Source organism: Bombyx mandarina, chromosome 16 (genome assembly GCF_030267445.1).
Source record: "Bombyx mandarina strain Sakado chromosome 16, ASM3026744v2".
Lineage (NCBI taxonomy): Eukaryota > Metazoa > Arthropoda > Insecta > Lepidoptera > Bombycidae > Bombyx > Bombyx mandarina.
The window spans coordinates 7,599,025-7,671,113 of record NC_143222.1 but is presented as its reverse complement, the minus strand read 5'-3'; the positions used below and the strand labels follow the sequence as shown (position 1 = coordinate 7,671,113).

The 72,089-nt window shown below is 37.3% G+C and overlaps 1 protein-coding gene across 1 annotated transcript; it reads right to left on the bottom strand.

Annotated features, from left to right (window-relative positions):
- Window positions 1–22,236: 22,236 nt before the first annotated feature.
- Window positions 22,237–48,468, bottom strand: spidey (hydroxysteroid 17-beta dehydrogenase 12 spidey). The gene is made up of 6 exons (XM_089733571.1): window positions 48,152–48,468; window positions 32,327–32,373; window positions 28,120–28,195; window positions 27,402–27,570; window positions 24,399–24,567; window positions 22,237–23,232 (listed from the first exon to the last, which is right to left on the bottom strand). The coding sequence occupies exons 1-6, from the start codon at window positions 48,300–48,302 to the stop codon at window positions 22,903–22,905; spliced, it is 942 nt and encodes a 313-aa protein (XP_089589697.1). The 5' UTR covers window positions 48,303–48,468; the 3' UTR covers window positions 22,237–22,902.
- Between the last annotated feature and the right edge of the window lie 23,621 nt (window positions 48,469–72,089).

Genomic DNA, 72,089 nt, shown 5'->3' with positions numbered 1-72,089 from the left:
CCCGGTTTCTAGGGTGGTTATGATGTTTATGAGCTATAAACTTGTTCACTATTTTTGTGAAGGGCCAATTAAGTTTTAAATATAATAAATTAAATCTAAAAATTCCAATATTTTTTGCTGTCGATCCCAACGCTATATGTCACATATCGCCTTTTCGCATTAAAAGTGTACAATTTCCAAAAATATTCGAAATTGAGTTAATATGCGGAAACATTTGGTATCACCAGTCTTTTTCTCATGAATACTGTCAAAAGTGCGTAGTTTCGTTTTTTTTAGTTTTATTATGTTTTTACCACTATTAACAAAATTATAAAATAATTTTATCCTACTTTAAATTACAGATAATGTAACTGGTAAAAAAAAAAATGTTGCAAAGATGATTAATATTAAAAATATTACAGGTTAAACCATTAAAACACTCTCCTGTAAAATTAGTAAGTTCTGGAACTATATACAGTTTTAAGGCGAGAAGACGATAATATGGGTTATCTGATAATTAATGTATGATCAATAGTGAACTCGTCTTTTCGGCCTCGATTGAGGCACAGACAACTAAATTTTGTTCAGCCTAGCTTAAAGGTTTATCCGGTTCCCCATTAAATGAGCAGTGTGTCACCAACTAGTCGAGTGACTCGCTCCCTTGTTATCCCTGTACGCCAAATTAACAATTGAAACTAGAAATTAATTACAACTAGTGGGCTTATAACTGGTCGACCCTTTTTACGAGGCTGCAGCGGGAACCTTTGACTTGTTGTGGGTAATCCTTGAACCTCCTCTAAAATATAATTTTGTAAAAGGTCCCTTTGATGGGAATCCTTTATATCTTCATTAGGCGAAATTTGTGTTCGTTAGCACTTAACTGAGCTTACTGACCTGGCTTAAGAAATATTAGCATTATATTAATCTTTTGGTTCTATTTGAAGAAGATGATGGCCGCTAGTACTGTTAGGCATTGCTGAACCGGTTACCCTTTCCAAGCCTCGTTATTTTTCTTTTAACACTAATCATACCAACACTTACTGGTACCTAATTGTACCATAGCGCGTACCACACCAAAAAAAGTATAATAACTGTAGATTAATTAGTAAGAAAAAGTTATGAAGTCAAATGTGCAAAAGCAATAAGATTATATGTGCATTTTCAATGCAAAGGTTCAAAATGGGTCATTTAACCCGTTATGGTATGTTTAGTGTTAATTTTAGTTAAATTTTTATTAAACTTATGTTTGGAAAAATGTTTATTATTATTTTTATTATTCCAATACAGGTGAGCCATCTATGGGCTCAATTAAGCGCTCATCATCAAATGTTGACGATTGACTTCCACGGTGAAGGAATAACATCGTGTAATAAAAATGAAACCCGCAAAATTATAATTTGCGTAATTACTGGTGGTAGGACCTCTTGTGAGTCCGCGCGGGTGGGTACCACCGCCCTGCCTATTTCTGCCGTGAAGCAGTAATGCGTTTCGGTTTGAAGGGTGGGGCAGCCGTTGTAACTATACTTGAGACCTTAGAACTTGTATCTCAAGGTGGGTGGCGCATTTACGTTGTGGATGTCTATGGGCTCCAGTAACCACTTAACACCAGGTGAGCTGTGAGCTCGTCCACCCATCTAAGCAATAAAAAAAAAAAAAAAAAAAAAAAAAAGTAATCAAAGAGGCCATAAGATCTGGCATGTTCATGTTTGCTAACAAAATTTAAAATCATGTACCAGTTGTCTTACGGGAAACAAAGCTTGGTAGATAATTTGTATAATATAGAACTCGTCCACGAAATATTTGAACAAGTAGAACGTCAGATATCAAAATTAAATCCACACGCATGAATTTGTGTGATCACTGGTTAGCCGGACACGGATAGTCTATATCGCTACTGCAATGGATGGGACAGGCGTTAAACAGTCGTTGTACAATAATGAGACCTCATTACTTTGCGATGTTTATGAGGCCGTGAGGCTCGTCTAAATATCCAGAGCAGCGATTCCCAACCTGTGGTACGGGAAATCCTAGGGTACGCGTGGTTCTATTGGGGGACAAGTAAAAATTTAGGGGAATAGTGGAAATACTGAGAAATTAAAAATAGTTTATCTTAAAATTATCATAATGCTATAAGTATATATCGGCGCAACCCTGCTATTTAGCTAAGATTGGTTAGAGTTAACTGTTTCCCCAATTATAATAAATTTTATTAATTCAATTATAAAAAAAAAGAACACAATATTCCTAACCTAAAAGTACATGTTATTATCCGCAACATGCTTCGTCATGCTTTCCTCAATTGTTGGTTAACTGTTATAAGTCCAACGCATGTCAACGATTGTTTAAGACGGTATTCAGGAAAATTAATGAAAAAACTACCCCCATTGTTTTACTATAAATACGAGTTACTTTTGTAGCACAGCATTCCGACTCGAGCAGCCGGACTGAGCGGAACTCTCTTATGGCACCAGTCCCTCCATATGGAGAAGGCTATTCTCGGTATTTCTCCACGAGACTGAATCAAAAATGAGGAGATCCATCGAAGAACCAGACTTGCTGATATAGCCCTTAGTACTAGCAAGCTGAAGTGGCAGCGGAAAGGCCACATAGCGCGAAGATCGGACGGCTGATGGGGCAGAAAGATTTTTGAGTGAAGACCAAGTACTGGCAAGCGCAATGTGGGACAGCCAACTTACCAGATAGACGACGACTTAGTGAAAGCCGTTGGATCACTTTAAATACAGGTTGCAACTTACCGGCTGCACTGGAGGTCGATTGAAGAGGCCTATGTCCAGCACTGGATAGCTATAGGCTGAGATGATGATAATACAATACGTGGTTTAAAATTAAATGTTAATTAATAACTCACTTAATAGAGACCGACCTACCGAGAAATCTCAAGAGAAACAAGACACATTTTAGGAGTCCGTATAAAATTATCAGGTGATAGGTATTCATAAATGAAAAGTTTAAGGGGTATCAGAACGAAAAAAAGATTGGGAAGCACCGAACTAAATAAAAAGCGCCTTGTGCTTTATCCCTGGCAATGTTGGTGTCCGTCAACGATATTAGCCGCCTACGATCGGCCGAGACGTGTTTCCTTGGAAATAAAAAAAAAGTACAGCAACTGTAGTGTGTAATAGATATAGATTTCATTGTTTGTTTCTGTGTTTATTTAAAATTTTAAGACATTGTTTATGAAATCAGTTTACATAAACTCGAACAGGACATAACAAATCTCAATAATCGAAGTAATTTAGTATTTCGAATTCAATAATGTTGAATTTATATAGCGGCTCATATTTTCTATACATACCTTCAAAAGGGTAAGAACCCTTAGAAGAAGGGTAAGTAAAGGGTAAGTTTAAATCAAGCAATGTGACCGTGCCCGGTATTTGAATCCCGCAGGCGGAAACAAATTTTTCTAATGAAATACGTACTTAACAAATGTGCACGATTGACTTCCACGCTGAAGGAATAACATCGTCCAATTAAAATAAAACCATAGTGGAACGACTTATGAACCCGGTCCGGAAGGTTCACTACCCTGCCTATTATTGCTGTGAAGCAGTAATGTGTTTTGGTTTTGCTATAAAACTGAGACTTAGAACTCATATCCCGAGGTACGTGACGGCATTTACGCAGGCCGTCAGATTCTCCACCCATCTAAGCAATAAATAAAATCTGAAAATATATTACATCTAAATTATTTGGCTTCCGGGAACTTACAGAAGCTAAAAATTGTAGTAAGAATTATTAATAATTATAATAATTCAAATCATATTTATACACTCCCGCCTTCTCAATAGCTCCGACTGGGTTCCCGCCCAGTCTGGGGTAGGGGCCGGCTGTGAACGGCAGAAGTTTTTAGTGAGGTTCGACTCCCACATACTCCACCTGCCGTGCGGGTGGGAATCCGGCGATTTTCTCCTGTGGAAAAAAAAATCATATACACTGAAACTATGTTGAAGAAGCGTCTTGGTATGCACATAACAACAGAGAGAATGTAAGTTGATGTGATCTAAAATTAAATAAATAAAATAAGACTTTATTGCTGTTTTATTTAATAATCACTAACTTAATAAATTACTTAATAATTACTTAAATTTAAATCCAACTTATAATTACGTATTCCGTTCAGCGTGCGGTGTGGTTTTCAAACAGCTTGTCTTTCGACAAAAGTCTCCTCTGAAGATTACCAATGTTCTCTATTTTTGGCCATTCGACTCCAGGCCGGATTCGGGCCGGATATACTCTTTATTTCATCTTCCTAACGTTTTGGCTGCTTTCCTTTTTTTCTACAGCCGTCCCGTGAGTACCCGTTGTAATTAATTTAGGCCATTTTCTGTATTGTGATCTAAGCAATAAATAAATATAAGAAAATTATACAAAACCAATCAAGCAATCCTTGAAACATCTAAAAATTATTAAAACAACTCCAACGGTTCTCTTAAAGAATTTACTTTGTCCGCTGGAGCTCGCCCTAATGCACTGAGCGAAGAATTGAGATGCAAAGTAACGATTCGTCCATTGTGCCACCGAATACACTTTCATTCGCTTCTAAATTTATTTGTTCTGTTCAATTTAATGGAATCGAAGTGTACTTATTTGCGAGTTGTTTCATTGTGTGTTGCGCTGGCTTAAGATACAGAGTTTATTCAAAAGTGCCTACTTATTGTTAAACTAGAAACTCGCACCTTCGCTGATCAACACAAGCCATCAATAACCAGGATCTCAGAGCAAGCCAAGAGTAGAGTTCATCCGTACTACCTGGAGCCACTACGTTCATCCACAGTGCGTTTCCAGAGATCTTTTTTGCCACGTACTATCCGGCTTTGAGCTCCCCTCTACGGTGTTTCCCGAGCGCCATGACATGTCCTTCTTCAAACGAGGCTTGTGGAGAGTATTAAATGGCAGGCAGCGGTTTGGCTCTGCCCCTGGCATTACTGAAGTCCACGGGCGACGGTAACCACTCACCTTCAGGTGGACCGTATGCTCGTCTGCCTGTGTGGCAATAAAAAAAAAGCCAGCTTTAACAGGTCCACCGTATCTGGCTCGCCCCGTTTTGTTGTTCTGTGGCTCGCACTCTCACTGTCTTACCTCTCCGCTACAGCCTGCTGAAGATCAGATCGACAGCACTTGGAATCACACATCTCCGACGTGGTAGCTCTGCTCTAACTGAACTGCTCACTGTATACTTCAAGTAGCACCAACACTCATCAGCTAATTTTAGTACGGAAACTACTATATCTACTGACACAAACTCCAGTTACAGAACAGAGTTACAATAGCTGGCAAAGACGATATTTTCAGGGTAAGATTTTGCAAATATATACAAGTTCTGAAAATTATTAGAACGAAAAACCAGTTGTGTTGAAAAAGGATCCTTTGACGTTTTCACTGAGCTCATGGCCCCATGTATTGCTATGTGATTTATGATTCTAACGTAAATAACTTTAGAACATATCGTTTTTGAAAAGGGTACTAAGCATAAGACAATCATTCTCTATGAGTATATTTGCCATTTTCCTCTAGATAGATGCGATAAATGTCAATGCTTAGTCTTAAAAATGTTGACAAGATATTTTTTATTCCTTTTTAAAATCTATACTAATATATAGGTTTTTTTTTTATTTTTTTAAATAAATAAATATTTACAAACAATCACGCCACGTTAACTGGTCCCGTGCTAAGTTCGTAAAGAACTTGTGTTACAGGTACCAGATAACGGAAATAAATGTAAGATTTTTTTTAATATACACATACATATATTTAATATACATCCATAACCCTGGAAAAGACATTTTTATATTTATCATACAAATATCCTCCCTTGGCGGGATTCGAACCCGCGACCCCCTTGTGTAGTGACCATGTCACTTACCACTACGCCAGACGGCCGTTTAATATGAATGCTTGGTCTCTCTAATAATAATGACAATAAATAATAATGTTAATTTTAAATGCCCAGCGAAGCGGGCGAGTACGGGTAGTTAAGGTATATTTATAAACCTTAACTCTGCGAAATTTTGAGCAACTTAAGCGATTTGTTATAACAGACGAAACTACATATATGTTTTTGTTTAGAACAACTACAACGATTTACTTTAGTTTTACAAACAAAACTTTATCTTGTCATTTTAAAGAGTCATCACTGTGAAATCGAAAAATTTATTTCGTATTCAAAACTTTGATATGCACATTGCGTGTTCCAATATTTACTAATATTGCAATAAACCGCGCACGATGAAGATAAACTCGCTTCGAAACTACAAAACTTTTGTATGAAGCTTTTGAATATCTCAATCTCTGTGAGTTTCGATATTGGTTTCAATTGAAACCGAAAATGATAAGCTTAAAGAATATCGTTATTTTTCAATATTCTATACTACTAGCTATCGCTTTAAAAATTATTTCTGAATAAGAACAGCTAAAATATGTAAAAATAATTTTAATTCTAGCAATACTTTAATAATTTCTTCTTAAATAATAACCCATCTATATAAAAATGAATTGCTGTTCGTTAGTCTCGTTAAAACTCGAGAAAGGCTTGACCGATTTGGCTAATTTTGGTCTTGAATTATTTGTGGAAGTCCAGAGAAGGTTTAAAAGGTCGATAAATATGAAAACGCTCGGAATTAAATAAAAATAACAATTTTGTTTTTCCTGTGACGTGTCCCCCGTCGGACGGATTCCTTTTGTTTGTTTTAAGTTTATTTTATATAAAAATTTAGATCTTCTATTTATCGATTGAGGCACTACGTAATAAATATAACCGGCAACATGTGTGACACATGGTCATCTGCCCCCAAACTGGATTCCCGGAACCACGAACTCACGGCCCAGTAGTCAGGGGCGCTAGCAGTTACGCCAATGAGTCACTTTTTTTTCCTACCTATGCTGATAGCCTTGAGAGGCTATTTCAGCTTCTCCTTTACGTGTAGGTGAGCTCACGGGGCTCAAACCGGGAGTGTTGCAAACAGTAGCCCTAGGAAGAGCAGTGCCTCGCAGAATCTACCACCAGATCGGACGCGACCCACTGAGAAGATCCGGCGAGAAACTCAGTGGGCTGTGCCTATGGGCAAGAGTCACTCAAAAGCTTATTATATTTATATGTATGTACATACGTGATTTTTACATATTGTTGTGATCTTTAACTTATAATCTTACATACCACTCAATATTTAAACAACGGTGAGCTCGTTGTCTTGTCTATGGAATAAAAATAAATAACTAAAAATATTTGTATATATTCGGGATTTTTTTGAGCATTTAAAAAAAAGGATAAATACATATCTAGTGCATTTCGCATCAATTGTATTTCCTGTGAGTTTATTTCAGCTGCACTCCTGCATAAATATATCGATCAAATATACTGTGCATGTAATCTTAATTGATATACATATAGAACTTTACCATCGAGAATGACTACAAAATTGTAGGGCTTGCGAGTTAATATCACGTGCTTGTTATGTGTGATACCTCTCCAGCAAACACCATCAATCTCCGTTAAGGAGTTCTTTAATTAAATTTTCCAGGCCGAGACCCACTACTTGCCGGATGCTCAGAATATTTCGAAGGCACTTTTGATAATTTACGTTTAATTATGTAATTTATACGGACGTAATTAAGCTTTGTGAGATCGAGTTACTGATACACGTTAATGTAAAAGTGAAGCTATTATAGAAACTAGTGATTCCGCAGTAGTCGAAATTCGACTATAATTAATTGGAATTGTAAGTTTGTACATTATTATGATTGTATTTTATACTTCTATAATCACAGATTGCGCCAAGACTACACTATAAAAAATATTAACAAAGACAAACAATATTTAATCTATTCTCAATTTGAAAACAGACGTCAAGAACAAAAGTTTGACAATAAATAGTATGTATGCGTGTGTGCGTCAAATACAGGTATGTAGGGTGTGTAAAGTTTTCTTTATCGATTTAATGTATCTTTTATGCATTATTTAAAAAATATATTAGCATTGTGTACTTTTTTTTCTATATTCTCTATAAGTGTGGAAAATTTCATACACCTCCGTCCGCGCAATTTTCGTAAAAAGGGATACAACGTTTTTGCTTCACGTATTAATATATAGATAGGCGCTCAATTTAGTTACATCAAACGATTTACATATATGTCAATTTGTGAGCGTTAGTCCTGAATTTGACTCGTTAATTGTATAGCGATTTTCAGTAATAGTAGGCACATATGACTTGTGGTTTATAAATGATAAAAAATGAAGTGCTGACTTAGATTAGGGTTGAAATAAACATAATTTCGGAGAAATTGTGCTATAAGCAAATATTTTTATTGGTGGTCATACGCGTTCGCAAGGGTAGGTACCACCATCCTACCTATTTCTGCCCTGAAGCAGTAATGCGTTTCGGTTTGAAGGGTGGGGCAGCCGTTGTAACTATACTGAGACCTTAGAATTTATATCTCAAGGTGGGTGCCGCATTTACGTTGTAGTTGTCTATGGACTCCAGTAACCACATAACACCAGGTGGGCTGTAAGCTCGTCAACCCATCTAACCAATACAAAATAAAAATGAAACTGACCCTAGCAAGAGCAGTGCTTCGCAGAATTTACAGCCGGATCGGAAACACGACTCACTGGGAAGATAATGGTGACCAACTATAATTACAACTAACCAGTGTTAGCATCACTCCGGTTTGAGCCCCGTGAGCTGACCTACTAGTTAAGGTTACGCTGAAATAGCCTCTCAAGGCTATCAGCTTAGGTAGGGAAAAAAAGTCATCATTCACAAGTCCTCGCACCATCTAGCCGGAGATACATGCACCCTAATACGCTTACAAATTATTTTTTGATACATCCAAGTACCGTATTTTCAGCCTCTAAGAAGTCTTTAAAGCTTGCACATGAAAAATTTTCCACTTACAATTGAACGAAGAAAATTTTATGCTCTATTTTATTTTATATCTTTTCTGACAATAATACTGACACGATGTCGTCTGGGTAGAGATGGCAAAACAACATTTTAATACTAACATAATATTTATACAAGTGTATATTCAATTTTGGATCTTGAGTACATCCTTGAAAAACAAACGATAGGTACTTAACACGCGTGCATGCTACTAAAGTATCTTTCTAAAATGATATATTATTTTGACTGTTTTTAATGCGTTATTAGCTTGAGCTGCAACTCTTTCTATCTTTGTAGCTGAATTCTTTATGACACATTTGCAAGGCACCTTTGCTTAAGGCACATTTGTTTCTATCGGCGTATCGCTACTATCTGAGTGTGGAGCATCGTGAACTATGGTGTCGAAGGTAGTACAGATCTGGTCAGTCCAACTTGTCAGGCCTCTACCTCGTGGTCTTCACCCGCCCACCTTGCCATTCACCATTAGCTTCTCAAAGCTGTCGTTATCCTTTCTTGCAATGTGGCCAAAGTATTTTAGAACTCTACATAAGCAGATGGTAGAAAGCCTCGTCTTTATCTGGAGTTTTTGGAGGATCAACACGTTTGTGCGATGTGTTATCCAGGGAATTTCTAGCATCTTTCGCCAGCACCACATCTCAAATGCATCAATTTGGTCGCGATCAGCTGTCTTCAGAGCCCAGGTCTCTACGCCATATAAGAATATGGCCACGACCTCAAATGTCCGAAAATTTGTGCACGTATCAAGGACCGATGAGAAAATTCAATAATTTCATTACTATTACCTAATATAAATAACAGTATCAGCAGGGTAACAAAAAAATATTTTAAGGTTAAATTCGGCACGCCATCATGAAGTGCTTGGTGGCTCTTTTGTGTTTCAACAAAAGATTGAAATTCCTTTCGAACACAAAAGTAACGGTTTCTCTAGTTTAGATTCACAATTTTGATTCTACCGATCGCGATGGTAGCAACAATGGGTGGCTGATTCTAATGGAGCGGTATTGTCGCGACAGTGCCGTTTCACTTCCGATATGTTATGTCGATTGGATTGACCTATAATTAACATACATTAATATGTTAAACCTGCACGGCCTGGATTCTACATCTAAATGAGTATCGATTCCAGAATGCACAACGCTAGCCGCAAAACAGGGTTTTTTATTGCTTCGACGACTGAGCGAGCTGGTGTTAAGCCCACCTGGTGTTAAGTGGTTACCGGAGCTCATATATATCAAGTCTCAGCTTTTTTTTACAGTACAACGGCTGCCCTAACCTTCAAACCGAAACGCACTACTGTATCACGACAGAAGTAGACAGGGTGGTGGTAATTACTCAAGCGCTTTACTGGTGGTAGGACCTCTTTTGAGTCCGCGCGGGTAGGTACCACCACTCTGCCTATTTCTGCCATGAAGCAGTAATGCGTTTCGATTTGAAGGGTACGGGCAGCCGTTGTAACTATACTTGAGATCTTAGAACTTATATCTCAAGATGTGTGGCGCATTTACGTTGTAGATGTCTATGGGCTCCCGTAACCACTTAACACCAGGTGGGCTGTGAGCTCGTCCACACATCTAAGCAATAAAAAAAAAATTGTTTCGTTTATATATTTTTTTCTAACCCAGTTGATATAGGCTTACTGGTGGTAGGACCTCTTGTGTGCCCGCACGGGTAGGTACCACCACCCCGCCTATTTTTGCCGTGAAGCAGTAATGCGTTTCGGTTTGAAGAATGGGGTAGCCGTCGTAACTATACTGAGACCTTAAAACTTATATCTCAAGATGGGTGGCGCATTTACGTTGTAGATGTCTATGGGCTCCAGTAACCATTTAACACCAGGTGGGCTGTAAGCTCGTCCACCCATCTAAGCAATAAAAAAAATCCAGAAAAAACTAAAATTAGATCACGAAATGTAATTAACAAAATCTAATACTAACTGTTCCATTTAGATATCTTGAACCGTTATATTTTTGAATCAACCAATTTCTGTTTGTCAGTAGCAGCTTGATCGGTCTATAGAATCCATAGAATTCGCTGATCTGGTATACAGTATGAGATGCCTACCTTGGGCAAAAAATAATGAAAGTTTGTTTTCCATTGCATATTAATGAAATTGACCAATGATTTTGTTGTCTCAAAAATGATGAACGAAAACAGTTTATAATTGATAACTAATTGATAGCTAATTTATTAATTAGCTATATTATTATAAGAACTGATATTTATAACTGATTACTGGAGCTCATAAAAATCACATCTGATTCGCTGCTTAAGACGCTTTTTGGGTGGATCTATGACCAACGTAAACATGATAGTGGTAACTACCCGTGCCACCCATTATTTTGTACCATGGCGCCAACGTCCAGCATGGGACAACTTCTAAGTTAAAAGTCGCGCTGTAAATTAATGGGTCGGTCATCCCTTTTAAGCTTCAACCATGAGTACTAGAAATCCTTGTGCATATGTATGAGAAATTTAATTGTCTAAATCAATTATTCCTTCGACACACCTATGACATTTTATTTCTTTAGTGATATTATTCCGAAAACTAGCAGAGCCAGGTTTAGTTATCGTAGGTAAGCCAATTTAGGTAAATTGACTTTTGTATATTGTATTGCCTACTGAGAGAGACTTTTATCCAATTTGCGTAACACACTGAGTTCAGGTTAGGAGTTAAAAAAATACGTTGCGAGCGTAAAGAAAATACATTTGCTCTCATTTTATCAAACTGTTATACTGCCGAATAGTGATAACAGATTTCGAATAAAACTATCCTATGTTTTATTTTCTAATTTAAGGAAAACAAGTTTTGGAAATTTGTTTGCTATTTCTTGCATATCACTATCCTCCTTGTGAAACTCTATTGGAGTAAAAGCTCCTTATACGAGATTCCTTCATTCGCATTTTTAGTATTCGCGGATTAAAAAAATGCGACCCAATTACTATGTTTGCAGATTTCTTTATTCGCAGTTCTGATCGTTACATCGGCACATAAACATTAATAAAAAGCAGTCGAATAATTATGTAGGTATCCAACCGAATACCGTTTGTAAGCACGTTTTTCACGGTTTCTATATTCGTAGTATATTTACGGAACATACACATACCCCGCGAATAAAGAGCTTTAACTGTAGTTTATTGAGCATTAACAGAAATACGTAGATATTAATAGTTCCTGCAAAGGATCGTGTACAATTTCTTGCTTGGACTACTCCTACCTTGCTGGGCTTCTATCTCGAGCGGAGGTCAACCAAAGGTACAGGGAAAGGGTTCAGAGGCTGGCTACAACAGGCCCGTAAGCCACGCGCACTCTTTCAACACGGTGATCTCGTGGGGAAATTCGTTCCCCTTGGCCAAAAACCACAAATCCACTGAAGCCAACTATGCTTACTATTTCTACGCCGGTAAGAGTAACGCCATCTATCGTCGAATAGCAGAAAATCGAGAACGTTCGAGAAGCACAACGTAATCTAATATCAAATAGCGGAAATAGTCATATTGAACTACTCGACCTGTCAGGAATGTTCTCGATACTTCTAGAGATGTTGTATCGATTAAAAAAGCGTTGCAGAGATGACACGAAGGCAGTTAGTAATCGGATCTACTCGAAGCGAAGCGGAAGAAGCGAATTACGAATTGTAAAGTGTTCTGTAAGTGTTCTAAGTGCTAAACAGAGTTTTAATTCTTCAGTAGATTTTTTATTTATCTCGAACCCACGCACGTAGCACTATTTATTTAAACTTTAAAAGTAGAGCGAGAGTAACTTCAACTAATGAGTGGTTATTCAGTATTATACCTAGTCAGGTCATAAATTCTGTCACATGTTTAATGTAAAATAATTGAAACAAGTTTATTCATTATGTAACCATTCATATACCAAAATGAACTTAACAAAACGTAGATTCTTATGACACTAAAGTTTATTCAAAATGACCTCCGCGATTTTGAATACAGGCCTACAATCTGCGCGGCCAGTCGTCTATCGCAGCACGAACGAGGTCCATGTCAATATCGGCGGCTGCCTTAATCAAGGATGTCTTGAGTGACTCCAAATTGGGATGAGGCTTTAAGCACGCCTTTTCCTCCAAGTGTTGCCATATCTTGTAATCTAACGGATTCAAATCTGGACTGGAGGAGGGCCAGTCTTCGTGCCGGATGAAGTCGATTTCACGCGCCGCCAGCCAGTCTTGTGTGCTCTTCGCTCTATGAGCTGGCGCCGAATCTTGTTGGAATACCCAGTGCCTGTTATTGAACATGGTATGAGAAACAGGTTCCACAAAGTTCGTCAGGACTGTATTTTGATACACAACTGCATTCGTTTTTACACCTTTCTCACAAAAATGTACCTCTGTTAAGCCCCAATAAGAAACTTCCAACCATACCATGAGCGAGGATGGAAAATGACCTCGTTGGACACGCGGAATACGGTTGCTCGCTTCTTCACTACTGTGTGCGTACACCTTATCATTTTGTTTGTTGTAGCTCTCTTCTACGGTAAAAATTTTTTCATCCGAAAAAAGAATTTCCCGATATTTTTTTCCCGCGTACCGCTTCAACAAAGCGCGGCATCTCTTCAGTCTCAGGTCCATTAGACGAGCATTCAAACGATGTCCTGTTTTTCTTCGATATGCCCGAAGCCCTAAGTCTTCATTTAACACCCTTTTCACCGTGGTTCTGCTTAACCCCATCTGCAGGGCCAACAGTTTCTGCTTACGTTTGGGATTTCTTTGAATTCGCGCCTTCACAGCTTTTATCACTGCTGGAGTCCTAACAGACCGAGGGCGACCACTTCTTGACCTGTCATCTACACTAGAGTCTTCATTGTATCGTTTGATGGTACGCTAAACGAATCTTTTGGTTATATTCAAATTTTTCAGTATGTTAAAAATTTGAATTGGCGCGTAACCGCAACGATGCAACGCAATAACTGCAACACGGTCTTCTTTAAGCGTCCACTCCATATTTGTGTAATGAGTAAAATTCTAAAAGTATACATTTTTATTTTCATGAACAATTCGAAATTCGAATTCAATAAACTTTTTTGTGGCCAGCATTCTAAAAGAAAAGTTTTTACTGTGTGACAATACTTATGACCTGACTAGTTATTTTCCTACTCTAAAAGTGAAAGTGTTTCACTGGTTCATTGTAGGATTTTCACACTAGTTACTTAAGAGAAAATTCGTACATTTCATGAAAAATATAAATTAACGTTTTCCGTATATTTATTTTCGCTTAAACATTAATACGCCAAATGAGCCTCACGATTTCGGCAACGTTAAATTTATCATTCAGAAATAATAAAACTTAATTGAAAGGAGCTGATCTGACTCCTTAGTTCGTAAATTACCTCTTAGCGAAATGATTCGTTCCTTTGCTTCGTTGCGCGCGTGAAAAACGGACAAACAAGAAAAACGAACTCTTAAATATATTTTTTTAAATAAAACAAAACGTATTTGAAGCCGTAGCTTTAATAACTGTAAAGAAATCTAGTATTCGATTTTTGAAGTCGAATGGACGTAGCTCGATCCTCACAGCCAATTTAGCACCGTGTCCTAATGAATGCACTCTACATACTGATGTCATAATCACAGATCTGCGCTTCGTAGCGCGCACCGCATACTGACCACAAACTTCACATTGCTTCGAATTACCGTGATCTACAACGACCACTTTGAATTGCCCCCGAAGCTTCTGAATAATCCTCTGCAATGAGAATTAATGCTGAAATTTCATTTAATCAAAATCTGTTGGTCAGCACAAAGGTCAGCAATTTTTTAAGAGGCCACTCTGCAAATTGAACAATAGCTGGAGGGATCGACTGAAAGTAAATAGTAGATAATTTTTTGTAGTCGTTTCCAATTGTTTTTTTTTCTATGAATTTGTTATGATAAACGCATTGCTCGCAGAGTAGCTCTATTTAAATTAATATTATGTAATTTTTAAGACAGGCGTGGGGCCGATAGCAGATCGCTGCTATCGGCATAGACAGTGAACTCACGAAATATGATCATGTTAAAATGGCACAATACAAACGATCTTGAGCTAAATAGATTAAATGAAAGGCTTCTTTCGTTTATGGTAAGGTATTACACTCTTCATCGTGTGTAGGATATCTATACTAATACTATAAAGCTGAAGAGTTTGTTTGTTTGAACGCGCTAATCTCAGATACTACTGGGCCGATTTGAAAAATTCTTTCAGTGCTATAACATCACGCTAAGACCAATACAAGTGGAGCACTAATAATGATTGTTTCAAAATCGGGTGATTTTCCCATTTGAGAGCTTCCGCTGCGTGCGCTGCAGAAACGGTTAAAGTTTCGCTAAAATAACGTATGACAGAATTGTTCCCCTTTAAAAGATTTAAAAGAAAGTCCGCAACAGCATAATAATATGTCTATATGTTAAGGTTGGCTCACTATAACTTTTTTTATGCTAACCAAATTTGTTCTAAAATAAAGCATTATTTGTGAACCTTCCACGCAGACGAAGTCGAGGGCAAAAGCTAGTATATAATATGGATCCTGAGATCTTTCAGCAATGTATACAAAAATTTAAACAAAATAAGAATGGAATTTCACCTTGGGGAATTCATTCAACAATCTATCAACTCTTTTTTGTTGTTAGTGTGAATTCCTTTAAAAACCTTATTCTATGCGAAATATATTTTATTTCACTCTTAATTCACTTTCAATAAATGACATAATTTAAAAAAAATACATTTCAGTAACATTAAATTATTTAGTTTCAGTATGCAAGTTCGTCAAATTGAAAAATTTATTTTCGTTTATTTTATTATTTTGAGTCATTCATTTTAAACACGAAAGCTTTTATGTTTACTTTAAATGGTGAAAAGTTTTTCATTTTCAATGTAACAGTGAAATACGGAAATGTAAATCGTGGTTAATGAAACGAATGCATCTGGGTTGGAAATAATGCATGCCTCATTTACGCGCCCGACCGTCCTTACACATGTGCGACGCAATTTCATAGTAGCGCTGTCGCATTGGACGCTAACAGATATTCCAGTTAAGTACAAAACGATAATTAACTAAATTGAATGTTCCATATTAATCAGTATCAAGCTAGGTTTTTCTCCTGCGTTATGGGGGCCGAAAATATATATCCTCCGCGATTCAGTCACTTAATGGGACCCACAACATTTATTAAATTTTATTTAGTTCACGTCTTTATTTATTTATTGCTTAGATAGATGGACGAACTCACGGCCCACCTGGTGTTAAATGGTTACTGGAGCCTATAGATATCTACAAGGTAAATGCCGCCATCCACGTTGAGAGAAGTTCCAAGGTCTCATTATAGTTACAACGGCTGCCCCACCCTTCAAACTGAAACGCATTACTGCTTCACGGCAGAAATAGGCGGGGTGGTGGTACCAACCCATGCGGACTCACAAAAAGTCATACCACTAGGTCTGCCGAAGATCTGCCTGATGAAGTATTTAGATCTGCCGACACGTGAAGAGGAATTGTGCGCGGCCGTCGGGTGCCATTCCACTGTCATCACTCAAGCCCCATTCCATATTATGTATATATGTCGCTAAGACTACACTATAGACAAATATAGTGTATTATAAAATAATCGTACTCGTAATATTAAAGATAAATAATATTAACCTATTCTCAATTTGACTACAAACTTTAAGCAATATTAAAAGTTTGACAATAAACAAAGAGTATAATATGTGTGTGTGTCAAATACATGGTAGTGTGTGTAATGTTTTCTTTATTGACTTCATAAATTTTTAATGCATAACTTTAAAAAAATATTTAGCAATCTGCACTTCTTCTCTATATTCTCTATAAGTGTGGAAAATTTCACACTCCTCCCTCTGCGCAATTTTCGTAAAAAGGGGTACAAAGTTTTTGCTTCACGTATTAATATATAGATAATCACTTTTACCGATTTGGTAATATTAAAACCAAGCGTAGTCATATCTTGAGTATAGCTGCTATTGAGGCTTAACCCTATCCTCGTCCCGATTGCAAGTCTTCGTTCTGCGGCATCTATTTTCCATTCTTGCCCTGTTTTATTGTGTCTCCGTTATCAACGTTCCATTTGCCTAATCATGATGTCTTTGTGAAAAAAAGTAACCTGAATCAAACAGAACAATAGTTGAAAGTAAAATAAAGTTTCACAATGTCGAAAGCTTTAGCCAAATTATACATATTAATTGTGGATAGTGCATTGCGAAAATAATATTACATATTATGTACTAGCTGACCCGGCAGACTTCGTAGTGCCTCAATCGATAAATAAAAGACACATCAAAGGAAAAACAAAATTGTTTGTTTTTATATCATTCCGAGCTTTTTTATATTATCTCACCTTTTAAACCTTCCCTGGACTTCCACGAACAATTCAAGACCAAAATTTACCCAAATCGGTCCAGCCGTTCTCGAGTTTTAGCGAGACTAACGAACAGCAATTCATTTTTATATATAGAGATTAGTCGTTTATTGGTAACGGCAAAGGCTATTCTGTTTTTTGATCATAATATTCTAAAACGATGTGATCCATAGATATCTGATATTTCAGAAGAACGATTGCACGCTCAACTGTTCTTTGTGGATGGGCTGGGTAGTAGTTGATACTCTCGGTAGATCCCACGCAAGGAAAAAGGAAAACTAAGCTTGTGAAATGAGCAAATCCAATTTCCAAAAGTCCTTAACGTCCTAAAAGTCTTTTTTTAAGTGAAATACGCTCACAAAACGAAATCCTGCACAAGCTTTATTGAAACGAAAATAAAACAGATAGTTTCGTTAATATTTTCTGCTTAAAACCTTGTATAAAGGACAGGACCGCTTTGCTCATTCCAATTAATGTTAAATCTAACAGAGGTGTGACGTGTGCGGAAATTCGCTCTGAAAACTTAAATTTTTAGTGTGAAATGTTTCGTTTCATAATTTTAAACCTATGAAATTTTGAATAAATTGAACTGATTTTACAAAATCATGTACAGCATTATTTCCGTGAAACAGTCTGGTTTTTTATTTTTGATAGAGGGGTATTATTGTCAGGTTGAGTAATTAGTAGAAGCACTTCTATTCTCTGTGAAGCTATTCATTACCCAGTTATTGTGATGTTACAACTTACACAAATACTAAACAAGTAAGATCTAAAAAATAAATCGAAGAGGTGATAAAATAAAACATTTAAAATTATATATGAATTTATTCCATTTCCAAAACAAACGAACAGCAGGCTAATGGCCTTGTGGCAGCAACCTTTAGATTCCAAAATTATTTAACGAATAGAAATATCATTGCGGACTGCGCGCTGGGGGTAGACTCTGAATATATTTACACATCCATCTCATTACAATCAGCCATATAATAAAACTGAAACCGATAAAAATGATTTGTTCTAAATCAATAATTTCAGTCTCCCCCCTCCTTTTTTTGTTTACCCTCCCCATCCCTTCTCGCGCAGTACAATATGAAGAACGATTATAAACAAAGCAACCAAAATCACCACTGATCCAAAAACTGTCAGGAGCTGCCCGACATTGAAAGAGAGACCGCACTGTGCCATTTCTTAAGCACCAATTAGAAATGCCCTCTAGTTTTCGAAGTGTTGGCACAATGACTTCTAAGTTCCCTGGAAGTACTTGCACATCCAGCTCATCACAATCAGAAGAGTCACGAAGGCAAATGCTATCAGCAAAACTTGTATAACATCTACGTTGTAGCAAATAGTGTCTTTCTTCCCCATAGTTTTACCGTCCGCTCGTGATATGGCAAACGACAAGAAATAAAAGAACCAAGATCACAATGGACCCGATAACCATAAGCAGCTGATTCAAATTGAAACTAAGCCCACAGGATGATGCATCTGTACTTTTTCTACCCATTTCACTAATTTTCGCAATGCTTCATTGTACCGAAGTACATTGTCTGTTTATTGAATTTCATCGGGTCGTTTTATTTATTTATTTTTAACTACATTATATTTATTTGAACACAAGGATTTCTGACAGGTTTGATGTTTAAAATACGAAATTTGACGTTAAATCTTGATGATTGCAGTCTATAGATATTTATAGTGTTTTTGCTTAGCCTCTTTTTGTTACATCATTGTATGAGAGATTCCTTTAATGAATAATAATAATAATAATGGTTGGTTCGAAGTAGGTATCAGTGGAATGGAATATTTGAAATGTATTCCACTGATAACTACTTTTAATAAATGTATATTTTTTATTTGATTGGCTTTGTTAATTTTATGTATGTTTCAATGATACTATGTACACACATTGTTGTCTGAAATAAAATAAAATAAATCATTCATTCATTTAATGTGAATAATTGGAAAAATAATAATAAATATGTAAGTCAAAATAAATTTATTTAACATGTATAAAAATAAAGATATGTATCAAATAAATAAAGATCCTTATATTAATTAGAATTTAATAGTATAATGATGATCGTTTGCAGTCAGTCGGTGATTCAGTATTTTCATTATCTTTAAAATTAGCTAAGCGTCTAATTTTCCAGTCCTGAAAATAATATATGAGTTAGTTGTTTATGTATTACTGGCTTACATACCAGTACTTAATTATATACATGTTAATTGTAAGCTTGAATGTTTTTTGTGTATTGCTGTTGGTGTGTCTAAATAAATAAATAAAATATATTCCGTAAGTAATTACATACATTTATATAGGATTAAAAATATATGCTTGCGTGAAGAAGCATTGAATCGATTGTGATAAAACTTAATACAGTTGTTGTTGGCAGTGGAGATTTCTGTCATGTTGGGTAATAAAGGTTAATTACATATTAAGGCGTCACCTAGCCTACCTATTTTTTGCGCCTAGCAAGTTGCTTCGTGTCGGTTTAGAAAAATATGACACCATCACGCAAGAACTTTAAGTTTAGCTATCACGGTGAGCGGTATCTGCTAAGGCCACGGGTGTAATTACGCTTTGATATTCACGGGCTCCAGGTATAGCGTCAAATAGTACCATAAAATCCAAAATAATATTGTCCTTCTAGGCAGACGAGCGTACGGCCCATTTGATGGTGAGTAGTTACTGTCGCACATGAACTTCAGCAATGTCAGAGGGGCAAAGCCAAGCAGCTGCCTAACGTACTCTCCACAAGCCTCGTTTGAAAAAGGACGTGTCATAATTGAGTTGTCTTTGAAGAAGGACATAAATGTGTGTTTCATTTAAGCATTTCTGTTTAATTCTTCTTTTTTTATACTGGGCTTACAACAAAAATAGGCAGGATGGTGGTAACTATTTGTGCGGTGTTATGAGACGCACTATTTATTTAACTGTATATAATCACTTGATATTTATAATTTACAGCCGCAATTTTCAACATAGTAAATTTACAGATACCCATACGCATACCGGAGTCTTCGAAGGTCGCCTTCATAGAAAATTTGCACACGCATCAAAAATCGTTGACAATAGAGTAATCTTATACCCTCGCTCTGATATCCTGATCAGTTTTAACAGGATAAAAATAATAAATTGACTGTTATTGTGGTTTACTGCTGTTTAAGTGTTTTTAAACTATTTATACATACTACCAAATCAGGATTTTCATACAGCCGATGTTAATAACATATAAATGTAAAATAAACGTAGATAATCTTTAAATTTACTTGTAGTCGATTTCCATCTGCTCAAAAAATAAATAAATTTGGGCAAAATTGTGAGTTCACAAATCGTTGTACTAATACTCGTATACTGCACCTTTTTTACTCAATGTAGCTTTTATTACGTAGAAATGTGAAAGAATTCACGGACTATATGTCGTTATTGTTTACCGGAGTTCATACGTAAATTCTAACGTGAATTCCATCGCCCACTTTGAGACATGAGGACGAATTTCCAATATTTAAGGGCTGTCCCTTCGGACTGGAACGCTGAGCTATTTCGTGTAGACATGCAGTTGTTTTTTTATTGCTTAGATGGGTGGACGAGCTCACAGCACACCTGGTTTTAAGTGTTTATTGGAGCCCATAGACATCTAAAACGTAAATGCGCCACCCACTTGGAAATATAAGTTCTAAGGTCTCAGTATAATTACAACGGCTGCCCCACCTTTCAAACCGAAACGCATTACTGCTTCACGGCAGAAATGGGCGAGAGGTAGTACCTATCCGTGCGGGCTTACAATACCCTTTACCACCAGTTACCGGCAGGTTGGTATTAAAATTACGCTGGTGCAATATTCAGACAACGTTGCTGCCTACCTATTGTATGAATCATTTAGTTGCCTTACGCGACACCCACGGGAATAGACGGTGTGATGCTGTAGTGGACCACGCCTTTGGGTTATGGATTATGTTCTCTATTTTTATCAGCCCACATCTTAGTACACCAGTCTGTGAGTGATTCTGGAGCCTAGTTACAACGTGCATACCGCCATCGCTTTAGAATTCTTTGGATTCACTTCACTGGATTATGAAACTGAGGTGATAAAATGTGTGTTTCGTATGAACCATGGGATGTGGTCTCAAGCAATTTTTTGAAATTATCCCGTCATCTCGTTTTTATTAATGCACTGTCCACCACCGTAGCCAAGTTTATGCATACTCCTTAGAATAGTAGCGTTCGCAGTGCATTCCCAATCACCTTTTCTGCCACGTAAGACTTTGAAAAGAACTCCCCTTCCTCGTTGTTTCCCGAGCGCTATCACATGTATTTCTTCAAAGAGTTCGTAGTGGTTTGGCTGTGCTCCTGGCATTGCTGATGTCATGCCAGGAGACAGTGTTGAATGGTAACAACTCATCATCAGGTGGGCCATATGCTCGTCCGCCTACAAGAGGCAATATAAAAATGAAAGATTTTTGACGTGACAACGTCTTATAATTCGATGGAGCCGGCTGCACGCACGAAAAAACATGACTCATGCGGCGTTACCTCGCTTTGAGGCGATGCGTCCGCGTGGACAGCTGCTATACAATAATACAATTCAAAGCACATTCATACTTATAAAAAAACTAAGTACATTGTAAAAAAAATATTGGCATAATTGTATTTATACGTACAAATAAATGTAGCTTGATCAATTCAATAGTGATTTCCATTTACCTCCTTCTCTATATCCATACAAAATATTTATCAAACAAATAAAATTAAAAATTTCTTTTGAAAAATGAAACCATTCCATCAGTATTTTCTTATGACGTTGTCACGTTCAACTATCGTCAGTAAACCGACTTTACAGACAACGGATTTTTTCTGATCGCAATACTTACTGTGCGTCGAGTGTAGTACTAGTCTTTGTGGAGAGTTGTGTTACTGACTTAATTATATACAGTGACAAAACCGACACCAAGGTTAATTAAACTCAACGTTGTTCTAAACCAAATTTATTAAACCAACTTAATAGTAAATTACATTCCCAGTGACTAATTACTACACACGTGCTTCACGTAAATGCAAGAATTATGTTAGCTGTCTGTCTACATTTTGTTATTGTTGATTTTACTATTGTATATACAATCATATATTTTTTTAATTAAATTATACCACCTACCATACCGCTCACTTTTATTTTAATATGATATATTTTTATACGAAACTAAGGGAACGGTAAAGATAAATATTCAATTATAAATTGCTAGGATTAAATTTGTGAATACAAAAACTTTTTTTTTTTTACTATAGAAATTTTAATAAAAATTTACTTGGTGTTTTTTCTTTATCACTATGTTTTAACGTATTTAACTCATCAACATTAAGTATGTGCTAGGTTTCTTTTGAACATTTTTTTTTTAATAGGACGTAATGGCACATAATTCCTCTCTTGCATATTGTTAATACTTTACAAATAACTTATCTTTGGTTCCACAGAAATTTGTTTAGTCAGCTAGGAAAGAAGAAAGGTGCTATCGAAAATTGTTAATAAAGGGTGTTTTTTTTTTTTAACTCAAAACTCAAAAGTTTCTTTCTTTGGTTTTACGCGGAAGCAGCTGTTATTGTATTAAATTGTGTGATTAGGAAGGGTTATAGAGAAATTTTACTGCCTCTTGTACTTTTTGAGTAGTTTCCTGCGGCTGTTCTCCATGGATCTGACGACGAGCCAGGTGCCGAAGCTGTTTGCTGTTTCGTAGATGCTGTTCACGATGTTCACGAAGGCCGCGTGGGGCAGGTATCCAGTGTTCCTGGTCGTCGTGCCGACGAGCTTGATCGCCGATTGGACGAAGACCTTGGCCGTGGGCGCGAATAACGAGCTACGACGAATACCGGACATGTTCGAGCACACGAAACCGGGTAGGATACATTGTACAACGATACCCTTCTTCGAGTACTCCATGTCGAGACCTTCCGAGAACTTATCGACGTATGCCTGGAAAAGAGCAAGCCTTGAATTTCTCGACGAAACTTCTTAGCAATGGAAATAGGTGAAATGTTTTACTATAGAAATTTCACCTATAATAATTCTGTTCCCACTGTTTTAGATTTGATTAGGCTAACAGTTTTATTGCCTACGTGACGTCTACCTTCCTCGGGAAATGGTAGATGTCACAGGTGATGGTACAAGATCGGTGAGCCATCATAGGAATGATATAAAAAAGTAGAGATTTCTCCTTTTCATTAGAATCTCAGCTCAGTTAATAACTGAGTATCATCTAAAATTACTTATTTATTTTTTCACTTTACTATTTAAATTTTGTGGAAGGCTTACAGTGAACAAATGTTAAGCAAAATTAAAAAAACTTAAACAAAAAGAACGGTTGAGATGAGGCTGTTATTGCGGGTAGTGAGTTAGAGCGTATCATTCCACTTTCATGTTTCATTAATGCTCACGATCATACGACCAAAGATACACCTACACGCCAATAAGGATAGGATTATGTTTCTAAAATCTATATCACGTCCATACGATGTGTCTTGAAGTATGTTGATGACGAGACCAGTGACCAGATACTCGACGTATCACTCATCACCATGACAACGTCACCACCATTTCGAGGAAGAAGGTTCCAATTTAGTTGTTTACGGCCGTTTCGCGCTTCAAGCTGGAAGGTATGACTGCATCGCGGCAAAAATAGACAGCAGGATGACTTCTACCGGCTATAACCCAAAAATATAATCCGGTATTTTTTTTTATTACACGACGTCATTCCTTCATCACGAAAGAAGTTCGTGGACACTACTGCTAATACTTATACTACTATCCGTCCCTGTTCCCGTTATCTGGGGTCGGTAATTAAATATAATCAGGTTTTTTTTTTATAGCACGACGTCATTCCTTCATCACGAAAGAAGTTTGTGGACACATGTTAAGAACAATAGTACCCAGCTGCATGTTTCAAATGCCAATACTGTCGCATTGCTGGATACGAATACATCATGAGTTAAATCCCTTAGGTCATCACGACTAACTACAGTTTAATAACCATGAATGAGGCGCTCGAGTTACGATCGCCTGCTTGACTTGCAGCTTATTTTAAAAGCCAAACAGAATTATTTTTTTCTTTTCCCTACATCTGTATCAATTAATGGTCTTACCTTAGTGGCAGCGTAGACAGTCAACAACGGACTCGGTATGATCGAAGATGCAGACCCGATATTGATAACGACGCCCTTTTCTCTCTTCACCATTTCGGGTAAGACGATGCGTGTCATTTTTGTTACAGCGACCACATTAGCTTTGATCAGAGTTGGGATGAGCTTATCCCTAAATAAAAGTAATGTATATCGATTATTGAATGGCTAAATCTACGGTTGATCTGTACCAATTGCATTGAAATAATTGAAAACCATTTGTGTGTACTTTTAAGATACACTCATTTATAGGTTTCAATTACATGCTCCCCAAATTTCCCGCCTACGTATATCTGACCTCATGTCTCAAGGTGAGAGGCGAAATTAAGATTGCTCTGTCCATAGGCTTAGATAACCATTCTACACCAGATGTACTGTAATTTTTACTCATTTGTGTAATAAAATAAAATTAAAGATGAATATTCACGGTTCCCTACGACGGGTCTGTGCGACCAGCGTGTTTCCGGAATTCAGATAACCACCGCCTCTATTATGGCTAATGGGTCAGGGCTAATTATACCATAGAGTGTTAAAGTACTGTCACCACAAATTTACCCCTAAATACTGTGGTTATTCGAAATTCCAAGTAAATAGGGTTTAATTGCCATTTGCGATTTCGGTGATTTGCATAAAATGGATGTTAAAATTTTACATATTCAATTCAAGCAGTGATATACTTTTTATTTTTTTTATTTTTTTTTTGTTTATGGCTTAGATGGATGGACGAGCTCACAGCCCACAAGGTGTTAAGTGGTTACTGGAGCCCATATACATCTACAACGTAAATGCGCCACCCACCTCTAGATATAAGTTCTAAGGTCTCAGTATAGTTACAACGGCTACCCCACCTTTCGAACCGAAACGCATTACTGCTTCACGGCGGAAAATAGGCGGGGTGGTGGTACCTACCCGTGCGGACTCACAAGAGGTCCTACCACCAGTGATTACGCAAATTACAATTTTGCGGGTTTGGTTTTTATTACACGATGTTATTCCTTCACCGTGGAAGTCAATCGTGAACATTTGTTGAGTACGTATTTCATTAGAAAAATTGGTACCCGCCTGCGAAGTTCGAACACCGGTGCATCGCTACATACGAATGCACTGGACGTCTTATCCTTTAGGCCACGACGACTTCAAAATATATTATTATACTAAAAATTTATATTTTTTAGTAAATATTTTTTCCTACCTTCATAATAAAGTCACATAGTAACTACTAATTACGCTACTAAGCTTTACTGAAATCAATTGAAATAATATCAAATTCCCTATTTCAATTGATTTCTACATTATATTCTAATGCAGTTAACGTCATACGGATTGAATAATTAGTCCCATGATCTTAACTTCTATGCGGCGGGATGTATTTGTTCTTGTTTGTGTGTATGTATTTCCGGCACCCGTAACACAAGAGAAAATTTATGGTGTTCATATGTGGATTAATTACGTATTAAAGCTGTAATTTCGTACATTAAATTTTTTAAATTTAGATTAAGATGAAAAGGGTAAACAAGAATCCATCGATTCATATTATTAAAATCGATCTAGAGTCTAACAATCAAAGTTTCAGTCGAAAATTGAGACAGAATTCCTTAAGAGTCTATGAACAGGTTATCTCATACTAAAATTCGATCTGTAATTGAACAATAACCCATATTTATGACTTTCGAATAACCTATAAATAAACCGGGTGCTTCACAAATAATACCGGTCCGATAGAGCGTCGATAGTTCAAATAACATTTCACTTCGATGGCACTTATTTCATACGACGTGGATATTGGTACACCTGGCGCCCATTGAAAATGGCGCCCAACGTGGTGCGGTTAGGATGCGTTCAATATTCGAAATGCTTCACGCCGCGATATTAACTCGTACGGAAACGACGTCGCCGCATCTATCGAAGCGATTGCTTTTTAGTTGACGTTAAAATTTTTCCAAAACATTTTTCCATCTGTGACGCTCGGTCCGAATATGGAAAGCTTCGAATTAGGCAGTGGCAGCGAATTCATCTCGATTCGAAATTATTTATTCTACAGAATCTATTTCACTCTCGTCTTAAATTAAAACGTACACAAAATAACAAATCGACTGTGTATATTAGGAACCGCGTCGTGTACTTTAAGCGAATTTATTTTCTCTGTTCAGTGAAAATAACGAAGCAGCACCAGCACCAACGCCACTCACATTCCGAATTAGTCTTAATGCTTCCCGCGAAAACGATAACGTATTCCAGATACGTCGCCTACAATCCTTATATATTAAGTATTACGATTTCAATTTACGTTTGCTATTTGGATTATACTTATGCATATTATAATAATGTGCTTGTAAGAAAACTTGTTAAAATATCTTCCATAATAACAAGGTTTATTGAGTGATGAACGGTGAATTGTGCTTATGTTTACCACTACTACATGAATGACCAGTAATTTCCCCACAATTCGCTGTGCCCTTGATTGTGCTGTGATTAATTACACAATTTAATGAAGTCTACGATTTGTATCTTTCCAAAAATTATTATACTTTTTCCCAATCTAAAGCTAAATCCTCATCTAAATCATTTCCCCATAGTACCGTATTTTTGTCGCAAAGTTTAGTTGCTCTCAGCATCGAAAGTTTCGAATAAAGTAAACGATGAAACAACAACTAGAAGCTGTATTGTAGTAACACATTAAAACAGTAAAATTCCTGCACAAGAACCTACTTTGAAATTGAATTGTGAAAATTCGGTAACTTTCAAGCATTTCAATTAATAATAATAAAAAAAAAAGTGCTTTATTACGAATCAAAAATCGCTTATTATTGGTACTGGTAAATTACGATTTAGTAATGCATATCGGCGTTTTTTATAATCACAGGTATGGAACTAAAGGACATCCTTATTAAGATGTGAATTTCATCGCTCATTTTGATTGAGGCTACACGTCAAACTATAAAATGTAGAATATATTTTAATACTCACCACTCTGGCAGGTCCAAGAAATATTCAGGATACGTATAGGAAACTCCGACATTATTGACCAAAGTACCGATTTCCAGACCAGCAATTTCCTTCTCAATGTTCTCGTAAATCTTATCGTCCTCGCTAAAGTCCGCTTGGATTATCTTCGTGGCTACCTTGTATTCTTTCTCTGGATAAAGTTCACGAGTTTACTACATTATTGTGAATGTTATATATTATAAAGAACAGCATTATTAAGGCTTCGTCAAACAGAACGCGTAATTAGCGCGCGTCAGAGCGCTACGCTATGACGCCGGGATGTGTTGTACTACAACGGTATCATACCGTCGTCGGCGTCAGTTTAGCGCTCTGACGCGCGCTAATTACGCGTTCTGTTTGACGAAGCCTTAACAATGATTTAATGTACTGAATATTAACGTCAAATGCCAACTCAAAAACCGAACACACAGCAAGAAAATTGTATTAAGTATAGAAAATAATTAGTCATTTTTTCATATCTTGTATCCGGCTCGATATCACCATCCTTATTTTTTATTCCACTTTGAATGCTGAACAGTAAATATGCCATACAATTGATAAATCGATCTCATATTTTCAAATAACATGGACTCCTGGTAATATTTAACACTTATTCATGAAGCTCACCAATCTGTCTAAACAAATTAAAACCTAGAACTGAACAATTGTTTCGATTACAATGAAAATTATAAGCACTCACCAATTTCTTCAGCTGTTGCTTTTAGTTTATCAAGAGATCGACTGACTAGAACAATGTCACATCCACGGGCGGCTAACTGCAAACAATATAGAAAAAATCAATTTATTTTTCATTCTTTGCCATTCATTGGAAAGACAAATTCATCAAGAGATCAGATTTATAGTTTATTCGAAGCGCCAAGCATTTTTAAATCAGACCAGTTAACGATCTTATTGGCAGTCATTCCATTTTATGAATCTGATAGTCGTATTGCCTGACTGATATTCAAAGTTATTGAAATAGTCTGAGTAATGACATACGTAAAAACTTTTTAATTCAATAACTAGCTTTCCGCTCGCAGTTTCGCTAGATTGGTCTAATTTTTATATCGCGTGGTAAAGAAAATATAAAAATATATTATTATCAAATAGCATATTAGAAAATATCAAAATATTTATCTGTCTCTATAGACTCTATACTAAATCTAACTCATCTATATTGAATTTCATAATAATCGGTTCTGAGATCTGTGGTTTGGGCATGAGAAAGTAATAGATATATGTACATAAGTGTTACTCACATATTAATAATATTATTGACTATGTAACTTCTAACAGTTTTACAGTAATTTCCAAAATTAATAATATATTGATAATAATTAGTTTGATAATTTTTTTTTAATTAAAAAAAACATTTCATTCAGCACCTATATTGATATATCTGTGTACCTACCTATAGAAAAAACTACATTAAAATCCTTTTAGTGGTTCCAAAGATGTGAACGAACAAAAAGAAAACAGATAGACAGACAGAAAAGTATCAAAATCGTTGGTTTATGTTACTCTACAATAGTTACCAGCTTTCCTGTTTTATTACCTTTCTTCAACATATTATTATAGACGCACCAGATTCTACTATTTTGTTAACTCACAAGATTCTACTATTTTTTTATAAATTATGTACTGATTGAGTTTCCATTATTAACATTATGAAGTATATAATGTATTACAAGTTGCTTTACCATATTGTTTATCAAATGTTATTTTGGCTTGGTCTATCTATTGAAGAATCGTAAAAAGACGTTTTGCACAAGTTTTTTAGGTTAAACTTTACATATTTTACTTATTACATTTACATAACATTTCGTAAAAGATCAACTTATCTTACAGATGAGAATTACGACTTATAATCAGTGCTAAAAGATTTTTATAAGCTGAACTGACTCGTCTCCCAGCGTGAAATATAAGGTTGATATCTCAATTCCGGGTACTCTATGCTTGAGATTGATATGCTTAATTCATAATCCGTACCTATGGACTTCACATTCAGCCCATCTATCAGTACCATTAAATGTAGAAAGCAATTACAACTAGAAACCGAAAGTAGTTAGGCAGGAAATAATGGAAGTTTACTGTTTGCTTTTCCAAGCAACATAGCCAATTACGCACTCTACTACTGAAGAATTTATCATATTTAAAACCTAGTTTGCAAAAGGTTTTCATTGAAAAAATACTCTGTAACCATAACGAACTTCATTCAAATATGTATGTAGGTATGTGGCAAAAATGATTACTGTGGATGAGCGCACAGATGCCAGGCTGATCATGGGATGATCTCAAACAATTCCTTACAAGATTGGTTTGGGCATCAAATCAAATCAAATAAAAAAATTTTTATTCAACATAAATGAAAGTACATACTTGTTGAACGTCAAAGAACTACCGCCAATTCACAAAAACTAGCCTCCGTCCTGAGAAGAATTGGCAAGAAACTCAGCGGCGAGGCTTTTTTTTTTTTTTTAATATGAAATTGTTATTTATTTATTTTTTAATATTAGTATTTTTTTTTTTATATGAATTTTTTACAATGAGTATTATAACGTAATGGAATTTTGTTGTACAGGCGCACAGACATCATCATTCAAACACCATTTCATCGTACTAAATCATTTACGCATCATTAAACGAAAGCTCATTACTGAAGAGTGCTTCGAAATAATAAAAATTCGACTGTATTACGATACATTACAGTATCGTATTCAGGCGAGAGAGAGCGCTTTTATATAAAAACATATATGAACACTTCTTAACACGTATTTAATCAAAAAACAGTATCGCAGCTTCAATGTTAATATTGTAATGGATCGGCTGTTTGTATTAAATGTATGGAAATTAATGACGTACCTATCCGACGAGGCTGAGGGAAGTGTCGCGTTTCATGTTGACGGTTAATACGTTTTGTGAATAATGTTTAGAAATTATACACGTCTTTAGAATACTTGAAATTTTGTCATATCATTATAATTTATGGATTTGTTTGATACATTTTGCGTGTCGAGTAATTGAGTGAGTGAGTGAGTGAGTGAGTGAGTGAGTGAGTGAGTGAGTGAGTGAGTGAGTGAGTGAGTGAGTGAGTGAGTGAGTGAGTGAGTGAGTGAGTTAGTGAGTGAGTGAGTGAGTGAGTGAGTGAGTGAGTGAGTGAGTGAGAGAGAGAGAGAGAGAGAGAGAGAGAGAGAGAGAGAGAGAGAGAGAGTATTCTCGGAGAGGAATCATTCGGAAACGAACTACGCGCGGTGTACCATTCCAGTGAAATACATATACACATACATACACACATACATATCTCCGTAAATATACATACAATTAATACACAAAGTATCATAATATAATAATAATTAATAAAAAAAAAAAAAAAATTAAATGATTAATGAAATAATGGATTCAATTTTTATTGTAATTTACTCAATATTTCTGATTTATGAAGTGGTAATTTGCTTTATTTAGTTTAACTAGCCCCCTTTTGAAATAAAACTGCAAGCGAGTTTGGGTTCCCATCGATACAGTGAATTATAAATTAGTTTCTTTTTTCGTCATCAAATATTTACTTCACTTATATGTATCTGGTGTAGATGTATATGACTGATTATTGTGGCTTAGCTAAGAATATCTCGCAAGACAAGGTAAATTTTTTTGTGTTTTTTTTTTGCCTATGCTGATAGCCTTTTTTATTGCTTAGGTTCGTAGACGAGCTTACGGCCCACCTGGTGTTAAGCGGTTACCGGAGCCCATAGACATCTACAACGTAAATGTCGCCACCTACCTTGAGTTATAAGTTCTAAGGTCTCAGTATAGTTACAACGCCTGCCCCACCCTTCAAATCGAAACGCATTACTGCTTCACGGCAGAAAAAGGGAGGGGTGGTGGTACCTACTCGTGGGGATTCAATATAAGTTATGATAACATGTTAGCTTATAGCAGTAAAAGATTAAAAATACACACGTCCTCACAAAATAGAACAGACGACAAAGAGAAGTTGAAATGCAAATTAATGGGGAGAATCTTGATAATTTAATAGAATTCCTAAAACAATATTATTAGGGTCGTTATTCCTCTTCAGGACCAGAGGGCACGATTGAATTAAGAAAATTATTATCCAATTAGGAAAGATATAACTTTCTGTACCTATTAACGTTCAACGAATGAGTTAATAAATTTAATTTTGATACCTTCACGTTCAAGGTAATGAAGGAATTTGTTATTTTAATTTATTTTATAAAATTAAGAGGTGGGAATTTTGCGGTTATCTTTTCAACATAACAATTAATGACACTTTACCGTTGACTGAGGAAGTCGTGTATTTAAAGGGTTTGCTATTGGCTATTAAATGTTCACTAGGGTCCATAGATATTACAACGTGACAGTCGGCACATATCTTGAGCCATGAGGTCGAAGTCTCATTTGTTTTGTATAGCGGCTGTTTCATTTTTCAAACCGAAATTCATTACTATGATCCTTTGCGGCTGAAGTAGTTAGAACATGGGTAGAACCGACAGCGGACTGACAATGGGCTTTATATTAGTAAATGTCAATTGGCGATCACAATGCCTTGACATAATATTCAGGAAATGTTGCTGTCCATTTCCCGGTCAATCGTTTGGTCGCCTTGTATGATACGTACGAAAAGATATGGTGTTCTACTATTCCAGACTAAGCACCGTACAACCAAATTATGGGATGGCGGTTATTTTGGCAACGCTCGCTGAAATCCAGGTATGAATCACTGGCCTTAGATAGCCACATTATTACAGGCGGGTAGTGAGCTACTTTTCTCTTCTAGGGCTAAAAGCAAAACTTCGAATTCACTTGTTAGAGTAGCATTTTCGTTTAAAAGTTTGTCTCAAAACTACAATACATTAACGCTTTTAAAATATATGCATGTGCATATTTACCTCTTTAGCATATTCTTTTCCGATTCCATCAGTGCATCCAGTCACAACTGTAACAAAACAAACACATTTTTATACTTTAAAAAAATACTCTAGGTTTCATCAATTTCCCAAAAATGTAATTGCTTACGTAAATACTATAAGTAGACCCTGGATGAGTTAGCATCTATTCCTATTTATAGGTAGAAAATATCTATGATTAAAACCTATTTATGCTAACCCACTGGGCTGTGCCCTCCACAAGGATTTAGAGGAAGAGGTAGACCTAAGAAGAAATGGATGGATCGTGTGAAAGACGATATGGGTAGGAGGGGAGTGAGCGAAGAAATGGTATATGATAGAAGAGTATGGAAGGAGAAAACATGTTGCGCCGACCCCAGGTGACTGGGAGAAAGGCAGGATAATGATGATGATGATGATGTAATTGCTTACGTAAATACTATAAGTAGACCCTGGATGAGTTAGCATCTATTGCTATTTATAGGTAGAAAATATCTATGATTAAAATCTATTTATGCTAACCCACTGGGCTGTGCCCTCCACAAGGAAACTGAAGAAGTCTTAAATTTATATATCTTATAGGCAATTAATCTGACATAATTTTAGAGGTTTCGAAACTAAAACGATACAGAGAAAGAAAAAATTATAATGGTTTTACTTAGTTATATTAAAAATTGGAAAGTTGCACGTCGGCGGTTTTATATACATGGGTGCCTTTATAAATAGACAAATTATACACAAAAATCTGACTTGCGTAGGCACATTCGAATAATTAAAAATATCACGAGAAATCCTGGCCATACTTGACTGGCTAAGAACAGACAGCTCTTTCAGAATTAAGATGCGCAATGCTAGTTTTGTTCTCAAATTTTACAATTTACGCAGTAATACATATATGTATTTGGACTCTGATATGTAATATATTCCGATAGCTCTCAGCTGATATTCTCTTTGAATATTAACTTTCTGGCTATCCATATCAAAGCAAGGATATAGATATCACAGGGCTTCAAATATTTATTGGAGCATAATTAATAATACTTTTACATTTCGATCTCGGGATTTTAATGGTCATTATTTTACTATCGAAGTTTCAAATACTTTACAGTTTTCGTGGTCACTGAAGATTCCACGGCAGTGGTAAAAGTAGTTTTATTTTATATCCACGACTAGCTGTACCCGTCCGCTTCGCTGGGCATTTAAAATTAACATTATTATTTGTCACCCCCACAAAGATTCTCATCATTAACGCCCCCGCACCTGGTATAGGGAGTCTCACACTCATATTAATATTAGCCTATCCATTAAGCACATGTATTTTCTACATGAATACCAAGTTTCAAGTCAATCGGATGCACGGTTCAGTAGTCATAACGGAACATCCGTAATAACCACTGTAGATTTATATATTAGTATAGACTCGCTAAAACCGAGGATAATTTTAGACATGATTCGAATTTGTTTCCCCAGTTTCCGAAGCTATCGACGTTGCTGAAGATCGAATTAGACTGGAAATATTTCTGCAGAAGCTGATACTTGGAGGTTGCGACCTTCTATGCTCCTCAGCAAACACAGAATTGTATGTATAATTGATTCCAAGTTTGTTTAGAAACGTTGGTTTATCAAAAAGCGTAAAATGTATGTATGTAGACCAATTTTACCGCAAAGTTTGCTGTTTTAAATCTTTTTATAAGTCACATACATCACGTTTTCATTGCACAGCAGGAAATAAATTACATCCACGCATAATAAATATTGTATTTTTTCACAGAGTACACTCTTAAAATAAAAAATTAAAATGCTAATTAGTAATTAACTAGCGGTCCCGCAGTAGTCGAAATTCGACTATAATTAATTAGAATTGTAAGTTTGTACAGTATTATGATTGTATTCTATACTTCTATAATCACAAATTTCATCAAGGCTACTCTATAAAAAAATATTAATAAAGACAAACAATATTTAATCTATTCTCAATTTGACTACAGACGTCAAGAACAAAAGTTTGACAATAAATAGTATGCATGCGTGTGTGCGTCAAATACATGGTATGTAGTGCGTGTAATGTTTTCTTTATTGATTTAATGTACCTTTTATGCATTATTTAAAAAAAAATGTTAGCATTGTGCACTTCTTCTCTATATTCTCTATAAGTGTGGAAAATTTCATACTCCTCCGTCCGCGCAATTTTCGTTAAAAGGGATACAAAGTTTTTGCTTCACGTATTATTAGTAATTAATATACGTGTGTAACGCAGAACATTTTTTTTTTTATTATCTGTCAAAATATTTGTGTTATCGTTCAATGATTAGCAGCAATTATTTATTATATTTGTCTCAACTATCGTAATTATCTCAAGGGTCACCCGTAGAAGATCTCTTAAAAAAAATAAACACTACCTTTGTAGTTAATTTGTCTATTGCTATCTACAGTATTATATTTTCTTCGTACAAAAATAAATGAGTAATATTGAAACAGTGAAATTTGTTTGTTTCGCTTAAGTTGACAGTTTTGTGTAAAATTTTTTAGCACTCCGAGGATAACTCAAGGTATCCTATCAACAACATACGTTCGTAGAAATTTTACGAGACCAGCTTTTTTAATAATCATACAGTGAATGGTGAAAGGGACTCACTAGTATGACATAAGAACCGTCAAATAAAAACCAGGTATTACTTCCACAATAGCAACAGGAAAAAATATATAAATGTCTTCTGGATTCATACAGAATTTAATTACTATATTATTAGAGGCGACTTCCTCTTAAGTCAAAGTCGATGGGCGGAGCCATTGATGACGAGCACTCACGTGGACTCGTGACGTCATCTGGAGGGGCAACCGACCCACCAGCGGGGACATCACGCCACCTCGGATCACTTTGGCTAGAAGCGCGCGCAGCGTTCACTTGTCATAGATTTAATATTCTGTGTCGATCGTTCCTACCCACTTTTGTATTTTTTTTTTATTTATTTAAATTATTAAGCCGTTGCTAAAATCAGAAGTGGGATAGGGCTTGTGCCCTATCCGCTTTTGGGTTATCCTGGCGTACAGCTTATTTTTAAAATTTGCATTAAATTAACAACGTAATGACCGATATACGTGTAACTGGAAGCAGGGTAGGAGGACGCTCGCATTCGTCGAATGTTCGAGACCAATTAGGAATAATATTGGCGCGTTTAATTGCTTAAAACTCAAATGTGAACGTTGCGCGTGAGTCGAGCCCGCTAGGGTCGCAGATAGAAGACGCACGTCCCTCGACCGCGGACGGTGGTGGCGCCGGACCCGTGGTGGCGTTGGGAATCACATCACCGCCGCCGTCAGAGTCCCGCGCGTACGACGCTACAGACAGGATCATCGGAGCATTAAGTGCACTGTCCAAAGTAAGGTCGAAACATTTTTATATTTCTAATTTTGATCCCAGTGTTAATGATATCGATTCTTGGTGCGAAGTAGATTTTTTGTCGGATACCTTCTTATCAAATGTAATAAATCACCAAGTAACTAGGTCAACGACTTTATCACAACCGACCTTACGGTCTATTTTTATTGACGCGATAGAACATGCTCGAGACTGAATGCTCAGTTTCGATGGGTGGAAATAACATTCGAAGGGTTCAAAATGTTACTAGTCGGCAACACACTCCATCAATACGTCAATTAGACAACAGTCCGACTGTCCAAGTCGGTGATCATGTAAACGGGACGCCGTCTTGTTCCATTGCCGTGTCGATTGTACCCGCGTTTGAGAATAGATGTAAAATAGTTCCACCACGCGTTGTGACAATAAAGAGGCAACTACCACATCAGCACGGATGTTAACCGAATCCATTAGATTCGTAAATTCAGATCGAACTCATGGTTACCTTATTTCTAAGTTTGACCCTGCCGTGCAATACATAGACACATTGTGTAAGGAAGTAGAACGGGCTAGATCCTTAACTGGGAAGGCACCGAGTATTTGTCACGAGTTTTGGGCTGTCTTAAGAGTGATGAGCGTACTTGGTTACACGTGTGATAGTGACCGGACGTGGGGTAACTTCGTAAAAGACTTTAAGCCGTTGGGTCTGCAAAAGTTAGACTATGCCAATATTCTTTATAATGCTATGCAATTAGCATCAGATTGCTTTGCATCATACGTCGAGTGGGCCAGGAGATCGTTGCTCTGTCTTAAGATGGTCAGAGGTCTGATTGACAAACTCGAAACTTTAATAATGATAAGGGGCATAATGGGCCCTCTGGTTGACTCGCGAACGCTAGTCTACAGATTCACGATTTGATTTAATTTTTGGTGGAGGTCAGGTAAGGCCGAGTCCTCGTAGGGTTCAGGCACTAGTTGAGTCACCAGTGACGCGTAATGTCAAACATTCTTGGGGTTGACTGCATGCTTCCAGAGATTTACGTGGTAACATAGTTCACGTAGATGTTGTACCGTGGTAACATAGTTCACGCAGAGATTTACGTGGTAACATAGTTCACGTAGATGTTGTAACGTGGTAACATAGTTCACGTAGATGTTGTAACGTGGTAACATAGTTCACGTAGATGTTGTAACGTGGTAACATAGTTCACGTAGATGTTGTAACGTGGTAACATAGTTCACGTATATGTTGTGACGTGGTAACATAGTTCACGTATATGTTGTGACGTGGTAACATAGTTCACGTAGATGTTGTAACGTGGTAACATAGTTCACGTATATGTTGTGACGTGGTAACAAAGTTCACGTAAAGGTGTGACGTGGTAACGCAGTTCACGTTACGAGTGTATTGGCTTGACATGTTAACTTGGCCATGTCAACCAGACTTTACTCTCACAGTATATTATACAACCGATATGGTAACAGTGCCATGTCGTCAGTACATCTAACGTAACTCAACAAGAGCCTACTATACATGAACACACTGAAATGTGATGTAAAATGCTCACAAAAACTACTAACTTTTACTAATGGTTCATGGTACAAAAATCATGATGGTAATGCAAACAATCTATTTCTATGACGATATCATAGAACACCCCGATAGAAACGCTGTGCACACAGTGAGTCCTGCATCGTCAGAGATTGAAGACGGTCATGACGTCGAGGTGAACGTGGACGTCCACCAGTCAGGAGAGGCCGTATTAGAGGCGACTTCCTCTTAAGTCAAAGTCGATGGGCGGAGCCATTGATGACGAGCACTCACGTGGACTCGTGACGTCATCTGGAGGGGCAACCGACCCACCAGCGGGGACATCACGCCACCTCGGATCACTTTGGCTAGAAGCGCGCGCAGCGTTCACTTGTCATAGATTTAATATTCTGTGTCGATCGTTCCTACCCACTTTTGTATTTTTTTTTTTTATTTAAATTATTAAGCCGTTGCTAAAAATATTATTAAATAACACTAGCGCTGTTACTTCTGAACTTGTTTCGTTTGAGTGGGTGAAAATAGCATGTATAGAGATTTATGATCGTTTATTGTTTGAAATACCAAGGGTTTGTATAAGTCTGACATGTCCAAATTATATGTTAAAATACTATATTATATTATTTTACAAAGATTCTTCTAATCCGATTACACTATTTTGGTGCATTACCCACTATCGTTGAAATCCTTATTTCCAATTATTATATTATATTTCAACTTATAATGCTTTGTTATAACAAATTATATTAAAACACACAACAGTATTAACAAAACATGAACAATAATTCGACGAATTAAGTTACATAATCGAGTTTGATGCTGAATCAACAATTTACGTTGATGTGCCCGAATTTGCATAATTTGCATTTGATACTGTTGAACTTACCGTATTCAGTAGGTAAGTACACACACAACACGGTATTAATATTTATAATAATAATAATAATAATGTTTTTATTGCAAGTAACCATGACTCTTATAAATTGTTAATAAAACTTAGACCTATGTTAGTAGTTATATTTACATCACAATGAATTACAGTCGTAACATCCCATGGGAGATGGCACCACAGCGACCCATGTATACACAGTCCAGCCTGCTTGCGATCATGCTCAGGATACTGTTGGAGCTGGCCCTCACTCTGCTTACCAGAGATTCACACCTCTTACGCATGGTAGCGTAAAAACAATCTATGTGCGCGTCTGCAAAGATATATACCTATTGTATCGAATTTAATATTATTATGTCATCAAACCCCATTTTTCCCCTACGGATGGATGGTTCTGATAGTTCCTTTGGACATTATAACCATAAAAACCTAATGGACCCTTAGTTCGCCTCGCCTAACAACATCGAGAAATAAAAGACATGTCGAGAGTAAACGTACGCTTAATGATAAAAACGTAAAGTCTCAAAAATATTAGAAAAAATCTTTTCGAATTAATTAACTCAACAATAAATTGATAATTAAAAAAAAATTTAACTAATTTGATTTAACAATATGTGTGTGTGTGCTTCTAGTAACTTCCAGTACTAAATCGTTCAGCTATATACTTTTATTGTTTAGATAACTAAAGAAATTTTACTGTACGCATATAAACTTTTACCGTGCAAGCCTTTCACGCCAAACCAGTCTCGTTACAAAATAGGCTCACAGCAAAAACGACATTGAATGTATTGCGTTAAACGTTATATTTCCTTGAACTTGGCCGTAGCTTAGGTGAAAGTCATTGCCGGGCGACTTGAAACGAATTGACGTAGAGATTGTGACGCACATTGCGGCTCGTAAAAATCGCAAGTCCGATAAGTCGTTAAGTAAGTACTATTTAAAGCCTCACTTGAACTGAACTGTGATAAAAAAGTCGTCGTGGCCTAGAGGATAAGACGTCCGGTGCATTCGTGTTGAGCGATGCACCGATGTTCGAATCCCGCAGGCGGGTACCAATTTTTCTAATGAAATACGTACTTAACAAATGTTCACGATTGACTTCCACGGTGAAGGAATAACATCGTGCAATGAAAACCAAACCCGCAAAATTATAATTTGCGTAATTACTGGTGGTAGGACCTCTTGTTAGTCCGCACGGGTAGGTACCACCGCCCCGCCTATTTCTGCCGTGAAGCAGTAATGCGTTTCGGTTTGAAGGGTGGGGCAGCCGTTGTGACTATACTGTGAGACCTTAGAACTATATCTCAAGGTGTGTGGCGCATTAACGTTGTAGGCTCCAGTAACCACTTAACATCAGGTGGGCTGTGAGCTCGTCCACACATCTAAGCAATAAAAAAAAAAAAAAATCTGTTCTAGTACGAGTATTTTGTACCTAAGCACCGTGGAGGGAAGTTCATTTCAGAGTGAGACGATACGGTGCAAAAGGTATTAAAACTGTGTAGAAAACGAAAATTTAAAAAATACCGTTACCATAAAAGTAAATCTATTATGAAGGTGGCATGTGAATTGTGTTCAAATGCTAACATGTAATTAATTAGTTTTGTAAATTATTTTTCAGTCAATTTATTAAGATAAATAATCACTTCATAATCTCTTCAAGCAAATTAGTAGATAATACACTCTGTATTATCATTCAAGCACATACGAATTTCGAAAACACAAATTGACTTTCAGGCTAAATGCAAGCTTGTTACACAGAAAAATATCAGGAGCTCGTTTGGACTTGAACTTGACTATGAATTTGTTGACATAAAATCGCGTTTAGGCAAGCGTCAAGCATAGAGAAAATCAATACATGCCTGAAAACTTCTATGGTCGAATACATTATCTTGCACCAACTTGTCAGAGCTCACTATTGATTTCAGTTTTTTAAAGTACAACTATGATACTTTAACTGTATCACAATTGATACAGCATTTAGAAAAACATTAATTGGGAACATCCAAGCGGTCGAAATCAACCACTTTGAGAATCCCTGCTCTAGATCAAAGAACTTTACTGATCATTTGATTCCAAGTGCTTACCGGCCTACCTACCTAGCCTAGCTACCACCTACTTCAACTTTCGAAATGGAGCGTATGATAGCTCAAATCAGAAATATGCAGAACAGCGGTACCTACGGAAGCGAGTTAAAACTTAACCAGTAAAAAAACAGTTCCAGACTAAAATATAAATAATAAAATAAAAATAATTTGTTAGGCAGTGGCTTTGCTCTGCCCCTGGCATTGCTGACGTCCAGGGGCGACGGTAACCACTTACCATCAGATGGGCCGTATGCTGGTCTGCCTATAAGCATACGGCATGTGTATATATGTATATATTATAGAGCGTCCGTACCTTTGTACCAAAACGTGACCTCACGCCGTAAAAGCACTAATGACCACACCAACATACCTCACAACGATGATAAAGACGAAAAAGACCAAACTTTCTAATGTAGCGGTATGTTACTACGGATACTTATCTTACTTCCCGTAGGACCTCTCTCGTAAGCACACGTTTGTGGTCGAGACTTTGTAGGTACATAAACCGAAAGTTAAAGTACACTGTACAATGTTACGTTTCTTAGTTAAGACCAGAGACAAAGTTATATCACGCTGACGCTACTCAAAATAATTGACAGTTTTGACGTGTAAGTCAGTGATTCTCAACCTTTTTTTTGTTGCGGTACATATTAAACGACTTCAAAATTTGGCGGCACACAAAAAAAAAAGTAAAAAATTATTTACTTACTACAACACACTGCATAAATAGTTTATCAAAAAATTTTAATATACGAAATAAACTAAAATATACTATAATTTTTTTTTTGTGGATTTAAATATATATTCATGTTTAAAATATTTTTCTTTTAATATGATATAATTTAATAATATTAACATTATTGTATATTTGCAAAATTTGGCGGCACACAAAAGTGCCGCGGAACAGTGGTTGAGAATCACTGGTGTACGTCATAAAAAAATATTAACGAAAAGGTCCTTACTTTGCAGTGCAATTTACGTGCATGATACGTGAGGCGACATTCTTAATATTTTTTAATGTTTAAATATATAAATATAAAGTTTGCAAGTTGTTCAATATACTTTTGAGAAATACACCCGTGAACATCACACCTTTCGGTACTATTGACAATTATCAGTACGTATCACTAATGCTAATCTAAAAATTAAAATTCAAAGTATACAAAACCGACGAATGAACTTTGGTCGCAATTTATGAAAACAAAACGTATTCGTGTCAAAGTCCGAACCACGTAAATGTATATTATGTTAATAATTAATTATCGGTATTGTTTTCACAGTTAACAAAGTGGTATTTAATAAAAATCCATTTTAAATTTACTGAATTTAATGAGTAATTTATGCATATTTCATACTCATTTTAATATGCGTGCAAACAATATGGTAAATTCAAAGTGTGAGGTGGTAACCTGTCTTATTAGTGCAAAATGGCTACGATATTCATAAGTGCATATGAGAGATGTATATTAAGAAGCAGCATAGATGTAAAAAAGTTTAAGGTTATATGAAGGTTTGTTTGTCAGTCAAACATATCCAAAGGGAGAACAAAAATATCAGCTGTAGCTCGTACTGAAAGTCAATATAGCATTTATTTTTTATTGCTTAGATGCGTGGACGAGCTCACAGTCCACTTGATGTTAAGTGGTTACTGGAGCCCATAGACATCTACGACGTAAATGCGCCACCCACCTCGAGATATAAGTTCTAAGGTCTCAGTATAGTTACAACGGCTACCCCACCCTTCGAACCGAAACGCATTACTGCTTCACGGCGGATATAGGCGGGGTGGTGGTACCTACCCGTGCGGACTCCCAAGAGGTCCTACCACCAGTCCTACCACCTAGCATTTCCCTAGATTCTTCCTTTAATTTTAAATTAGTCTATCCGTTCGTCGATTTTAACGTAAAGTTTAAAATCGCATTTATCGTGGCTCGCCGGAGGTGGCAACAGCTTTGGACAACAAGTGTCATTAGACTAATCGTAATCAACTAGTCATCATAAATATTGTCACTAAAAATTTGGGTTATATTTTTGGCAACATTTTTTTAAAAGTGTATGTTTATAATTACGAATACTATATTTTCAAAATTCGTAATATGATCACTGAATTCTTAAAAAAAAAAACATGTCTCCACAATTGAGCCCCTCAGTAAGTTCTTTCTTCTGTGATAGACATACAACAAATACAAGACAAAGATAAGTAGGCACCTAGGTCCAAGATGGCTAATATCTTTGACATTACAGTATGTATTTTATTTCATCTGTAAATTTACGTGAAAAATTGTGAGAGGGGTCATGATCCACTTTTTAAATTTTTTAATTTTAGGATTGAAGGGTTACTGGTGGCCCGGAGGCCTTTCCAGTTTCACCAGGATAAGTTGATCCTCTATCGGAGTTAGGATCAACAAAGATATTTCTTTTAAAAAGAAGTAAGAAGAATTTTCTTATACATTGAACGGATATATTAAAATTTTATTCATTTGCACTATAGTAGGATTATAGGTTTTGCACTCAAATATCGAAGTAGCGTAATTTCTATAACCAAGAAAATAAATAAAGTATTAAGTTTATTACTGAAAACATGACCTTCCACATCCCCACATAATTAAGTAAGATTAATAAAATTGTATTGTAATTAAACAATGTGTTATTGTCACAAACCTGTTTTTTACAAAATTAAATTTAATTAAGCAATAATGTATAGCCGGTTTATTTAAAAACAGTCTGAAATTTAACACAGATAATGTTAAATACTCGTATATCTAATACATAAAATTCTCGTGTCACGGTGTGCGTGATTGAACTCCTCCGAAACGGCTCGACCGATTTTCGTGAATCTTAGCGTGCATATTGACCAGGGTGAAGAATCGGACAACATCTATTTTTCATCCCCCTAAATGTTAAGGGTGGTCCACCCCTAAATATTTTTGGAGTTTACTCCTTTAGAATCGATTTACATATATAGGCCCGGGGTATGAAAATTATGGGGACCAAAATCGTACTAGCATGTCACACGAAATGCGTTATGCGCATTTCGTGTGACATGCTAGTACATGCGCCGGCAGTCCGCCACAAAGCCTCGTACTGATCGCGCGTTTCTCTCATTATTGTATTTTCATATATTTGTTAGTCGTTTGTTTTGTGTCTCGTTAATTTGTTAATAATCTGTAGTGTATCGTGTTGTCGTAATATAGAACTATTTCTCGTATTGTTTCGTTTAATTTTTTATATCCAGTAAACTCCAGTCGTGCGTCGGAGCGGACACACACACTTTTGTTTTTATTGTTTTTTTTCTACACTAGAATTTCCCTAGAAATCTTATTTAAGGCAACACAACGTTTGCCGGGTCAGCTAGTAGTCATATAAATACGTATCGCATACATATTTACCTAATATCTACGATCAATGCTAATAATAAATTAATTACTGTCTGCATCCCCACGATACCAATTCGTTTGTAAATTCAGCGAAGCACCACTCTTGCTAGGGCAGATCTTAGAAAAGTTGCCCAGGCTGAGCCCCGTGAGCTCACCTATACGCTCGGTGAAACTAGCATATCCTCTCGAGGCTACTAGCTATGGTAGACCAAAAAAGACTGTATCACCATCATATACCAAATATACTGATTCCCAGCGGGACTGTTCCGACGAAATAGTGATCAGGACCAAGAATTAGTTCAACGAGACGATCGAAATCGGTCTCAGAATCATTCAAGTAGTTGTTATCTTTGGTTTTGATGAGTGTTAAGTTTAAAACTACCTTTAATTGTCAATATAATTTTGTCGACGTTTCGAATTTCTTATACTTTTCTTGATTCACCGACGACTAACGCGTTTTTGGTCAACGTTCGAATATTGTGCTAGCTGCTGTCTATTTTTACTGGTGGTAGGACCTCTTGTGAGTGCGCGCGGGTGGGTACCACCACCCTGCCTATTTCTGCCGTGAAGCAGTAATGCGTTTCGGTTTGAAGGGTGGGGCAGCCGTTGTAACTATACTTGAGAACTTAGAACTCATATCTCAAGGTGGGTGGCGCATTTACGCTGTGGATGTCTATGGGCTCCAGTAACCACTTAACACCAGGTGGGCTGTGAGCTCGTCCACCCACCCAAAGCAATAAAAAAAATTTTTTTTTCGCATGCACAAAAAATGTAGTTTTTTCACATAGATTGAACTAATACTGGTATTTGGTTTGTTTGAATTTAGTTTTTCGCCTTTACGATACAGCCATATTCGGATTTTAATTTCAAAAGTTTTTTTATTGTTTAGTAGTTAACAACGAATTTTAGTAATATTAATTTAAAAAAATATATTAAAAAAAGGGTTTGTGTACTTATGTACGCGCGTAAGTTATACTTCATTTTTTAATCAATTTGAAAAAAAATCGATTAAACAACATCCTCAAACACGCATATTGGACATCCCTTTTCTTGACATCGTATAAATTCGGTAATTCTCGGTACGGTTCGGAAAGTTCACCTGCGGCTATATTCAGACTCGCCAAGTTACGTCGGTCGTATTGTAATGAGCGATTTAGTGGGCAACTTCATTCTGTTAATTTTGCGTCACGGTGCGCGCGCAGCGTAAAATTTCACTTTCATCAATTTTTCATAACGCACCTAAAGAAGTTTAACTTCAAAAGACAAATCATTTAAGTACAATTATCTCCTCTGCGTGTCAGCCGATTAATATCTTTACTAAACAAATGTCTTATTAGGTGACAAATAAAAGAGAAAAAGTAATACCTAAAACGAATTTGAATTCAAACGGTGAACACTTATCAATGTTAGCGCAATTACACATACACGAGAAAAAAAAGGATGAGGTTGCTACTAAAAATAAACGTATACTATTATACATCCCAATAGTGTAGTGCAATGGTTGCAAGGCATGCCCAATACTGTCACGCCGGTAAGAGTATCTATCGCCGAATAGCCGAACGAATATCGAAGGATCTAGTGACATCTAGAACACTCGAGAAGTTTAACGCCATCTATTATCAGATAGCGGAAACACACATCGAAAATACTCGACTTGTGAGGAATGTTCTCGACAATTCTACGGATTTAGTATCGGCCATAAAAGCGTTGCAGAGATGGCAGGCAGTCAGTTAGTAATCGAACTACTCGAAGTGAAACAGCGAACGGATCACCTGAAGCGAAGCAGAAGAAGTGATTAAGAATTTTAAAGTGTTCTGTGAGTGTTCTAGGTGCTGATACAATGTTAACTTGTAATTCGGTAGAGTTTCATTTATCCCGAACCCCAGCGCGTAAAAATACTAATGAAATAAACAACATCAAAAACAAAATAATTATTACTAAAGTATTTTTCGAGGTTAAATAAACGACTATTCTTTGCTAACGAAAAAAAAAATTCAATTTAATAATTAAAAAATTACGCAGTTCGCTTTCCAAAAAAAATCTTGAACGCTTAAAATTTAAATTAACAATAGATTTAGAATATGTATTATTATAATATATGGTAATATTAAAAAGTTTTCTATTTAGTATTATTGCCTTAAACAAAATAGTACTAAAGAGAATACAATGTTTATCAAAATTTCAACCTTTTCTTTTTTATTACATTTAATACACATTCGGGAATTAAGGGTTGTTTAGAAAGTAATGTCGTGTTCTTTTTTCATTTTCACACTTGAGTAGAGTCCGCTATGTAAGTCCGCTAAGTAGGTTTTTTTCGTATTCCTTTTTAATGACTACGTTCTGATGGTCCTTCGAGTCTAATCGAATTGATTTATTCTGATCCTAATCGGGCCTTACAATCTATCATTAGTTCAGTATGTATAAATTAAAAAATGAATTGACTGTTAGTGGGATAGTTGCCTTATATTTAATTAAAAATGAAGCCAGATAGTTACGAGTATACTCCTTACTTCTCCTTGGAGGACCCGAAATTTGTTGAGAACATCGTAACATCGTATTCACAGGAGGAATAAATACTCCTTGTAAGCCACACAAGGAGTATTTATTCCTATTCCAATTACAGAAATTTATTCCTATTACAGAAAATACGTCAAAGTTAAGTTAATTTTTAATTTAAAATTAATTTCATACTAATTCGCAACGACGCCATTTTTGACGCCTAATTAAATTAAATTAAGGAAGGAGGCAAAAAACATTGTCGGTATTTGTATATATTAATACGTAAAATTATTTAATATATTAAGTATCGAAAAACCTTTTTTTTAATATAAGGAAATTAATTATTAAACGGGCAAAGTGTTTAAAAATGGATGTACTTTACCTTAATTATAGATAGATATATTAAGTATAACAAATTAATAGGGTGATTAAAAAAGTAAGTACCTACGTGTATCGCGGCTCTTCTTGTTTTAAACTCGTACAAAATATATACATTTTTATAGGGAAATAGGTACAAGAATTAGAAACTCATTATAATATTCACTATCCATATTTGGTATTGCTCTTATTCGGTTCTAAAGAATTGTTTTAATTTCGATAGGAAAATATTAATGCGTACGTGCTTAGTGCGAGTTTTTTCTAACGTTCTCGATAGCGTAAAAGTTAACCCAAACCTGTATGCAGTTGGAACAGCGCCCCTAGTCGCAAACGTAGGTAAAAGTTCCAACTCCATACAAATTTGAGTTAATTTTTACGCAGTCGCAAAAAACTCGCACTAAGCACACTGTATGCTTAAATCAGATATCTGAGTGAGAAAAAAAAATTAATTATAATTAGAAGGTTCGAAATGAAAAGTTACGGTTAAGCTTTAGCGTGATGCGTCAACGAACAAAATTAAAAATAGAAGTGATCTGGATTCAAACGTTTCAAACACACTCCAATGTGCTTAATGAGGTAAAGTAGTGTTTTGTGTGTATATATGTGTGTTTGATACTATGTACTGGTTGTTTTTTTTTTATATTGCCGTATAAGTAGACGAGCATACGGTCCACCTGATGGTCAGTGGTTACCGTCGCTCATGGACGTCAGCAATGCCAGGGGCAGAGCCGAGCCGCTGCCTACCCTTTAATAATACGTTTAGTACATTTATACAATAGTAAAAGTAAAAAGGTTCAATAACCTGACTACTGTTACCCTTTTTTTTAACGCTGGGGAATCCATTTACGGATACCCAGTCGAGGGGGCTAACGGACCGGGTTATGTCGAACTCCGGCGCCTCCTGAGAGGAAGAAGGGGAGAAGAGAAGGACCGAGGTCCTCCACCTCCCCCAATTTCTCACTATAAGGTACGCCTTGAAAAAGGCGCATGAGGCACTTGCCCTGCAGAACTGACTACCGACTAAACCCCATCGAGCTTCAACACACCGACTACACGAAACTTACGGTACCACAGTGCACGCCGAAAAACTACTGTTAGCCTTAGAACATCATAGAAATAAGTTCCTATTCCTATTTCCTATTCCATTTTAAGATTACAGTAATCTTTCCCTTTTGATATCGTATTGCCACAAAATAAACGAGTTCAATGTTCATTATTGTCCGTAGATTTAATCTTATTTATTTATTTTCTATTCGACCCGTGATTACTTTGCGGCAGATTCTACCAAGCAGAAAGTCCCAATGTTGACTGACGAATCAAAACGCCAATAATCAGTGCGTCTATTCATTAAAATTTAAATGAATTAAATCGTATACTGAGCAAAGCAATTCCATGAAGTACCTAGTCATCGTTTTTAAAATTAGAATAGAATAAAAGAATACTATAGTAAAAATACAGAGTAGTACAGAACACAAAAGTTCACAAAACACAGGAAATAGTTTTACGTAATTTGATAGAACCCGCCATTAAAATATGTAACTGCATCAATGAAATGTCATTGACCTTTAGCATTGAGAATCTCACACAAGATTTCACTTTCCTTAATACGCTTTTATCAGTACAGTAGAAAGTGTCTGGCGTTTAACGACTGTTTACAGCTTAAAAGTGCTGCAAGAATATTAATAAGTACTTACGTGCCCATTTCCCTTTGGACTTGAAATCAACACAATGCACTGCAGGTCCAATGGCGTACGTATACAAGAAATGCCACAAGAATTTAAGGCAATAAAAAATAAAAAATGCAATAAATAATATTCCGAGTTTTTCTAGATTCGATAGGGCCATTTTGTTAAATTAAATGCTTAGTTTTATGTTAAATTAGTTAAAAGAGTGCACTACACGTCACAAGCGCTTGACATTAACCGCGCATGCGCACTAACCGTCGAAGAAAGTAAGCATGCGCACGGAGTGAACGATAGCGAGTGGAGTCGCGAAAAAGCACGAATAGATTAACTGAACAGCCGAATAAATTGACGAGAAAGAGACGGAAACTGTTGGTGTCTTTGTCATTCGATAAGGGTACCGTTGAAGGTCATGCAAGAGTATTATTTAGGCTATCGGGACTGCATAGGTTATGTTATCGTTTATCGTAAAAAAAAATAAGGAGTGATTAATTTTTTGGACAAAGAATTAACAAGTCATGTTGAATTGATAGGAATAATAAATAACTCAGTTATGTAGTCAACCGATCGCATTAATTTATCAATACAATTGTCCATATGTCTTCTGTCAACAATTTTTGTGACAATGATTTACAGTAAAAATACTAATTCATTTATTTTCGATATAGCTACTTCATTTTAGGTTCACGATCAATTTTCAGAACATATAAGTAGGTACTCAGAAGTATTTTTTCTGCTGTCTGCAGTTTTGTGACAAAAGTGACAAGTTGCAAATATTTAATTGTATCAAATCGCGATTGGAATAATAATATTGTATTGTATACCTTTATGTGTATCTCCGCACCTTCGTCCGCAACAAAATGTAATTTTATATTAAAAAATAAAAGCCATAACACGATTCAGAAAGCTAAGTAAAATAAATTTAGGCGAACACACATACACATATACATTCTGTTTTATATATATATATATAGATTTCTTATCAATTCGACCTATGGTTCAAAAGATAAGAATCACTGCCACCAGCGCCACCTATCCGGTACTAGCATAACTATGATCGTCGGAGTGGTCATGTTGCGCTATTAAATAAACGTGTGCACAGTTTCATAACAATTGGGCATACACATGTTTATAAATCATTTATAACAAAAGTATGATCTATATTGTTCTTTTTAAGATTTGTAATTTTATTGTAATAAATACATTTTGTTTGTGACCGCACGACTATTTACAACGGTACCTGTTTTTGTCATGAAACAGCCATGTTTTCCATTTTGAAGGGGGGGGGGGGGTGGCGAGTCAGTAAATAATATGCGTAGTCTGAAGATAGCTGGCCGAATTCGATCTGAAGTCTATGAGTGCTGACGATCACATAACATAGATCATGTCCTCGTCTGCCTAATTCTAGCCACAAAATCGTTCACACATCGTTAAGACAGCTTAGCAACGAAATGTAAATGTACCAAACAGAAGAATTACAATTACGCAAATATACACATAAGTATTCAAAGAACGCACCCAGACGGAGACGAAAGCAACTTATTACAAGCAATTATCGTGAAAGTTTAGCGCCATTTCGGTAATCACTTTCTGATGGGTTTGACAATTTGTGTAACGTTCTAGAATTTATTGATGAATCGAATAATTATTAATTACGAGCCGCACTCATTAAATGTGTCGGTCAAACTTGATAATCACATTGTTGGTGCTCACTGGTCTTAGAGGTCTGTTTTATTGGCAAACTTACCATTGTCTTGAACTGTACGTATAAGTTCAGGATCGAGAAGTATATTCGATCCAACCGACGAGGCAACGCAAAGGCACTGCCGCGGCGCCCGAACCAAGTCTGGTCGGACCTCCCGCATCGATTCCAGGTGATTTTAAGCTCTTCAAGCACCGGTCACTGTCCTCGACGAACTCTTCGTCATTACCGCCGAGTTAGTTACGATGGAGAGATCAACGAGCGAGCTAATACATAGACACAACCCACTGAGTTTCTCGCCAGACCTTCAGTGGTCGCGCGATGCCGATCCGGTGGTTGATTCTGCGAAGCACTGCTCTTGCTAGGGCTAGTGCTAGCGAATTCTCTCAGGTTGAGCTCGTAAGCTTACCTACCCACCCGAGCGTATCTGCAATAGCCCTTAGGGTTCCAGCGGATAAGCGGAGGATTCCAGCAATACCGAAATCCGCAGAAGAGCTGGTTTGACTGACATAGCCAAAGCGATTGCTCGGAAAAATGGAAGTGGGCCGGCCACATATACCGTCGAACTGACGATCGATGGAGCACAAAAGTACTAGAGTGGAGACTTCGTACTGGAAGTCGTAACGTGGGCAGTCAGCCAACAAGGTTTACCGATGATCTGGTCAAAGTGGTTGGTAGAGCCTGAATGAGAAAGGCAAGAGACCGTAGAGAATTGGGTGCATTCGAAGAGACCTACACTCAGTATTGGGCGAACACGGGCTGAAGAAGAGATTCCAGCGGATAGCTAGGGCGAAAAAAAAATTTCCGTTTTAAAGACAAACGTGTGACGTGATTTATTTTCTCTAAAAAAATCACTTAACACTAAGTGGATTGTGCGTTATTACATAATTTAATTTTTTTAAACAGGTTCTTTAGTCTTCGCGAGCCACACAATAAAAATCGTGTTTATCATTATAATAATACATATTATTTCCGACGTTTCTAATATTTATTTTAAGTTTTCGTGGCCACAAAAGACTTTCTATAATTTAATTAGACATACTTAATTAAAAAAAAAAACTTTTAGACATAATTATGTATACGTATGATACAGTAAAGACGCGCAAACATGCTTGGTTCTTCGGAACACAATCTTATCAAATTCCCGGCACTAAATATTGGTCGTCTTTGCGGTTGAATTCCGGATAAAGGTTACGTCGTAACATCATATCAAGGGGTAACAATACAAAGGCCTAGTCCTCAGATCCGTTACAAGGTAATAAAGGCATTATTATGGTTAGTTTAAATACATAGCTTAGTGTTTGTAGTTAAATTTTAGGTAAGACGGACTTGCTTAAGACATTTGCACCTCATAACGGCTTCCCTTGTATTATTATATTGTGAGGACTGTTTATAGGTTTGTGTGAAATATAATATGACATAATAAGATATTGCTAGTTATGTTTGTTTGAACAGTTAAACAGAATAATTTACGTATAACTTTGGCTGATCCATTTTAAAAATAACACTAATTTAATTTAATATTTTTTTGGATATTTTGAGCTGTTTTAATATTCTATTATAATCTAAGCACACTCTTTATAGTATAGACTTAAGTAGAGTATATTAGTGATGGTTAAAAAGTAAATAACATAATGTATTTTTTAAACAAAACAATTATCGCAGCAGTATACGTTGTTCTTTTTTTTATTATATTATGACCGTATTCAAATATCAATCTTCATTGGACACACTATAATATCTTCAACGCTGTTGCCAACTATCGATCGGCGTGCACTTTCTCCAAGATATGTTTAAAGTGCTCCAAATTAACATGCCATAAACTTTAAAAGACACAAAAAGCATGATCATATGGATTAAGTTTGGAATCAGTCTTTAACCCTGATGAAGTCAGTAATGCTGCTTTCAAGCTAGTGTGGATCTAGTTTTATGACCCATTGAGCTTTGCTGTAAAGACCATTCTATGTTATAGACGGTGTTCTTGTGAGACTTAATTTTCTAAAGAGTGATGTCAAAAAATATTTAGCTTATTTAGCTTATTTGTTGACAGCTAACACCCCAATAAAACACCGAAACTAGATAACTCCCACAGACTAACTTTACCCTCACCATGTAATTGAGAATTTCTTCTCCTACAATGTGTTTGTTATATTGTTTTCTCGTTAATTACACTCCTATCCGAACAATCCCTAGGCCCCGTCCCTAATTTTCTTTAAAATATACTTGGTGGAAGCGAGCATCGATGTCTTGACATTGGTGCATGCCATCCTATTCAATTCTATCGTGAAATATTTATGTGTCCGGTTTTAAGCATCCTTATTAGAATACATCTATCCACTAATAACTTGAGAACCGCGACCAGTACCCATCTAATTAGTGCACTAAAAACGTTTAACTCATCAAAATTCAGCCAAACCACAACATGGAATTGAATACGAATTTCTATTGTTAATACAATATGAGAATACAAAAGGATTTGCCTGGAACTGACTATAATTAATATTATGAACTAATGAGAAAAACCGCATGCCAACCCTACCGACTTTAGGGGCTCACTCTGACATTTCGGGGTCGTAAGATATTCTAATTAGCTGAATTCAAACGTTAAATTATTTGTGGAGACTCGTCGTTTACAATATTACGTTTAATATGTTTGTTTTATGTTCGTATTTGATGTTGTATATTTCGGGTATGATAAACGAATATGTAACAAATAGAATGGAGTATTTATTGTTAACTTTGGGTTTAGAAGTGGGCAGCTATTTGGTTATGCCTTGAATATTACTGAAGTCCACTAGTGCCGGTAATTACTCATCATCAGGTGTGCTGTCTCATAAGATAATTGGTGCTTGAGTAGTGTCAAGAAATTTGTGTATTTCATATATACAAGTCACAGCAAATCATAGCAAAAACAATTCTATTGCAAAATATCTTTATATTACAGCTTTAGACAAATAATGGAAACACGATGTATTTATTTTCAATTGGCCATCAGAACCCATAAACAACGCAATGTGAACTCAGATGTGAATCGGATACGATTTCAATGCTTTGAGGCAGAAATCGCGAGGACTATCTTAGCCAGTGCGGCGGGATCTCAAAACACTCCTCATTGATGAGTATTTCAAATTTTTTATTTCTAATAAATCTAGCAGCCGGATAAAGTTCAACTCCGTCATGAACCATTGTAACAGGCTTCAAGAATAACGACTGGCTCGCATTATGGGAACTTAGAATTGTTCGGATAGTAATTTGGAAGTGGATTTAACTCATATCTTTTTTGTTCAAGGACCTCGTTTTAGAACGAAAAATTTTGAATGTGTAATGTTTCAGTGTTTTGTTTCTATGCTGCTTTATCCTCTTGAGTCGGGACGGTTTTCTTCATCGTGGAGGACGGGCAGACTCGTGCTGTTGAGAAAGGAGGGGCGCCCGGCGGATACTGCCGCCGGGTACCGTCCCATCGTGCTGCTGAATGAGGTAGGCAAGCTGCTGGAACGCATTCTGGCGGCCCGCATGATCCAGCATCTGGTCAGGGTGGGACCCGATCTGTCGGCGGAGCAGTATGGCTTCCGAGAGGGCCGCTCAACGGTAGACGCGATCCTTCGCGTGCGGGCTCTCTCGGAATCCATCTTCAGGGGTGGGGTTGCTTTGGCGGTGTCGCTCGACATCGCCAATGCGTTTAATTGCGATGCCCATATCGTGGTTGGAGGCGTCCGTATCGGGGTCGGGGTGCAATCGAAGTACCTCGGCCTCATTCTGGACAGTCGTTGGACCTTCCGTGCTCACTTTCAGAACCTGGTCCCTCGTTTGTTGGTGGTGGCCGGCGCGTTAACCCGGCTTCTGCCCAACGTCGGGGGGCCTGACCAGGTGACGCGCCGTCTCTATACGGGGTTGGTGCGATCAATGGCCCTATACGGGGCGCCTGTGTGGGGCCAGTCCCTGGCCGCGGGGGTGGCGAAGCTGCTGCAACGGCCACAACGCGCCATCGAGGTCAGGGTCATCCGTGGTTATCACACCATCTCCTTTGAGGCGGCGTGTTTACTGGGCTGTGTGGCTGGGACGCTGCCTTGGGTTCTGGAAGCGGAGACGCTCGCCGCTGACTATCAGTGGCGGGCTGACCTTCGTGCCCGGGGCGTGGCGCGTCCCAGCCCCAGTGTGGTCAGAGCGTGGAGGGCCCAATCTCGGCGGTCCGTGCTGGAGTCATGGTCCAGACGGCTGGCTGATCCTTCGGCTGGTCGTAGGACTTTCGAGGCGATTCGCCCGGTCCTTGTGGATTGGGTGACAGAGGACGCCTCACTTTCCGGCTCACGCAGGTGCTCACTGGACATGGTTGTTTCGGTGCGTTCCTGCACAGCCGAACCGACGGCAGAGTGCCACCATTGTGGTTGTGACTTGGACACGGCAGAGCATACGCTCGTCGCCTGCCCCGCATGGGAGGGGTGGCACCGTGTCATCGTCGCAAAAATAGGAAACAACTTGTCGTTGCCGAGTGTTGTGGCATCGATGCTCGGCGACGACGAGTCGTGGAAGGTGATGCTCGACTTCTGCGAGTGCACCATCTGGCAGAAGGAGGCGGCGCGGGGCGCGTGAGAGACGCACGATCCCGACGCCGTCGAGCGGGGGCCAGGGAGGCGGATCTCGCCCAAGCCCTGGCTCTCTAAGTGTTACGGGACCCCCCTCACATGTCGGTCTGGGGACCGGCGAGGAGGGCCTAAGAACACGACGTGCAAGCTGCTCTGCACGCGTTTTACGCAACACCTTTACAGTAAGACATTTGTTAGAAAGTTTTCAAAAAAAAAAACTTCATATTATTTCATTATTATTCCTGAAACGCTAGGGAAAAAAAACCACTAGATTTTCGATAATTATCTAAGTTCCAAACACGACTTTCTCTTTTACTGATTTCGTTTGTGATTATCTCGTCATCAAGATGGTGAATGAAATTTGTGTAATATAAAAAATCAAAAAATTTTAATGGTTCACTTTTAAGTTCTAGAAGAAGGCGACACAGCGTGAGTTGCGAGCGAGCTCTTCTCTTCTCTCACCAATCTGCTCCACCAATCTGCTGCCGTCGAGCCGGTGGCCGGTGGAGGAGGCAATGCGATAGCCTTCAGCCCATAAGCGTACCACAGAGTTGACGTCAACAAAGAGCGATCAGTTGGCGATGCGTTCCGATGATGTGGACCGATTCCGGTCTAGTGGAATATTCCGAATCACCAGCTTTAAGATACAATCGAAATTTTACGGTACAAAAGATCGCTCCGTATGCACTACTATTATTATTTTAGGTACTATGAAGAACGGATTACTGGTGGCCTGGAGACCTTTCCAATTTCAGTAGAATAGGTGGGCGAACATGGACTCAACCAGGAGGGGTAGGATTTGCTAACATCTGTCCGAGCACCTCCGAAGGAGATCTACCAACTGAAGGGCAGCTGCTTCACGAATGAAAGTACTACCGGATCAGACCGTTCTATTCTTGGTTATATACTTCGTCAAACTTATACTCCACTTTGGATCGATTAATATTTCATAACAAATCGTTTTTCTCGCTTCGCGCTTTAAATGCCTTTTTTTTTTATTAGATGTAATGTTGTCTTGTGACCTTTCTAGCGTCGCAAGAACTGGTGGAAGAGCTCAGGAGTTTAGGTGGAAGAGGAAAAGTTAGGTTTTCTAACGACTGCCCGAGACCAACTGCTTCAAGAGCAACTGTTTCGGAATACATCTACCACCGGATCAGATGCCGCGCTGGTTTCATTTTTTGTATATATCCCCAGACCTTCCTACGTTCCTCTTATCTTTAGACTTTTCTTTCATTTGTGTCCTCCCTATTTAATTACGATGGCTATATTTGTTGTTACATATTTCCACTATAAGATCTCCATCACCTGCCACCATCGGATTTTTACCTGCCACTTAAAATTTTCAGTTCCAACCTCTCACATTGTGCTACTTGTTTTTATATTATCAATATTATACATTTCGCAGTTGATGAAAAAATCTATTGTTAGTTCTGATGACGCAGAACGTGTGCGTAAATCGAAAGACAAGTTCGAGTTCATTAAAAAAAAGCAGAACAGACTTTCGTTTAATATTTCTTGCGAGAATCTAATATTTATTTTCATATTCAGGATTTTTAGGGGCAAATAAAAATGCCTTATCCACGTAAATAATACAAAGAAAGTTACTGTAGTTCCAACACTAATTAAAATATAGTTTATACTTATAGAAGCCGTCGTGGCATAAAGGATAAGACGTCCGGTGCATTGAAGTCGTCGTGGCCTACAGAATAAGACGTCCGGTGCATTCGTATATAGCGATGCAACGGTGTTCGAATCCCGCAGGCGGGTACCAATTTTACTAATTAAATTCGTACTTAACAATTGTTCACGGTTGACTTCCACGGTGAAGGAATAACATCATGTAATAAAAATCAAACCCGCAAAATTATAATTTGCGTAATTACTGGTGGTAGGACCTCTTGTGAATCCGCACGGGTAGGTACCACCACCCCATCTATTTCTGCCGTGAAGCAGTAATGCGTTTCAGTTTTAAGGGTGGGGCAGCCGTTGTAACTATACTGAAACCTTAGAACTTATATCTCAAGGTGTGTGGCGCATTTACATTGTAAATGTCTATGGGTTCCAGTAACCACTTAACACTAGGTGGGCTGTGAGCTCGTCCCCATATCTAGGCAATAAAAAAAAAATGTTTTTTGTAGGAACATTGAGCACAAAAGCAAATAATGTTTCTGCTAGAGCACCTATGTAAAAAAAAAACACAAATTGATTCAATTCTCGGACAATTTCTTAAAAACAATCCTTAATGCATTCAGGAAAGCGCCTTTACAACGCCAGCGAAGTTTAATCTAGTTCTAAGTAAATTTCCCGGTAGCGGTGGCATTTTTATTGTTACTTTTAGAGCCTTTGTTCTCGGGGGTCTTAGCAAATTAAATAACCTCGAGGGCTTACAAGAGTGAAAATCCATAATGCGTTTAAAAATAAGAACCGGGCTTCTAGTTCTATTCGAAAATAATTACAGTAATATTGGTTGGGCTCCGGGCATGTAGATTTTAAATCGATAAAACATCGGAGATGTCAAGAACATGTCTTTAATAAAAGCCTCATCATTTTCTAACGTACCATTTGAAATATTCTATGGCAAACTAGAGGGCCGCAGAAGTCGTGGCAGACCCAAACTCCGATGGTTAGATGGCGTAGAACACGACCTCAAAGTTATCGGTGTCGGGAACTGGAAGGAGAAAGCCCTGAACAGAGCAGTCTGGAGACACATACTGGACCAGGCTAAGGTCCACCCTGGTCTGTAAAGCCTAAGATGATGGTGATTTGAAATATGCAGAGCTTAATCGATAATTCCGCAGTTCATTTGTAAATAATTTATTTTTAAACTAGCTTTTGCCCGCGACTTCGTCCGCATGGAATAGTTCACAAATAATGCTTTATTTTAGAAAAAAATTAGTTAGCATAAAAAACGTTATAATGAGTCAACCTAAACATATAGACATATGCTGTCGCGGACTTTCTTTTAAATCTTTTAAAGGGGAACAATTCTGTCATAAATTATTTTAGCGACACTTTAACCGTTTCTGCAGCGCACGCAGCGGAAGCTCTCAAAAGGGAAAATCACCCGATTTTGAAACATTCATTATTGGTGCTCCGTTTGCATTAGTCTTAGCGTGATGTTATATAGCCTATAGCCTTCTTCGATAAATGGGCTATCTAACACTGAAAGAAATTTTCAAATCAGACCAGTTCCTGAGATTAACGCGTTAAAACAAACAAACTCTTCAGCTTTATAATATTAGTATAGATAAAATAATTGTGCTTTTAATATCGCAGTTCATTCATCAGATTAGAAACTGCGTTTCTGTAAAAGCACACTATTTGTTATGCAAGTTTATGCAATTTAATGACTGCTTAAATTAAGTATCATCATATAATTTATACATAGGTTATAACAGCTTTACACCATGATTATTAGACTGTTTGGTAAGCGTGCTTGCTATGCGTAATTAGCTCCGGTACTGTAAATAGGATAGCTGAAACCCCAATGCGATGAAGGCTTGGAGCTGGGTGACTATCTTTAGACTGCTCCCAGAACTCGGAAAATCTTTTGACGTGACAACGTCTTATAACTAGTCAGGTCATAAGTATTGTCACACAGTAAAAACTTTTCTTTTAGAATGCTGGCCACAAAAAAGTTTATTGAATTCGAATTTCGAACTGTTCATGAAAATAAAAATGTATACTTTTAGAATTTTACTCATTTTTAAATATGGAGTGGACGCTTAAAGAAGACCGTGTTGCAGTTATTGCGTTGCATCGTTGCGGTTACGCGCCAATTCAAATTTTTAACATACTGAAAAATTTGAATATAACCAAAAGATTCGTTTATCGTACCATCAAACGATACAATGAAGACTCTAGTGTAGATGACAGGTCAAGAAGTGGTCGCCCTCGGTCTGTTAGGACTCCAGCAGTGATAAAAGCTGTGAAGGCGCGAATTCAAAGAAATCCCAAACGTAAGCAGAAACTGTTGGCCCTTCAGATGGGGTTAAGCAGAACCACGGTGAAAAGGGTGTTAAATGAAGACTTAGGGCTTCGGGCATATCGAAGAAAAACAGGACATCGTTTGAATGCTCGTCTAATGGACCTGAGACTGAAGAGATGGCGCGCTTTGTTGAAGCGGTACGCGGGAAAAAAATATCGGGAAATTCTTTTTTCGGATGAAAAAATTTTTACCGTAGAAGAGAGCTACAACAAACAAAATGATAAGGTGTACGCACACAGTAGTGAAGAAGCGAGCAACCGTATTCCGCGTGTCCAACGAGGTCATTTTCCATCCTCGCTCATGGTATGGTTGGGAGTTTCTTATTGGGGCTTAACAGAGGTACATTTTTGTGATAAAGGTGTAAAAACGAATGCAGTTGTGTATCAAAATACAGTCCTGACGAACCTTGTGGAACCTGTTTCTCATACCATGTTCAATAACAGGCACTGGGTATTCCAACAAGATTCGGCGCCAGCTCATAGAGCGAAGAGCACACAAGACTGGCTGGCGGCGCGTGAAATCGACTTCATCCGGCACGAAGACTGGCCCTCCTCCAGTCCAGATTTGAATCCGTTAGATTACAAGATATGGCAACACTTGGAGGAAAAGGCGTGCTCAAAGCCTCATCCCAATTTGGAGTCACTCAAGACATCCTTGATTAAGGCAGCCGCCGATATTGACATGGACCTCGTTCGTGCTGCGATAGACGACTGGCCGCGCAGATTGAAGGCCTGTATTCAAAATCACGGAGGTCATTTTGAATAAACTTTAGTGTCATAAGAATCTATGTTTTGTTAAGTTCATTTTGATATATGAATGGTTACATAATGAATAAACTTGTTTCAATTATTTTACATTAAACATGTGACAGAATTTATGACCTGACTAGGTAATTCGATGGAGCCGGCTACACGCATGAAAAAACATGACTCATGCGGCGTTACCTCGCTCTGAGGCGTTCCAATTAAGGCTTGAAGTGCAAGCGAGAGCGCGCAACGAGTAACAAAGAGGCACAATCGGCCTCCGCGTTCGGCAGCTTCGACATCTGTCTCTCTCCTACTTGAGTGAGCGATGCATCCGCGTGGACAGTTGCTATACAATATAATACATTTACATGTTTTCGTCAAGTATGAAGTTCAGTGAAAAGTGAATGTGGTGTCAATTGCCATACAAAATATTTATCAAACAAATAAAATTACAGACAACAGATTTTTGTTTACAATAGGTGAGTCCTGACCTTGTTTTCTGGAGCTCACCTAATGTTTGCTACGGGTATGGACAGTCATGTCATGTGTGAATACTTTGACAAATCGGTGAGTTGACGCGAACGTCCTGGGGCTACGCTTCCAATATCTGCTCGAAATTGTGGAATATACGTATATATTTTTACAATAGACACATATGAGCGTATAACCATGATTAGTCCGTAAACCTCACAATGGGGATGTTGCTATCATGTTGAATTATTATTCCTACCATTTAAATCGGAATGCATTACCACTCCACGACAAAATTAAGCAAATTGACTACTTAGACAGTGAACACGTGCGGGATTGCATTTTAGGCAAATTTTAAGCAAAAAAAAAAATTATTTATTATTATTATTTATATTATTTTTATTATTTTTATTTTCTAGATCGCTTGGTTGTTCGTGTGTTTAATGCCTAATTAGTGTAGCTCGGTATCTAAATTCAATTCTTGGTAGGAGTCGGTATCTTTGTTGGGCCATTTTATTTATATCCCTTTCCATTTTAAAGGAAAAAAATACTAGACCCTTGATTATTTTGATGACCTAAATCTATGGCCATCTTTCTCAGGTAGAGGTCAAGTAGAATTCAGCGGAAATTAAGAAAACAGTTCATAAAAACTTATAGGGTAGATTCCGTTAACAATCAATCATAGTGAAAAGTCTAGAAACAGTACAATTGAACCATCATAGTTACATTTTTGTACTTTACCAACATACGTTTGCAGGTAATAAAACATTGATTGTTACATATAAAATATCAGTTAAGTATCTTCGACCGAAAAGTTAACCTTGTCTTTTCTGATATGAAAAATGAGAATGATCATATCACATGATCGCAGTAATTTAAACTAACTATTTATTTTTATATTTATTTTATTTCTCTGGTTTTAAAAATATTTTACAAACATTAAATGCATTTTTATATTTTAGTATTTCTTGTTATATTCCCCTGTAAATTATTAATTCATCTGCTCATCTTATCGGCAAATGGTACAGTACTCTTGAAGATTTCCTAGTATTAGCTTTACTCGGATTTGTCTGGTTTTATTTTATTTCTGTTGTACATACAATAAACATGATCTGTAATCAAACCTACATCAATTCATTTAGAATCTAATTATTTCACTTTTACCAAAATGTTTGCAAGGAATTTTTTTAATTCATTTCTTTTCGTTATTTCAACGTCTAGAGAATCTTAATTTGAAATGGATTTAAATAACAGAAAAAACAGTTCTTTTGACTATTTTTTCGAACAAAACGCAGTTCACAGCTAAAACCAAATTCCTTTTCTAACATTATGAAGTAGTGTTCATTAAAGAAATTTAATTTCTCTTTATTTCTACCAAAGCTAATATTTCGAAGATGCCGTTGCAGTCTATCCTATCTATTGCTACTCTCTTCTATATCGTTCCCTCACTACACACACACATCATCCGACCGATTTCGGCCATGGCGACCACTTTGACTCCTATCCGTCGATTTGGCGCTCGTGCGCTCGAAGATGGATAATAATAATAATAATAACTACTGAGGATCGCGACCACATGCATCTATTGCTACTATGTCTACCTAATATGTTCATACTAGTAATATCCTCGTCAATTATATCAAAATCCCTAACTTCAGCTTCCTAGATTATATCTTAGGCATTGGAGGTAGGGAATTTCTTAGGCTCTTACTGGTGCTAGAAAGCAACAGTGCCGGTTTCAAGGGCTAGATTTGTTTACGTATTCCAACCATATATTATTATACGATAGGCGGTGACATTTACTTTCAAAGATCTGTGATAACAAACGAACGCCGATCATCTCTTTATTCATTGTCATCTTCCATCCTTGAAGAAAGCCAAAGAGATTATTTTCAAGAGTCTTCCTCGTCAGCACCGTCAAATTTATTTACGAAGTTCTGACTTAAATGTTTTGTAAAAACAGTTACAAAATAAATGTACAGTCATTGTTTTTTTTTATGTAAAACTCAGAAAAAATGATAATCACATACGAAAACGCTATTGTGTGTAAAATAAAAAAGGTCAATTAGGTAAAATGCTGTAGTTCAAGGATCGCGAAAAGTTTGGGTACAATAAGCCAAGGTCATAGTAATAGCCGGCTTTCGATTTTATTTATTTATTGCTAAGATGGCTGAACGAGCTCACAGCCCACCTGGTGTTAAGCGGTTACTGGAGCCCATAAACATCTACAACGTAAATGCGCCACCCACCTTGAGATATAAGTTCTAAGGTTTCAGTATAGTTACAACGGCTGCCCCACCCTTCAAACCGAAACGCATTACTGCTTCACGGCAGAAATAGGCGGGGTGGTGATACCTACCCGTGCGGACTCACAAGAGGTCCTACCACCACTAAAAAATTATTGTGAATCTATTCAAGATTATTTCTATTATACAACATTTGCATTTTTTAATGTACTAATAGTATATTTGATAACGCAACGCAAGAAGACTAAGCCGAAACGTGTGATTTTTTTATCTTATTTCAGGAAACGCGAAAGCCTAATCGTTTAAATGTTAGTAATAATATTAAAAAGTAGGTACAAAGGTTACCTACTAAGCCTTTAGTTGGAGTTTTGAATGAAAAATACGTCCACGTTAACAGCCTCCAATCTAGAATTTCACTATCCATCATCTTAGTTTTAATTAAGACTGTGTGCGCCTCGGTGATAGAATTTAGGGGGCGACGCTGCGATGAAGCTTATAGAAAATTAATTCTCATTAGGGTTGTTCCATCCACAAATTCGTCAATTCTCAGCTGAGGTACAAGAAAATTAAAAAAATTTAACCAACGCCTAGAATATTCGAGAAAGTTCCCAACATAAGCAGTGATAAATTCAATGTGATTCTCTTAGCTAAAGTTATGTTAGAATTTCTCGCAATTGCAATTATAGATATTGCGTGAATTATCGTAAAAGGTGTTCTCTTCATAATTACTGCAACTTCGGTACATGAGATAAAGAATCATTGAAAAATGACAAACGATAAACTAAGAGTTTTTTTGACGTGACAGATAAGGAGTTTTAACACATCCATGATTTATTTATAGATTCTATTCATAGTCAGTACTATGAACAGAAATTAATTAAAGGGGCTGGTAACGTAATCTAAAATATTTAGAACCCTTACAAAAAGGTTATAAACCTAAAATTCTTACCTGAAGTCACTACAAATGTAATCTGTGACAAAATGACCCCTAAAATCATGTGGCTGGCTATTTGCATTAAATCAATAAGTAGGTCATTTCGCAAAATTAGCTGTCTCGCATGTTTAAGACCGTGTAACATAATCACTAAACGCATTGTGGCTCGCAACCTCAGTTTTCGAAGATTTGTCGGGTGATGAACAGAGGCTTATAGAAGTGAATCACACCCTTAATAAAATAACCCGGCGAACAAGTGCCTATTTGTTATTTTTTCTAATCTTTAAATAGGTACGCGTAGCATTTTTAAATAAAATAAAATATTATAGTATTTAATACTAATTTTTACAGTTTAATCTTGTGTTTTTCGTGCGTCATATAATCAAAGTCAATGTATAAACAGCATATAAGTCGTCTATGACCACAAGCATTGCAAGGGATTCGAAATGTCTAATAATAGAGTGGAAATAAAAAGCATGATATTAAAACGTAAACGTTATTTTAATTATATTTACAACTCGCAAAAACCGAGGAAAATACTAAAATCATGAACGGTTTTTTTAAATAAACAACAACATAAAATCCTTATCAAATTACAGCATTTTTATGAAAAACTCTGTATGCTATTTGTAGCATACGTAAAAATCTTTGCAAGACTTTTTAATTGCATACACAAAAGACAAAGTTTACCAATCCGGAAATGTGTGTTACAAGCTAGGACCATTCAACTTTTATTTTTCACTAGCGGACCCGGCAGACTTCGTAGTGACTCAATCGATAAATAAAGGACCTAAACTTTTGTATAAAATAAACTTACAAAAAAACAAAAGGAATCCGCCCGACAGAGGACTCATCAAGGAAAAACCAAATTGTTTGTTTTTATATAATTCCGAGCATTTTCATATTTATTCACCTTTTAAACCTTCTCTGGACTTCCACGAATAATTCAAGACCAAAATTAGCCAAATCGGTCCAGCCGTTCTCGAGTTTTAGCGAGACTAACGAACAGTAATTCATTTTTATATATATAGATAGATTAAATTAAATGAAATTTTATAGGGTTACGATTCAAAAGTAAATGAACAAATACAATATTAAACATGACATCGCGTCGTGCGAAACAAAAGTGCGGCCGCGAGAAAAGAACTTGACAAAAACGTTGAGTCTTCAAGGGCCCTACAGTCCTGGAGGCAGACAGCCGGCGTAAAGGAAAATGAGAGGGCTGCCTAGGAGTGTTCCACTTCCACTATATAGCTATAGTGTTCCATTATATAGCTATGACGTGAACTGCGATAAATCGGATATTCACGATGCAAAAACAAACAAAACTCTTTAAATCAAAGGGTTATAATAGTGTACATTGTGTACATAGTTGACATTACACTGGCGGTAGGACCTCTTGTGAGTACGCACGGGTAGGTACCACCACCTCGCCCTTTTTCTGCCGTGAAGAAGTAATGCGTTTCGGTTTGAAGGGCGGGGCAGCCGTTGTAACTATACTTGAGATCTTAGAACTTATATCTCAAGGTGGGTAGCGCATTTACGTCGTAGATGTCTATGGCCTCCAGTAACCATTTAACACGAGGTGGGCTGTGAGCTCGTCCACCCATCTAAGCAATAAAAAATAATAAATAAATAAAAACATAGAAACAAAAACGACCATACTGTTCGATGTTAGTAATAGCGTTTCACCAATTATTTAATACAGTAGATGAGTGAAAGAGGTCACGGTACATCTAATATTAAGTAATAATTTTATTAATACCTGCCCGTCAAGTCGCATCTCTAGCTACGAATATCTGCAGTATGCGACTTATTTTGTAAACCATTGCGACTTCACAATACTATTATTGGTTTAACTTGTTTTCCAATTTGATTCATTATTTTTGGATATCGTGTCTGGATTGTGAGTCACACTGAATAGGAGGTGATCCAATTGTTTCGTCCACTTATTAACCAGGGGTTTAAGTTTTAGTGCAATTTCGATACTCCGATGTTCCGATCCTACCACTCCGAGGGTAGAAGCAGTGTCAGGCGTTGTATCATCCAAAAACAAAACAAAGCTACACAATTGGTTTCTATTGATCTTGTTTATGTACGTGTTACGTACCCTAGTTACATGCATTTTGCTAATTCGCGATTTCGCAATTAGCAACCAGTGGCGTACGTGACTACAAATTGTCGACGCAGCAACCTCATTCCATGTTCATGGAAAAATACGCGACTGGCGTCAAGTGCTGACACTGCAGCGTCGCTATGCCGCCCGGGCCGGGGCCCGCTGGCGCCACTTCGGTACTGACATCGTCCAAGTCCACTCAATAGCATCTTAGTTTAATTAATTGTTATAATTATATTTCTATAATAAATAAGTTCATAGAATTTTGGTTTTTTTTAAACGCTACGGCTGTAGTCTACATAATTGGCGCAGTCGGTAGGATATTCGAAGCAGTGCGCGGCGCGGTAAAGAACACCAAAAATCGTTGATTCTGCCGACTCCGTATAGTCGCTGCTCGTGCTATCAAGCCCTTATCGAATACCTGAATCGTGAAGACACGGCCGGCGTAGTATCTGGAAATCGATACGCGAGAAGACCAAAATGATATATCGTATGTAAGTACTTGAACCTTCTTTTTGTGTTGCCTCCTTGTCAATCCAAATCCAAAATTTTTCATCCGAAGAATTACGGTGAAAAATCTGTCTCCTCAAGGCAGATTAGTAGTAGACAGAGAGACGTCGATTTAAATAGAAATTTAGATATTAACGTAAGTTATAAATTAGAAATGGCCGTAGACCCGGACCAAATCTACAAGGCCCTTCGCCCAGTGCCAGAGTTCGACGGCAATCCGAACATACTGACTAGGTTTATCAGAATTTGTGACCAAATCGTCACACAGTATATAAGAACAGATCCTGGCAACGAATTAAATAACCTCAGCTTAATAAACGGTATATTAAATAAAATAACTGGTCCTGCCGCCAGGACCATAAATTCAAATGGCATACCAGAGAACTGGTTAGGTATCCGTACTGCCCTCATTAATAATTTTTCAGACCAAAGAGATGAGACCGCTTTATACAATGACCTCTCCTTACTAACACAGGGAAACAGTAGCCCCCAGGAGTTTTACGACAAATGCCAGACCCTATTCAGCACTCTCATGACATACGTAACTTTACACGAAAGTATTGCCACAACCATCGAGGCAAAACGCGACTTGTATAAAAAGCTAACAATGCAAGCATTTGTTCGAGGCCTCAAGGAACCCTTGGGATCTCGCATACGCTGCATGAGACCGACCTCCATTGAAAAGGCTCTGGAATTTGTACAGGAAGAACTTAACATAATGTATCTACAACAGCGAAACGGGTTCACCTCTGAACGGCGCAACCTTATTCAGCCTACACCGACACCACCTGTAAAAATACCACCTATGTTTCCGGTAGCAATGCCGAAACCGCTTTCATTCGGACCGAACCCAGGACCGAGCTGGGAGCGACAGCCACCACCAGGACCTAATAACCATTGGAAACCTGCTTTCAAATTTAACGCCCCTCAGCGCATGCCTAACATGCCATCACGCACGCAGCAAATGTTCGCATCGCACCCACCAAACTACAACCCCCGTAGCAACGTATTTAGGCTACCTCAGCGGAACCAGGGACCGAAACCTATGAGTGGTATTAGTCACTACGTGGCAAAACAACTTCCACTCACAGGTCATGATTGGAGTAAGTCAGGTAACCCACCTCCAACAAATTATTTTAAAACAAGAGAGATGAACATTAACGAATGCTACAATAGTGACGGTTATTACTACCCCGACAATGACTACTATACCCACGACTATGACCGTAACTATTATACAGATTACACTAACTATGACGCGGACTATAATAACTATGAAATATACGAATATTACGACCCTACAATAAATGACTGCCCACCAAACGAAAATAAAGTTAACGAAATAAGTAGTATAGGAGCCGAAGCGCAACCCTCTACTAGTCATTCGGATCAGGATTTTCCCGTGAGCCCCCCATTAAAACTGTTAAAATAGAATTAAATTTACAAACTCAACGCCAGTTACCGTACTTAAAAATTAAAAATCCACCTCTAAACATATTAATCGACACGGGCGCAAATCAATCTTTTTTAAGCCCGAAAGCGGTAGAAAAATTCTATGCAAATATACCTCTTAAATATGACCCCTTCGAAGTAACGAACGTCCACGCTACAACTAGGAACGACTTTTCTATCACTATACCGGCTTTTTCAGAACTTAACGACGCGGGACCTATTAAACTGTTTGTCTACGATTTCCACAACTTTTTTGACGGACTTATTGGTTTAGACTTGCTGACTAAATGGAAATCTAGAATCGACCTTAAAGACAACTTACTGATTACAGACAATTCTACCAACCCTATTGAAATGTTCAATTCTCGCAACGTCAACCTGTACGAAGACATCGTACCGGCTAACTCTAGTAAACTAGTTAGAGTACCAATAAATTCATCTGACGGCGAAGTCTATATCCCGCAGCAATATCTGAACAACTGTGTGGTGAACGAATGCATCACGACAGTCGTTAAAAACCGTGGTATAATTGAAGTCGAAAACACATCGCATAACGACATGATATTTTCAATGGACCGCCCCATAGAAGCGTTAACGTTTAATATCGAGTGCAGCCGTACCGAACAAAGTCGTAGTCGCGTTGATCAGGTCTTATCGCGATTACGTACCGATCACCTTAATGAGGAGGAAAAAATGAATTTAATTAACCTCTGCTCGCAGTACGCTGACGTATTCTATCTTGAGGGTGAACCGCTCACCTTTACTAATAAAATAAAACACCACATTAGGACGACCGATGAAATTCCGATCTATACAAAAAGCTATCGCTATCCTTTCGTCCACCGGGAGGAGGTTAGAGATCAAATTTCTAAGATGCTGCAACAAAATATAATAAGACCCTCTGACTCAGCATGGAGCTCGCCTATCTGGGTCGTGCCTAAAAAGGCAGATGCATCTGGAAAACAAAAATGGAGATTAGTAGTAGACTTCCGTAAGCTAAATGAAAAAACTATCGACGACAAATATCCGATACCAAACATATCCGACGTTCTAGATAAATTAGGTAAGTGCCAGTATTTCACAACCCTGGACCTGGCAAGCGGATTCTACCAAGTGGAGACGAACCCTGAAGACATCCCAAAAACTGCGTTCAATGTAGAGCACGGACATTTTGAATTTCTAAGAATGCCGATGGGATTAAAAAATTCTCCGGCTACATTTCAAAGAGTTATGGATAACGTCTTGAAAGGTCTTCAAAACGTTATATGCCTAGTATATCTTGATGACATCATCGTTTTTAGCACATCTTTACAGGAACATCTTGTTAACCTCGAAAAAGTGTTTCAGAGACTTCGTGAGTCCAACTTCAAAATACAGATGGACAAATCAGAATTTTTAAAATTAGAAACAGCCTACTTAGGTCATATAATTAGCAACGAAGGAATTAAACCTAATCCCGACAAAATTGCCACCATACAAAAGTACCCGATACCAAAAACCACAAAACAAATTAAGCAATTCCTCGGACTTATAGGATATTATCGAAAATTTATACCCGACTTTGCTAAAGTAACGAAACCATTCACACAGTGCTTAAAGAAAGGACGGACTATAACCCTTAGTAAAGACTACATAGACTGTTACGAAAAGTGTAAGCAACTTTTGACTAACGACCCAATATTACAGTACCCTGATTTTACAAAAGAATTTATTTTAACAACTGACGCATCAAATGTGGCTTTAGGAGCTATATTGTCACAGGGCCCCATAGGCTCCGATAGACCTGTATGTTACGCCTCGCGTACCTTAAATGAAAGCGAGATGAATTACAGTACAATTGAGAAAGAATTACTCGCAATCGTGTGGGCCACCAAATACTTTAGACCATATTTATTCGGCCGAAAATTTAAAATAATAACGGACCATAAACCACTACAGTGGATTATGAACCTTAAAGAGCCTAACTCACGTTTGACCAGGTGGCGACTTAAACTTAGCGAGTATGACTACACCATCGTCTATAAAAAGGGCAAAATTAATACAAACGCCGACGCCCTCTCGCGAGTAGAGATACATAACGAAGATGTAAGTTCCATGATAGCAAACCCGTCAGAAAAACCACCCTCAGTCACTGGTTCAACCACCGCCACAGCTCATACCAGTAATGAAAACCCCATATTAGAGGTCCCCATAACCGACGAACCACTGAATAAATTCTATAAGCAAATATGCATAACAGTGGTCGGAGACATCAAAAAACGACCCGTTGTCAGTAAGCCATTTGAAACGCACACTCGCATATCCATACAAGTTTCCCAATCAAACTTAAGAGAAGACGTCATAAACGCCATTAAAGAATTCGTTAATCCTAAAGTAAAAACTGGCCTCCTTATTAATCCAACATTAAGCATGTACGACATTATACCCATAATTCAAGACACGTTCAGAAATTCGGCAATGAACCTCCTACTCACAAAGGTCGAATTAGAAAATGTGAAGGAGTACCTTCGGCAACAAGAAATAATAAGCCACTATCACGATGGAAAAACTAACCACCGCGGAATAAACGAGTGCTATTTAGCTCTTTCGCGAAAATATTACTGGCCGAAAATGAAAGATCAAATTACAAAATTCATAAACGAATGTACTATATGCGGACAAGCTAAATACGATCGCGCACCCATTAAACAGCAGTTTAGCATAGTACCACCCCCGAAGAAACCCTTCGAAATAGTTCATATGGACTTGTTCACCGCCCAATCCGAAAAATACCTGACATTTATTGACGTATTCTCTAAGTACGGACAGGCTTACCTGTTGAGGGACGGCACAGCAATTAGCGTATTACAGGGTCTATTGCAGTTCTGCACGCATCATGGTCTACCTTTAACGATAGTAACTGATAATGGGACAGAATTCACAAACCAATTGTTTTCCGAATTCATACGACTTCACAAAATAAATCATCATAAAACCCTAGCACATACACCTAATGACAATGGCAATGTAGAGAGATTCCATTCAACTTTGCTAGAACACCTTCGCATACTCCGCTTACAACATAAAAATGAACCTGTAATAAACTTAATGCCTTATGCAATATTAGCTTACAACAGTTCAGTCCATAGTTTCACCAAATGTCGCCCTTTTGACATCATAACGGGACACTTTGACCCTAGAGACCCTCTCGACATTGACATAACAGCCCATTTACTGCAGCAGTACATGGAATCACATAAAGCTCAAATGACTACAGTTTATGAACTCATAAATGAAACCTCACTTGCTAACCGTACATCGCTCATTGAAAATAGAAATAAGAACCGCGAACCAGAAGCGACGTACCAGCCTAACCAACAAGTTTTCATTAAAAACCCGATAGCAGCCCGACAAAAAACAGCCCCGAGGTACACTCAAGATAGAGTGCTAGCAGACTTACCAATTCATATCTACACATCGAAAAAACGAGGCCCTATTGCTAAATCTCGACTTAAACGTGCACATAAAGACTTCCAATTGTTACAGGATTCTACTGAACCTCCTGACCCGACATCTGACGACCACACACGAGATAAAACTTGAGACCCTCGAGAACGGACCTGGACTTTTACCTTTTAAACTCGGACAGACTAGACTCGTATCCCACTATCATTCCTTTTTACAATATATAGAATTAGCTGATGTAGACAACAGACTCGACTCAGTACAAACTCAACTAAAATATTTTAAAGACCAACTAGACGAACACACTTATCTCCTTTATGAACTGCAAATAAACTACCTAACTAGCAAAATCACTAAAATCAATTCTAAAATTAACAGCCTCAAACCCAATCGTGTAAAAAGAGGTCTCATTGATGGCTTAGGTTCAATTGTTAAAAGCATTACAGGTAACCTAGACCAGTCAGATGCCGAACTTTACAGTAAAGCTATTAAAATTTTGCAAAATAATGATAATCAGCTATCATCCGAGCTTAACCAATATATTAGTCTGAACAAAGCATGGATGACCGAACATACACAGCTACTTTCTGAAATCGCAAAGAATCAGGAAAAAATTAATGTTACTTTAAGCTGGTTATTAGACAGTAAAATATATGCCGATAGTAATCTGCTTAAATATGCTAAATTCGCCCAGTTATTAGCTATCATTAGTGAAAATATTGAGGATTTATATAACGAATTATGTAGGATTGAAAATATCTTAAGTTTTATCCGTGCATCAAGCACACACCATAGTATGATAAGCATAGATACGTTAAGTAATATGACAGATAGGTTAAGAAATTTATATACGGAAAACCGTATTTTAAACGTAGATTTAAGAGAATATTATAATATTATAAAACCAGGCTATTATTATGTAGGAAAGAAAATAGTTATTGTCTTTAAATTTCCTGTAATTTCTCCGGATGAATTCGAACTATATAAATTAACCATTGCCCCTAATAAGCATCAATTAACTTTCGTCCCTCCTTATCCTTTCATCGCAACAAATAAGAAAGCGTTCATGTACATAGAGGCTGAATGCCCGAAGTACAACAGGTACTACCTCTGCGAGGAAAATATAAATCACCAGCCAAGAGATGACCCTGATTGCATCCACGATCTTATCTACAATCAAGCCATGAACACTTCATGCCAGCCAACCTCTGTTTCTTTCACTAAAGAAGCCATGGAACAACTAGACGATAAGCATTACGTCCTTATTTTCCCCGAGACCACGAAGATCGAACTTCATTGTCAACGCCTGGAGTACAGTACGCTTCAAGGAAGTTATCTCGTTACCATTCCGCAAAATTGTAAGCTGCGAACCGGACGACTAACACTAGCAAACAATAATGATCAGATCAACGGACAGCCTCTGAAAATAACTGAAATCCCGAAGGATGCAAAAATCACAGGACCCATTAGACCTCATATCAAGCTTACCTCCTTGAACCTGGAGAAAATACACCAAATCCAAGATGATATAATCCAACAACATCCTGTGGACCTGGAACAAAGTGACGTCACGAACCAAGCACTCTTTCATACGACAATACCTTTTTACGGAGCACTCTGCGGCGCAATTGTCCTAGCTGTTGTAATCGCTGTTCATCGGCACAAGTCTTGCAACATAACCCTGGAAAAGAAGCCACGCGAAGAAACCTCAAAATTTCACCCGTACGAGAGTCCAGAAGAACCCCAGAAGAAGGACCG

Bases quoted from the DNA above. Each gene is read 5' to 3' on its own strand.
- spidey (XM_089733571.1), bottom strand. From the start codon at position 48,302: ATGGCCCTATCGAATCTAGAAAAACTCGGAATATTATTTATTGCATTT. The intron at 32,374-48,151 runs GTAAGTACTTAT...GTTTTGTTACAG, and splicing joins GTCCAAAGGGAAATGGGCAC to TTGTGACTGGATGCACTGAT. The intron at 27,571-28,119 runs GTGAGTGCTTAT...AACTTTATCCAG, and splicing joins AGCAACAGCTGAAGAAATTG to AGAAAGAATACAAGGTAGCC.